General features: G+C 37.7%; 1 long non-coding RNA gene across 6 annotated transcripts; it reads left to right on the plus strand.

Annotated features, from left to right (window-relative positions):
- Positions 1 to 8,989: 8,989 nt before the first annotated feature.
- LOC126061586 (uncharacterized) lies at positions 8,990 to 42,005 on the plus strand. 6 transcript variants are annotated; one of them, XR_007513841.1, is made up of 5 exons: positions 8,990 to 10,251; positions 35,688 to 36,153; positions 36,834 to 36,989; positions 39,688 to 39,867; positions 40,657 to 42,005. It is a non-coding gene; the product is annotated as an uncharacterized LOC126061586 (long non-coding RNA). The 6 variants fall into 6 exon arrangements; XR_007513842.1 differs by lacking the exon at positions 40,657 to 42,005 and having other exon boundaries at positions 35,688 to 35,927; positions 36,029 to 36,153; positions 39,688 to 40,400; XR_007513839.1 differs by lacking the exon at positions 40,657 to 42,005 and having other exon boundaries at positions 39,688 to 40,400.
- Positions 42,006 to 72,089: the final 30,084 nt, after the last annotated feature.

Consider the following 72,089-nt stretch of genomic DNA (forward strand, 5'->3'; position numbering starts at 1 on the left):
AGAATCAAAAGAAATCAATTTTTTAAATCTATTGGTACCTCTTCCAATTCTTTATAAAAATGCTCACAGCAGCACCATTTATAATAGCTCTAAACTGGAGAGACACAAATGTTCATCAACAGTAGAATGAATCAATTGTGATATGTGTGTATGTGTGTACACACACACACACACACACAGACATGTATGTAATACTGTTGTTGTTGTTGTTAGTTGTCATCCAGTCTATTCCTACTCATGGCAACCCCACGTGTGCAGGGTAGAGCTGTTCTGTAGGGTTTTCAAGGCTGTGATCTTTCGTAAGCAAATCACCAGGCCTGTCTTCTCAGGCACCTCTGGGTGGGCTTGAACTGCCAATGTTTCATTTAGTAGTCAAGCATTTAACTGTTGGCACCATCCAGGGACCTATATAATACCATAAGGCAGTGAAAATGAACAAATTACTGCCACATGAAACAACATAGATGATTCTCACCAATATAATTTTGAAAGAGAAAAGTTACAAAATACTAAGAAATAGTACCTACTTATTGCCGTCGAGTCGATTCCAACTCAGAGCAACCCTACAGGACAGAGTAGAAGTGTCCCACAGGAGCAGACTGCCACATGTTCCTCCCATGTAGTGGCTGGTGGGTTCTAACTGCCAACCTTTTGGTTATAACATCAAGTTTAAAAATAGGAACAGTGGTGATAGAAGCCGTAGTAGAGGTTACCTTTAGGAGGCAGTGACTAGGTGGGGACACATGGGTCACATCTGGGGTTCTATTTCTTGATCTGCATGGTTGGTAGTTACACAGTGTGTATACTTTGAGAAAATTTATTAAATTCTATAACTCGTGCTTCTTTCTGTATCTATGTCATACTTCAACAAAACATTTACACACCTTTGAAGTCTCTGTAGCATAAACCTTAATGTAATTTGGGTGAGTAACATTGCATCACGTGACATATACAATTTTTCAATAACATTCAAAATGATAGCTGAATGGCATTTCTGTAAGAAATTAAACATTTCATTGATAGTATTTTAGACAATCAATATTTAAAAAATAGTCCTTCTAGCTTAGGAATGACTTCGACTTCTTAGTTAATATTGACATTTTTTAAATACTTTGATTTTATTTTTTAATTTTATTGTACTTTAGATGAAGATTTATAGAACAAACTAGTTTCTCATTAAACAGTTAGTACACATATTGTTTTATGACATTTACTACATGTCAACACCCTCCCTTCTCAACCTTGGGCTCCCTGTCACCAGCTTTCCTGTTCCCTCCTGCCTTCTAGTCCTTGCCCCTGGGCCGATGAGCCCCTTTAGTCTCATTTTATCTTATGGGCCTGTCTAAACTCTGGCTGAAGAGTGAACCTCAGGAGTGACTTTATTACTGAGCTGAGAGGGTGTCTGGGGGCCATACTCTCAGGTTTTCTCCAGCCTCTGTCAGGCTAGCAAGTCTGATCTATCTTTTTGAGTTAGAATTTTGTTCTACATTTTTCTCCAGCTCTTTTTTTTTTTAATCCGGCACCCTCTATTGTGATCCCTGTCAGAGCAGTGAGTGGTGGTAGTCAGGCACCATCTAGTTGTACTGGACTAAGTCTGATAGAGGCCATGGTAGATGTGGTCCATTAGCCCTTTGGAGTAATCTTCCCCTTGAAAATACTTTGATTTTTTTAAAACAATTTCCAGTAGTTGATGTTTCTTCTCAAGTATGATTAATAATGGAAAATCTAAAAATTCTTCTCAAGTATGATTAATAATGGAAAATCTAAAAATTCCTGAACAGGATTTTTTTTTTTTAATTGACAGAGAGTTTTAATTATAAAAAGTTATATTTCTAAAATACTAACCATAGGCTAATTAATTATATAATAGCTCTTTGAAACCAGTAATGGTTACTAAGGAAGTAACCTCCCTTCATAAATGCTTGACATGGCCATATTTTCTTCCCAAGCATTACAGTAGACAGGTGACTGTGATCATAATATGATACTGTCACTGCATTCTTTATATCACGTAACACACAATCTGCTCACTAGTCGCTTGGTGGGAACTTTCTGGAGGTATTGATATTTATACTTTCTCGATTTCATTGTCAGAAGCCACTTTATTAATTCCTTCATCTCAGAAATGGGAATTCTACCACCTTCCTGACATTACGGTGACATCATGATTTATTAGTTAATGTTTGTAAAGTGCTTTGAGGATGCAAAGTGCTAAATAAATGCTAAGCACTGTTAAGTATCGTATTCAATCACCATAATGATTCCTTGTACAGAAGACTCACGTGTTACTTCAAATGCAATATACTAATTTAGTTAATGTGAGAGTTCTTACCAAATTAGAACTATGTTACAAAATTAGCAGAAATTCTACAAATGATAAAGATGCCGCAGGGATCAAAAAGGAAAAATGATTTATTTATTTAGAGTTTTAGTCTGAATCCTTTATTAATTTTCATCTTTAATCCAAAACAAGACAAATTTCTCCTCTCAACTTTCCAGCATAATTTTATGTATGAAAAATACTTATAAAATAATCTATGTCAGAGATTCCTTAAAAAAAACCCCAGATTCCTTAACTCTCCACAATTCTAAATACAGTGTTGCATTTCCAAAAGTGTTATTGCTTTCTTTTAATCTGGGGGCTGGGCTACAATTAATTTATCCTTGTACCTTTTGAGTTAATAAAAGTAAATTTCAAGACTATTTTTTTTTAATGTAGATGCTTAAGAAAAGAATATATATCTAATAAGGGTCATCTAAGTTTAACTAAAAGAGACTTGATATATTCGAGCTACACTGACTCCAAGGCCAGATGTGCAGAATAATGAAGAAGGTAAGAAAAGTAAATTCTTTTTTATTTTTTTAAATCCCAGAGGTCATTCATATTCTTTTCATAGGAGTGAAGAGTTAAAATCAAGTTCATTTATGCATACTTAGTATAGAAATGGCAAATGATAACTAGAAAAATTTTCTTGTTATTAAAAATAGTTAATAATAGATTCTTAGAAAATACTGAAAGCAGTTTTAAGTACGTGAAAATATATTGTACAATTTGTTGCATCATATAATTTCACTCTTTTGGGGGAAAGTTTAAGAAATATAATAACCAGAATGCGAGAGCACAGACAGAGTTTATGTACCCTAGACAGCTTTCTCTTGCCTTTGTAGACTTAAGAAATTCCTTCTCTGTATAGACGTCAGTACTTGCGTGAAGATAATCTGAGAACAGCAAAGGATTTAATTACAGAACTGACTTTGCAAAAACAAACCACACTTTAAAAAACATACAGATCCCAGAATCCACACTCATTCCGGGAAAATATTATCCTGAGTTCCTAAAGATCATCTAGTGTAACTGTAGAGACAAAACACTGAGCTTTTTAAACACATTCTTGTAACTTGCCACGGGTCACAGGGTTTAAAGCAGTGCTCAGTCAGGTGCTCTCTGGTCATTTTTCCACTTTTTTCTGGGGTGAGGGATTAAGCATAGGTTTTGGAATTAGGCAGAGGCAGACTAGGCCTGGGCCCAACTTCTGCCTTGGTCTGTGTGACTCTGAGCACATCATTTCTCTGAACCCCATTTTAGTATCTTATAAAATCGAGAAATAACGCCTATTTATCAATTGCAGATACTATATTGTTTAGCACCCAGTGCTGTGCCTGATACACACTCAGGAACACAATAATTGGTGGCCACATAATTCAATTAGCCTGTAGTTCCGTTACACACTCTTATCTGGATTAGGAAATGATAATTGTTACATTACCTATGGAGCCCTGGTGCCGAAGTGGTTAAGAGATATGGTTGCTAATCAGAAGGTTGGCAGTTCAAATATACCAGCCATTCCTCGGAAACCCTATGGGGTAGCTCTTCTCTGTCCTGTAGGGTAGCTAGGAGTCAGAGTCAACTCTATGACAACTTTTTTTTTTTTAACATTACATTAATTTTATTAATATAGCATCTTACACTAAACACCTCTACATTTGTTCATTTAATTTCACAACAAATCTGTTGAACTGGTGTTCTATTTCCATTTTACAAATGAGAAAGCTGAGACTGAGGAAGATTGATGTTTGTTTGTAACGCAATTGGGACTCATGGAGATTAAGTACCCAACCCAAGGCCACACAGCTTGTGCCCAGGGAGTTGGAGCTCCGTAAATTGGCCCATCTCCCTCTGCACCTCAACCACAGCTGCCTGCCTGGGTGACTCACTACTTTTCCCCTGTAGCAGGGATCCTAAGTATAAGCAGGAGAAAGCCCCCACAAAAGCTAGAGTATGAAAAAATGAGGCCAGAAAAATTGGAGAAAGAAATGAGTAGAAAACTTCAAAATGTGGTAGGTGGTGTTCTTAAATAAATCAATGCCATGGATACAGACGTTTATGTTAATTGCAGGGTTTAAAAAAAGATACCCTTTTTCTGGTACTCTGTTACAAAGTCTAATCTCAGAAGAGTTTGAACTTTTTTCTCAGTCCTGTACTACTCTCAGTTAACGAGGTTGGTTTACATTATATCCACTTTTTGCCACTGATTTTCCAGGCTAAAATAAACTCTATCTACTATCTGTTACTGACACAGCATTCATTTGTCTCTGGTGAATGCGCGTTCTGTCTTCCGCTGTGGCAGTGACTTTATCCATGGCTCCTTGGGGAGCCGGAGAATATCACTTAACATCGCTCAGTGAGCTCATAAAGCTATTTATAATGTGTAACGCAACCATTAAAGGTTTAAATATTTATAACCATATTTAATAGCTATATATCACTGGTGCACCAACAAAAAATACATATGGAAGCAAAGTGCTTTCTTTCTCAAAGGTGAAACTTTTCTTTGCATTTATGTGCCCTTGGGAGTAAAACTAGATTAGCATTTGCATAAAACTAGGAATGGCTACTAAGAAGAAATGTGGTCTAGGATTTCTGGAAGCATATTTATATAGTTTCTTCATGTGTGTACTTTCCTGACCATCCTGTGTCTAGCTAATTCAGGTTGGCTCTATATGCACTTGGGAGCAAAACTAGATTAGCATTTGCATAAAACTGGAAATACTAGTTTGTCTAGTCAACCAGACCAAACCCACTGCCATCGAGTCGATTCCAACTCATAGCGACTAGTAGACATCTCAAACTCTCCCAAACCTGTTCCACTTGAAGTCATCCCTTTGCCAACTGATGGCATCTTCATCCTTTCAGTTGTTCAGGCTGCAAACCTTGGAGTCATCCTTCCCTTCTTTCTCTCTCTCTCTATGGGTCTTCTTGTTAGAAACATCTTCATCAACATAAAATTTCTTACAGTTTCAAAAAGTTCACAGGTCCCCTGAAGCCTATTAACTCTACAGGATTGAGGTTTACCCCTATCCTGTGCCCCTTTCAGGTTTATAATCACATTGTGCTTTACATTGAAGTTTTTGCTGTAAAATGATATGAAACAAAATATGATTCTTCATTTTCCAGCAAATAACTGATACTTTAATGGTTGGTTCTTTTAATCAATAGAAAATAATACCTTAACTGACACTTCTCATTTTCTCCTTAAATGTTGGTAGTGAGAAAGTCTTACTTGGAAGATTAGTCATGAGGGAGCTTAAGGGTCAGGTAAGGAATCTCACATCTGCCTTGCTCAATTTAAGGGAACTCAGAGATTTCACAACGAATTTGCCTCTTCTAGATACCTCATGTAAGTGGAAAAATACAGTGTTTATCTTTTTTGTGCCCAGCTTATTTTACTTAGCAGAATGTCTGCCAGGTTCATCCATGTCATAGCATGTCTATGAACCTCATTCCTTTTTTATGGCTGCATACTATTTCATTGTACACATATACCACATTTTGTTTATCCATTCATTTATTGATAGACATCTGGGTTGTTTCTACCTTTTGGATATTGTGAATAATGCTGTAATAAACAATGATGTACAAGTCTGTTTGAGTCTCTGCTTTCAAGTGTTTTGGGTGTAAACTTAGCAATAGAATTTTTATGGTAATTCTATGTTTAAGTTTTTGAGGAACTGCCAAACTGTTTTCCATAATCCCTGCACCATTTTCAATTCCCACTAGCAATGCACAATGGTTCCAATTTCTCTACTTCTGAACAGGGTAGAGTGCATACATAAAAAAAGGCCATACTTAACACCATATTCAATGCTGAAAGACTGAAAGCTTTTCCCCTTAGATCAGGAACAAGACAAGGATGCCCACTTTCACTACTTTTATTAAACATAGTGCTGGAAGTTCTAGCCAGAGCAATTGGGCAAGAATAAATAAATAAAAGGAATCCAGATGGGAAAGGAAAATGATCTGTTTGCAGATGACATGATCTCACATGTAGCAGATCCAAAAGAATTAACATGTACACACACTAAAAACTGTTAGAACTAATTCATAAATTCAGCAAGATTGCAGGATACAAAGTTGACACACAAAAATCATTTATAGTTCTATACACCAGCAATGAGAAATCCAGAAAGGAGATTAAGAAAACAATTTCATTTACAAAAGCGTCTAAGAAGTTTTTAACCTTAGAATTATGACACTGTCTATTTGCTATGCTGGAATTCTGCTTATCATTTTAATTTAAGAGCTGAATTTAAGTTTTAAGGAGATGCTCTTTAGTCAATCTTGTTTCTATTCCCTTTCAAATATTCTAATTTCTTAAGAAATTCCATCTTTTAATTTTAATTTTTTTTAACACTCTTTCATAAGTGAGTAATTCAGCTCTTAATGCCTCCTGACTTAAAACAATAACAATTAAAACACCCCTGGTGGTGCAGTGGTTAAAAGCTTCACTGCTAATCAAAAGATCGGCAGTTTGAATCCACTAGCCTCCTTTGAAACCCTATGGCACAGTTCTACTCTGTCCTATAGGGTTGTTATGAGTTGGAATCGACTTGATGGCAATGGGTTTTGTTTTGGTTTAACTAAAATATTGTCAGGCTATCAAACTTCTCTAACAACAGAAATTGAACCCGCTAGCAACTCTGCAGGAGAAAATCCCTAGCTAACATTCTGCTCCCATAAAGATTGCAGCCTAGGAAACCCTATGGAGAAGTTCTACTCTGTCTTATAGGGTCACTAGGAGTCAGAATCAACTTGATGTCACACAACAACAAACAGGAGTCCCTAGGTGATGCACTAGCTAAGCCCCTGACTACTAACTGAAAGGATGGCAGGTAGAACTCACCCAAAACCACCTCTGAAGAAAGACCTGGTGATGTGCTTCCAAAAGGCCACAACCTTGAAAATCCTACTGCACCCACATAAGGCGGCCAAAGAACAAAATCAGCTGGATGGCAATGGGTTTTGGTTTTGGTTTTCGGTGTCATGTATTCTTTCAGCAGAGTTGTGAAGTAAGTTCTGAAGCTTATTTTAGTAACATTAGCATAATTTTGGAATATAGCTAACACATTTGGAAGAGGAGTCCACTTAACGTTTTGCCAGCTAAAAAGTTGGTGGTGGATCCACTCAGAGGTACCTTGGAAGAAAATCTGTTGATTCACTTCTCAAAAACCAGCCATTGAAAACCCTATGGAGCAAAATTCTACTCTGACACACGTGGAGTCGCCAGCAGTTGGAATCGAATGGACGGCAACTGCTTAACTGGTTAAGCGTGTTCTGGTGGCACAGCGGTCCAGAGCTCGGCTACTCACCAAAAGGTCAGCAGTTCGAATCCACCAGTTGCTCCTTGGAAACCCTGTGGGGCAGTTCTACTCTGTCCTATAGGGTCACTATGAGTTGGAATGGACTCAACTGCAATAAGTTTGGTTTGGTGGCATGGTGGTTAGGCACTTGGCTGCTAACCAAAAGGTTGGTGGTTCAAACCCATCAGCCACTCCGTGGGAGAAAGATGTGGCAGTCTGCTTCAGTGCCGATTATAACCTTGGTCACCCCGTGGGGCAGTTCTACTCTGTCATACAGGGTCACTATGTGTCAGAATTGACTTGATGGTAACAGGTTTTGGATGGCTTAACTAGTTAATGGTTTAAGAGAAAAATATATTTTTAAAAGTCCTATTGAGGTAGGAATGTTTAGGAAGATAAAAACACATATGTGCGTGTAAAGCATCATTTTGAAACATGGGTAGCAAAGTCAGAATCTGAGAGATTATAAAATAAATACAATACAATAACATCATGGTACTGTAGTAAGGGGAGAAATGTTTCTCCTTACTTAAAATAACATTGCATAAGTGGATCTTATAGAACCATAAACATTTGTGGACAGAAGGGACTTAGTGTTGATTTCATTGTAAGTTAGGTGCTTAGGAGTACTCGTTATTAGAGTAGAAATATATAAATATTTTTCGTCATTGGCTCTGCGAAGAACTATGAAGTAGGAAAGGAACATATGATTCTGTTTTATTGCCATCATTATCTCATGATAATCAAGATGATAAATAAATATCTTGCAGTTGTGCTATTCCTCCCTTCTCTCCATAATTGGCAGTCATTACTGGTAACTGCATACATCTGCTAAAATCTGGGCGTGCCCTTGTCATCTTCTCATTACGTGGCTTTAAGTAGTCACTTCCAATTGTTCTGAGTTGGCTAATACATGAAACTTATTTGCATTCTCTCCCCACAGTATACCAACCTCCAAATAGCTTAGGATCTTGTCATTCTTGTTGGGAAGATTTGACAATATATTGTACAACCTTTTCTCAGGGATTGTCCAATGCACTACTGTGGAATGTTCCAATTTTCTCCTTAAACTGGCCTATGTCTTTTGAACAAACCCCAGATTGCATCTTTCACATTCGAAAGAAGTAAATGCTATCCCAACTTAACACATTTAAGGAAGCCTAACAAATGATCAGAAATTCTAAAATTTTGATTATAAGTAACCTAATTCTTGAAACAACGCTGAATAATGACATTAAAAATATTAAAGAACTACAGTACTTTTAGATATAATTTTGATACCCAACATCCATGCTGAATAAGATGTATTTTTCCCTTATCCTTACTTAAGTCATTTATAATTCCCCTCCAAAACATCAACATGCTGTTAAAAAAAAAAAAAAAATCCAAGAATAAATAGCATGCCTACCCTCAGTGTAACATTCTTTTGCTTTCCTTAACTTGAAGCATAAAAGCCTTTCAGTAACTGTTAAGTTCTTAAAATAGACTGCCTTATCTTCAACCATATTATCTATTCCCATATGTCATAAAATGACGAAGTTTCTAGCAGAATACCAGGAAATACACAGAGGGAGTCAGTAAGTGGTAGCCTTGTTCTAATGCCTTCTGGAAGAGACGCTAAATTTGATTCTGATTTTTTAATGTAACATAATAATATAAACCAAAAAACCAAGCCTGTTGCGATTGAGTCGATTCTGACTCATAGCAACCCTAGAAGAAAAATATATTTATATATTTTAGCTGTTACAAGCATTGTGAGTTAGGTTATACCGTGTTAAATTTTCTATGATTTCAAACACTGTATAGAAATGTGGAATGATGCCATGTTTCCACTCCTATTCGTTCATTCACTGAACAAATATTTATTGAATCCTCGGGTCCGGTGGCATAATGATTAAGAGTTTGGCTGCTAACCAAAAGGTTGGCAGTTCGAATCCACCAGCTGCTCCTTGGAAAATCTATGAAGCAGTTCTATTCTGTCCTATAGGGTCACTGTGAGCAGAAAAGACGACAATGGATTTTTGCTTTTGTTTTCTAGGTACTAGTTGTTCTAGATTACAGAGATGAAAACAAAAACTAATCTGCTGTGGTAGACTGAATTTAAGATGGTCTCTAATGTCTTTGTCTCCTAGTTTTCACACCCTTCTGTAATCCCTCTCCTGAGTATGGGTGGTACCCAATGACTCATATCTAATGAACACTCCTTGACCTTGCATGGATTCTGACTCATAGCAGCCCTATAGGACAGAGTAGAACTGCCCCAAAGTGTTTCCAACGCGGTCAGCCTTTACGGAAGCAGACTACCACATCTTTCTCCCTTGAAGTTGCTGGTAGGTTCAAACTGCCGACTTTTCAGTTAGAGGCCAAGCACTTAACCACTGCTCCATCAGGGATAGACTATGGCAAAATTGATTGGACATCAATACTGAGATTAGGTTACAAAATGACTCTAACTTCCATCTTGCTTTACCTCTCTTCTCTGTTGCCTGGAGTCCTCATTCTTGGGAAAGCATGCGGCCAATGTTTTGAACCGCCCCACAGAGAGGCCAATGTATTAAGGAGCTGATGACTTCCACCACACCCAGGGAGGACCTGAAGCCTGCCACCAGCCATGTGAGTAAACTTGGAAATGCATCTTCTGAGCCTTGCTAAATAGCTATACAGTGAGCTTCTAGGAGTAACCTTCCCCCTTTGAGCCTTGAGATGACTGTAACCCCTGCCAACAACTTGACTGCAGCCTTATGGAAGATCCTCAAGTAAGGAATCCAGCAAAGCTGTGCCTGGAACCCTGAGCCACAGAAACTGCGAAATAGTAAATGTTTTGTTTTAAGCTGCAAAGTTTTGAAGTAATTTGTTACAAGTCAAGAGATAACCAGTACACTTGCCCTCATAGTTTATATTCAAATGGGTATTCCAACCTGAGGAGAAAAGGTCTGAGAGTATGGTGGATATAAAATGTAATGTTTTCATCTCACTCCCTTGCTTTCCCTAAGCTCAGATATTGCAGCTAATTGAGTAAATTTTGAAGTTTGAATGGATTACTAGAGTAGTCAAGGTCCAAAGTGACTGCTCTTGGTGGTGGTTGGAGGCATTGGACATTTTTTTCCATCCCACAGAGAATCAAGAACGGTGGGAGTTCCTTAAAGGCACCAGGTAATGATAAAATCATGTTCAGCAGAAAAAGAGTAACGCCATCAAAGGCAAAGGTAAAGGAGTTCCGAGCCAGTGCGCACGTTGTGGACGTCAGAGAGGATGAGCTGGGGTTGTGAGATTCCATAGATTCTTCAAACTTTTTTGTTTCCCCTAGACCACACTCTGGGAGGAGCTTATGCAGGTAGGGTTTCCAGGGCTAGGCATATTATGGTACTTCGTAGAAGACTGAAGCCATTCTATGATCTTGCTAAGAAAGAGACAGGTGGAATGAAAGGTAATGGTTTGGCGCCAGACTGAGAGAATGTATTCAGTCAGAGAACATGTGCAGACATATTTCTGAGTACATGTCTAAAGCCCTTGCCTCTGTACCTACGGTTAAGATTTAGAAGACAAAGGTAACCAAAAACGAGTATTAGGCTAACTGTACAAACTCCCTACTGGGTTGGCCTTTTGCATGGAAAGCCAGATTAGGGAATTAATGAATGGGATCACACTCTAGACAACTCTCTAAGCCTAGAGACGACAGTCTCCAAGTTCTGGTGCCACTTTCTAGTCTTGGGCTTCATTGACTTCTTCAACATTTCAATAACGTGTAAATAGGACTTCATTCAATTAAAGGTTTATATCATGATTAATTTCTCAGGATCTCTGGTGGTATGAGTTGTCTCACTTATTATTGTCTGAAGCAGGCAATAGACAACATGGTCACGGAACACAGGAAGAGCCTTAAACAGGGCTCTCACTGGCAGCTCAGTGGGGGCTCAAAAAACAAGCAGTTGCTGCCAAGTCAACTCCGACTTATGGTGGTCCCACGTGTGTCAGAGTAGAACTATGCTCCATAACGTTTTCAATGATCGATATTTCTGAAACAGGTGGCCAGGCCTTTCTTCCCTGCAGCTCTGGGTGAACTCAAACCTTTAACCTTTCAGTTAGCAGCCACTGTAGTAAATGTTTGCAGCACTCAAGAACTTCAGTGGGTGCCCAGAAGCACTTAAAAACAGAGCATTACACTGTTCTGAGGGATAAGAAGGAAGAAAAAAAATAAAGCGAGAGATTGCAGCGAATGTCCAATTAAAGGAAAGGAGAATTATCGTGCCCTTCCTGTCCATGGCCTCCCTCCTTTTGCCATTTCTGTTTCACGTTTGGATGTTATCCAAATCCTGGATGCTATCAGCAAATACTGACACATCAATTATTAGTAAATGTTTGATTGAGACCATATCACATATGATTCTTTTAAGGTGAATCATATATTTTCTATCTTTATGCATGCAGACTGCAGTAAATCAGGAGGAAATACGTTTGTCTTGCAACATGTTTGGTAGGATTATAGAAATATAAAGGGAACAGGGAAGGGGGAGTGCTTGTGGGATTAGAGAAGCCTTTTTAGGAAAATTGATGGTAAAGCAATCTTGAAAAGGAAGGTTCTAGCCCATGAAGAAGCAAGAGAAAGCGAGAGCGTGAAATGGCCAGGCCCATGTTTGAATGCTGCTGTTGCACTGGATATGGATGGGAGAAGAAGCGGGTAGAAGGGAGACAGGGGTAGAAGCCAGACCTTGCTGGGCCTTGTATGCCCTGCCCTGTGTCCCTGTGGGCAATGGGGCGCTAGTGCTAGAAGTGAGATGATCAAATTTGTATACCTTTGGAGGAATTGCTCAAGCATAATTATAAGTGGTATTACTTATATGAATTAAGTGGACTTTCTCTTTTTACTTTCTCTGTCTCTACTCCACTTTTTTTAAGGTTAACTTTAATTTTTTACATGTAGTTTATTCCCACCTCTTTTACTGTTTGCCTACCTCAGGAGATAATACGGAATTATGGATGAACTAAAGGCAGAATCCATAATTTGTTATGATCCACACAGTAGAATGCCTTTGCACAGTTGATAAAACACAGGTAGACATCTTTCAGGTATTCTCTGCTTTCAGTCAGAATCTACCCGACATCAGCAATGATATCCCTTGTTCCACATTCTCTTCTGAATCAAGCTTGAATTTATGGGAGTTCCCTGTTGATGTACTGTTGCAGACACTTTTGAATGATCTTCAGCAAAATTTTCCTTGCAAAGAATGGGAATTCCAGAACACTTAATTGTGCTCATGAGGAACCGGTACATAGATCAAGAGGCAGTCCATTGGAACAGAATAAGGGAATTCTGCATAGTTTAAAGTCAGGAAAGGTGTGTATCAGTGTTGTATCCTTTCTCCACTCTTATTCAGTCTGTATGCTGAGCAAATAATCCAAGAAACTGGACTTTATGAAGAAGAACAGGGCACCAGGATTAGAGGAGAGTCTTTAACCTGCATTATGCAGATGACGCAACTATGATGACTATCAAAGACCACAGTTTTCAGAATGTATTACACCTCAACATAAAGAAAACAAAAATCCTCACAGCTGGGCCAATAAACAACATCATGATAAATGGAGAAAAGATTGAAGTTATCAAGGATTTCATTCTACTCAGATCCACAGTCAATACCCATGGAAGCAGCAGTTAAGAAGTCAAAAGACACGTTGCATTGGGCAAATCTGCTGCAAAAGACTTCTTTAAAGTGTTAAAAAGCAAAGACGTGCACTTGACCCAAGCCACGGTGTTTCCTTCACCCCATATGCATGCAAAAGCTGGACAATACGTAAGGAAGATGGAAGAATCGATGCCTCTGAATTGTGGTGTTGGTGAAGAATGTTGACTATACCATGGACTGCCAAAAGAATGAACAAATCTGTCTTGGAAGAAGTACAACCAGAATGCTCCTTAGAAGCAAGGATGGCAAGACTATGTCTCACATGCTTTGGACATATTATCAGGAGGATCAGTCCCCAGAAAAGGATGTCGTGCTTAGTAAAGTAGCAGGTCAGTAAAAAAAGAGGAAGCCCCTCAATGAGATGGATTGACACAGTGTCTGCAACAATGGGCTCAAGCATAACAAAGATTGTGAGGGTGGCACAGGACCGAGCACCTAACAACAACATAGGTAGAAAGGTTAAAAAAAGGTGACTTATCTGTAAAAATTTACTTAATATTAATGATATTCCTAAAATATCATTTTTTGGAGATCTTTTATCTGGAAGATAAAGTTCCTAGGGTTCCTATATTTCTAAACCATAAGAAAGTTAAAAATGCATTCTTTCTTTTTCTCAGAATTTAAAATTATCTCTTTTCTTCTGTTATATTCTTCCTTCTTCCTATCACATATGCTGTTGTTTTTTTTCAATTATTTTTGAAATGTTATCAAATTATAATGAATGTTTTATTAAACAAAGGATAACCACAAAACAAATATAAGAATAGTATTTAATAGACACTGCAAAAAATAAAATAAAGTTTTGCCGCCTTGGATTACTTTCTTAAGAGTATCTTTAGGCAAGCTAGAATTGGTCCCACTAACTGTATATTATCTATTTTTTAATATTTATTTTATTTTTGTTGGGTATATATATGTCTGGGAAACCCTGGTGTGTAGTGGTTAAGTGCTAAGGCTGCTAACCAAAAGGTCGGCAGTTTGAATCTGCCAGGCACTCCTTGGAAACTTTATGGGGCAGTTCTACTTTGTCCTATACGGTCGCTATGAGTCGGAATCAACTCAATGGCACTGGGTTTGGTTTTGGCACTGGGATATATATACCCATATATCCATTCAACTATTTCTACATGTACAGTTCAGTGACATTGGTTATGTTTTTCATGTTGTGTCATCATTCTGGCTATCTCTACCCAAATTATTTCATTTCCATCAACTTAGACTCATTGCCCCTAAACTTCTCCTCTATGCTTTAGAGTTACTGCTTTTACATAGATAATCCTTTAAAGAAGTGTAATGCTAAAGTAAACATATTTTTACTAAATGAGCTAAAATGTTATTTGATTTAAAGGTGACTTCAGTGAATAGTTTTGGTTCAAGGCTTAAAGGTTCTCTCAGGGCAATTGATTTGGGGGCTCCTCCATTCTCAATGGGTCCAGTAAGTCTGGTTTCATAGGAATTTGAAATCCTGTTCTACGTTTTCTCCCTTTTGACCAGGACCCATCTATTAAGAACTTGATCAAAATGTTCAGTAATGGTAGCTAGGCCCCATCCAGTTCTTCTGGTCTCAAGGCTAAGGAAGCAGTAGTTCATGGAGGCAGTTAGGCCTGAGGTTCAGTTTCTTTATAGATTCTTGGGTCTCCTTTCTTTGCTGCTCCAGGCAAATAGAGATCAATTATTTTATCTTGGATGTCCACTCACAAGCTTTTAAGACCCCAGGCACTATTCACTGAACTAGGAGGTAGGACAGAAACATTAAGAACTTTATAAGGATAATTGACTAAATTGTCCCACAAAGTCATGATCTTAAATACTTGAACCAAGAAAACGAATCCCATGAGGCATTTTGTGTACCTAAGTGGTATCAGGAAACCCTGGTGGAATAGTGGTTAAGTGCTATGGCTGCCAACCAAAGGGTCAGCAGTTCGAATCCACCAGGTGCTCCTTGGAAACTCTATGGGGCAGCTCTACTCTGTCCTACAGGGTTGCTATGAGTTGGAATCGACTCAATGGCGTTGGGTTTGGTTTTTGGGTTTAAGTAGTATCAGTGGCTGTATTTTCTTTCTTTTCTTCTGTTTTTTAGGTGTGGCTGTTGCTGTAAAATTATATGTAATATAACCTTTGATGTTTTGCCCTTTTTCTGTGATATCATTTACATTAGTCAAGTTGTGTAACCATTGTCCTTAATTAATGTCAATTTTCCCATCACCATAAACAAAAACTCACTCTTTCCCAGAGAGTGATGCCCCCTCTCCCTCTCCCTTCCCATCCCCCGTAACCACTAATAACCGCTGGTCTCCATATATTTACCTACCTATTCTTGTCATTTCAGTAAGTGAGATTAAATAATATTTGTTCTTTTGTGATTAACTTATTTCACTCAGCATAATGTCTTCAAGGTTCATTCATGCATATTATCTACTGAATTATGACAAAACTAAGGTACTTGCATAATAAAATGAAACATAAGATAAACAATTACCCTACTGTGAAAATTCTTTACTATACATGTAAAGGAAAACCTGGTGGCATAGTGGTTAAGACCTACAGCTGCTAACCAAAAGGTTAGCAGTTCAAATCCACCAGGCACTCCTTGGAAACTCTGTGGGGCAGTTCTACTCTGTCCTATAGGGTCGGTATGAGTTGGAATTGACTCGATTGCAGTGGGTTCGGTTAGTTTTGGTTTTATACATGTAAAAGCAATCTAATGACCAAGGTAAAAATAGCTTGAAATCTTATAATATAAGGATTCATTTCATGATGAGCTGGAGACAGATTAGTTGTAGGTAAACATTTTGAATGATTTGATAGGGCTTTCTGTTTGTCTTACTTTGGAATTGATTCCAAAGAATAAGGAGAGTGGAAAATGAATTCAAAGAAAACATTGAAAAGCTCTCCCTACTGAGAGCGACAGCCATATATTCCTTTGGAAAACAAAAATTTAGGTTTTAGTCTGAAAACTAATTTAGATATGCTCATTTGGACCTGCAGTAAAGAACAGATAGAGCGTCCTTTGGGATTCTAACAAGAATGACTGGTTGATACAAAAGATTAGCTTTTCCCACCACCTTCCTTGATTCTCTGCCTGAAAATTTTTTTTTTTTAATTAACTTTTATTAAGCTTCAAGTGAACATTTACAAATCCAATCAGTCTGTCACATGCAAGTTTACATACATCTTACTCCCTTCTCCCACTTGCTCTCCCCCTATTGAGTCAGCCCTTTCAGTCTCTTGTTTCGTGCCAATTTTGCCAGCTTGCCTCTCTCTCTATCTTCCCATCCCTCCTCCAGTCAAGAGTTGCCAACACACTCTCAAGTGTCCACCTGATTTAATTAGCTCACTCTTCATCAGCATCTCTCTCCCCCCCGCTGACCAGTCCCTTTCATGTCTGGTGAATTGTCTTCGGGGATGGTTCCTGTCCTGTGCCGACAGAAGGTCTGGAGAGCATTGCCGCTGGGATTCCTCTAGTCGCAGTCAGACCATTAAGTATGGTCTTTTTATGAGAATTTGGGGTCTGCATCCCACTGATCTCCTGCTCCCTCAGGAGTTCTCTGTTGTGCTCCCTGACAGGGCAGTCATCGATTGTGGCCGGGCACCAACAAGTTCTTCTGGTCTCAGGATGATGTAGGTCTCTGGTTCATGTGGCCCTTTCTGTCTCTTGGGTTCTTAGTTGTTGTGTGACCTTGGTGTTCTTCATTTTCCTTTGCTCCAGGTGGGTTGAGACCAACTGATGCATCTTAGATGGCCGCTTGTTAGCATTTAGGACCCCAGACGCCACATTTCAAAGTGGGATGCAGAATGTTTTCATAATAGAATTATTTTTCAGTTGACTTAGAAGTCCCCTCAAACCATGTTCCCCAGACCCCCGCCCCTGCTCCGCTGACCTTTGAAGCATTCATTTTATCCTGGAAACCTCTTTGCTTTTAGTCCAGTCCAATTGAGCTGACCTTCCATGTATTGAGTGTTGTCTTTCCGTTCACCCAAAGCAGTTCTTATCTACTGATTAATCAATAAAAAACCCTCTCCCTCCCTCCCTCCCTCCCCCCTTTGTAACCACAAAAGTATGTGTTCTTCTCAGTTTTTACTATTTCTCAAGATCTTATAATAGTGGTCTTATACAATATTTGTCTTTTTGCCTCTGATTCATTTCGCTCAGCATAATGCCTTTCATATTCCTCCATGTTATGAAATGTTTCAGAGATTCGTCACTGTTCTTCATCGATGCGTAGTATTCCATTGTGTGAATATACCACGATTTATTTACCCATTCGTCCGTTGACGGACACCTTGGTTGCTTCCAGCTTTTTGCTATTGTAAACAGAGCTGCAATAAACATGGGTGTGCATATATCTGTTTGTGTGAAGGCTCTTGTATCTCTAGGGTATATTCCGAGGAGTGGGATTTCTGGGTTGTATGGTAGTTCTATTTCTAACTGTTTAAGATAACGCCAGATGGATTTCCAAAGTGGTTGTACCATTTTACATTCCCACCAGCAGTGTATGAGAGTTCCAATCTCTCCGCAGCCTCTCCAACATTTATTATTTTGTGTTTTTTGGATTAATGCCAGCCTAGTTGGTGTGAGATGGAATCTCATCGTAGTTTTAATTTGCATTTCTTTAATGGCTAATGATCGGGAGCATTTTCTCATGTATCCGTTGGCTGCCTGAATATCTTCTTTAGTGAAATGTGTGTTCATATCCTTTGCCCACTTCTTGATTGGGTTGTTTGTCTTTTTGTGGTTGAGTTTTGACAGAATCATGTAGATTTTAGAGATCAGGCGTTGGTCGGAGATGTCATAGCTGAAAATTCTTTCCCAGTCTGTAGGTGGTCTTTTTACTCTTTTGATGAAGTCTTTAGATGAGCATAGGTGTTTGATTTTTAGGAGCTCCCAGTTATCTGGTTTCTCTTCATCATTTTTGGTAATGTTTTGTATTCTGTTTATGCCCTGTATTAGGGCTCCTAGGGTTGTCCCAATTTTTTCTTCCATGATCTTTATCGTTTTAGTCTTTATGTTTAGGTCTTTGATCCACTTGGAGTTAGTTTTTGTGCATGGTGTAAGGTATGGGTCCTGTTTCATTTTTTTGCAAATGGATATCCAATTATGCCAGCACCATTTGTTAAAAAGACTATTATTTCCCCAATTGACTGACACTGGTCCTTTGTCAAATATCAGCTGCTCATACATGGATGGATTTATATCTGGATTCTCAATTCTGTTCCATTGGTCTATGTGCCTGTTGTTGTACCAGTACCAGGCTGTTTTGACTACTGTAGCTGTATAATAGGTTCTGAAATCAGGTAGAGTGAGGCCTCCCACTTTCTTCTTCTTTTTCAGTAATGCTTTGCTTATCCAGGGGTTCTTTCCCTTCCATATGAAATTGGTGATTTGTTTCTCTATCCCCTTAAAATATGACATTGGAATTTGGATCGGAAGTGCATTATATGTATAGATGGCTTTTGGTAGTATAGACATTTTTACTATGTTAAGTCTTCCTATCCATGAGCAGGGTATGTTTTTCCACTTAAGTATGTCCTTTTGAATTTCTTGTAGTAGAGCTTTGTAGTTTTCTGTGTATAGGTCTTTTACATCCTTGGTAAGATTTATTCCTAAGTATTTTATCTTCTTGGGGGCTATTGTGAATGGTATTGATTTGGTTATTTCCTCTTCGGTTTTCTTTTTGTTGATGTAGAGCAAACCAAGTGATTTTTGTATGTTTATTTTATAACCTGAGACTCTGCCAAACTCTTCTATTAGTTTCAGTAGTTTTCTGGAGGATTCCTTAGGGTTTTCTGTGTATAAGATCATGTCATCTGCAAATAGAGATAATTTTACTTCCTCCTTGCCAATCCAGATACCCTTTATTTCTTTGTCTAGCCTAATTGCCCTGGCTAGGACTTCAAGTACGATGTTGAATAAGAGCGGTGATAAAGGGCATCCTTGTCTGGTTCCCATTCTCAAGGGAAATGCTTTCAGGTTCTCTCCATTTAGAGTGATATTGGCTGTTGGCTTTGCATAGATACCCTTTATTATGTTGAGGAATTTTCCTTCAATTCCTATTTTGGTAAGAGTTTTTATCATAAATGGGTGTTGAACTTTGTCAAATGCCTTTTCTGCATCAATTGATAAGATCATGTGGTTTTTATCTTTTGTTTTATTTATGTGATGGATTACATTAATGGTTTTTCTGATATTAAACCAGCCTTGCATACCTGGTATAAATCCCACTTGGTCAGGGTGAATTATTTTTTTGATGTGTTGTTGGATTCTGTTGCCTAGAATTTTGTTGAGGATTTTTGCATCTATGTTCATGAGGGATATGGGTCTGTAATTTTCTTTTTTTGTAATGTCTTTACCTGGTTTTGGTATCAGGGAGATGGTAGCTTCATAGAATGAGTTGGGTAGTATTCCGTCATTTTCTATGCTTTGGAATACCTTTAGTAGTAGTGGTGTTAAGTCTTCTCTGAAGGTTTGGTAGAACTCTGCAGTGAAGCCGTCCGGGCCAGGACTTTTTTTTGTTGGAAGTTTTTTGATTACCGTTTCAATCTCTTTTTTTGTTATGGGTCTATTTAGTTGTTCTACTTCTGAATGTGTTAGTTTAGGTAGGTAGTGTTTTTCCAGGAATTCATCCATTTCTTCTAGGTTTTCAAATTTGTTAGAGTACAATTTTTCATAGTAATCTGAAATGATTCTTTTAATTTCATTTGGTTCTGTTGTGATGTGGTCCTTCTCGTTTCTTATTCGGGTTATTTGTTTCCTTTCCTGTTTTTCTTTAGTCAGTCTAGCCAATGCTTTATCAATTTTGTTAATTTTTTCAAAAAACCGTCTTTTGTCTTTGTTAGTTCTTTCAATTGTTTTTCTGGTCTCTAATTCATTTAGTTCAGCTCTAATTTTTATTATTTGTTTTCTTTTGGTGCCTGATGGGTTCTTTTGTTGCTCACTTTCTATTTGTTGAAGTTGTCGGGACAGTTCTCTGATTTTGGCTCTTTCTTCTTTTTGTATGTGTGCATTTATCGATATAAATTGGCCTCTGAGCACTGCTTTTGCTGTGTCCCAGAGGTTTTGATAGGAAGTATTTTCATTCTCGTTGCATTCTATGAATTTCCTTATTCCCTCCTTGATGTCTTCTATAACCCAGTCTTTTTTCAGGAGGGTATTGTTATTGTTCAGTTTCCAAGTATTTGATTTCTTTTCCCTAATTTTTCTGTTATTGATTTCAAGTTTCATTGCCTTGTGGTCTGAGAAGATGCTTTGTAATATTTCTATGTTTTGAACTCTGCAAAGGTTTGTTTTATGACCTAATATGTGGTCTATTCTAGAGAATGTTCCATGTGCGCTAGAAAAAAAAGTATATTTTGCAGCAGTTGGGTGGAGAGTTCTGTATAAGTCAATGAGGTCAAGTTGGTTGATTGTTGTAAGTAGGTCTTCCGTGTCTCTATTGAGCTTCTTACTGGATGTCCTGTCCTTCTCCGAAAGTGGTGTATTGAAGTCTCCTAGTATAAATGTGGAGGTGTCTATCTCACTTTTCAATTCTGTTAAAATTTGATTTATGTATCTTGCAGCCCTGTCATTGGGTGCATAAATATTTAATAGGGTTATGTCTTCCTGATCAATTGTCCCTTTTATCATTACGTAGTGTCCTTTTTTATCCTTTGTGGTGGATTTAAGTCTAAAGTCTATTTTGTCAGAAATGAATATTGCTACTCCTCTTCTTTTTTGCTTATTGTTTGCTTGATATATTTTTTTCCATCCTTTGAGTTTTAGTTTGTTTGTGTCTCTAAGTCTAAGGTGTGTCTCTTGTAGGCAGCATATAGATGGATCGTGTTTCTTTATCCAGTCCTTGACTCTCTGTCTCTTTATTGGTGCATTTAGTCCATTTACATTCAGCGTAATTATAGATAAATAAGTTTTTAGTGCTGTCATTTTGATGCCTTTTCATGTGTGTTGTTGGCCATTTCATTTTTCCACATACTTTTTTGTGCTGAGGCGTTTTTCTTAGTAAATTGTGAGATCCTCATTTTCATGATGTTTAACTTTATGTTAGTTGAATCGTTACATTTTTCTTGGCTTTTTTCTTGAGTTATGGTGTTGATATTCCTTTTTGTGGTTACCTTATTATTTACCCCTATTTTTCTAAGTAAAAACCTAACTTGTATCGTTCTATATCGCCTTGTATCACTCTTCATCTGGCAGTTCAATGCCTCCTGTATTTAGTCTCTCTTTTTGATTATTGTGTTCTTTTACCTATTGACTTCCATGATTCCCTGTTCTGTGTATTATTTTATTTATTTATTTATTTATTTTTTAGAATTAACCTTAATTTGTTTGTTTTTGTGCTTTCCCTATTTGAGTTGATATCAGGACGTTCTGTTATGTGACCTTGTATTGTACTGGTACCTGATATTATTGGTCATCTGACCAAACAATCTCCTTTAGCATTTCTTGTAGCCTTGGTTTGGTTTTTGCAAATTCTCTAAACTTGTGTTTATCTGTAAATATCTTAATTTCGCCTTCATATTTCAGAGAGAGTTTTGCTGGATATATGATCCTTGGTTGGCAGTTTTTCTCCTTCGGTGCTCTGTATACGTCGTCCCATTCCCTTCTTGCCTGCATGGTTTCTGCTGAGTAGTCTGAACTTATTCTTATTGATTCTCCCTTGAAGGAAACCTTTCTTTTCTCCCTGGCTGCTTTTAAAATTTTCTGTTTATCTTTGGTTTTGGCAAGTTTGATGATAATATGTCTTGGTGTTTTTCTTTTTGGATCAATCTTAAATGGGGTTCGATGAGCATCCTGGATAGATATCCTTTCGTCTTTCATGATGTCAGGGAAGTTTTGTGTCAGGAGTTCTTCAACTATTTTCTCTGTGTTTTCTGTCCCCCCTCCCTGTTCTGGGACTCCAATCACTCGCAAGTTATCCTTCTTGATAGAGTCCCACATGATTCTTAGGGTTTCTTCATTTTTTTTAATTCTTTTATCTGATTTTTTTTCAGCTATGTTGGTGTTGATTCCCTGGTCCTCCAGATGTCCCAGTCTACATTCTAATTGCTTGAGTCTGCTCCTCTGACTTCCTATTGCATTGTCTAATTCTGTAATTTTATTGTTAATCTTTTGGATTTCTACATGCTGTCTCTCTATGGATTCTTGCAACTTATTAATTTTTCCACTATGTTCTTGAATAATCTTTTTAAGTTCTTCAACAGTTTTATCAGTGTATTCCTTGGCTTTTTCTGCAGTTTGCCTAATTTCATTTGTGATGTCTTTAAGCATTCTGTAAATTAGTTTTTTATATTCTGTATCTGATAATTCCAGTACTGTATCTTCATTTGGGAAAGATTTTGATTCTTTTGTTTGGGGGGTTGGAGAAGCTGTCACGGTCTGCTTCTTTATGTGGTTTGATATGGACTGCTGTCTCCGAGCCATCACTGGGAAACTAGTTTTTCCAGAAAATCCCCTAAAAAAAAAATACAGTCAGATCCCTATCAGAGTTCTCCCTCTGGCTCAGGCTATTCGGATGTTAATGGAGCCGCCTGGGGAGGGTGGGGGAGGGACCAGAGAGCTAGGAGAGTAGCACCTCAGAATACAGCCCAAGTTGCTTGTCTTACTTGGAGTGACTATTATATCTGAGATTTCTGCGGGGCGCGTCGCCTATATGTACTGGCTGTGTGGAGATTGCCCCCCGGGGGGTCTGGCCCGCTGGTGTCACGGTCAGATCCTCCGCTGTGAGCCCCACCCCCAAGGTTAACGCTCCCCTACTGGGACGGTGCACTCCCGACTCCAAAATCAGTCGCTGCCTCCCGGGGACTCCCCATCCCGCCAGCCGTGTCACGTGCTGCCCCTGCGAACCGGGTGGGCTCCTTCCCCCGGGGTCAGCTCAAGAGAGGGGAGCAGCTCCCTGAACCTGCGCCGCGACTGCGCGTCCCGGCTGGGACGCCGCTCTCCCCGCTCCAAGACCAGCCACTGCCTCCCGGGGACTTCTTCCACTGGCTGCACCGCCACGCCGCCTGCGCAAACCGGGTGGGACTGCCCCAGGGTCAATTCAGGGGGATGGAGCTGCACCCCGCGCTCACGCCCCACCTGCGCCCGCCAAAATCCCGGCGGGATGGCTCCCCGGCTGGGACGCTGCTCTCCCTGCTCCAAGACCAGTCACTGCCTTCCTGGGACTTCTCCCACTGGCTGCGCCACCGCGCCGCTCTCGCAAACTGGCTGGGCGCCGCCTGCGCGAACGGCTGGGCCCCCCCGGGGTCAATTCGGGGGAATGTAGCTGCTCCCCGCGCTCGCGCCCCGCCCGCTCCCCGCCAAAATCCTTGAGGGACGGCTCCCGGGCTGGGATGCTGCTCTCCCCGCTCCAAGACCTGTCACTGCCTCCCGGGGATTTCTCCCACCGGCTGCGCCGCCACGCTGTCTATGCTAAGTGGCTGGGCTCCCTCCCAGGATGAGTAAGGGGGCTAGGGCTGGGCCCCTTGTCTGTGCCGTCTGCCCCCCTGGGCTCTGCCCCAAATCGGGCTCCGAAGGTCACCTGACTGGTACGCTGGCTCCTGGCTCTGAAAACAATCGCTGTCTCCCCATATTTGTTCGTTCTCCATCTCTAAATCTGTGTTTGTTGTTCAGAGTTCGTAGATTGTTATGTATGTGATCGATTCACTTGTTTTTCCGAGTCTTTGTTGCAAGAGGGATCCGTGGTAGCGTCTACCTAGTCCGCCATCTTGGCCCCGCCTCCTGCCTGAAAATTTATAATGTGAAACATGGGGAGGTAAAATTAGCCAAACAAGGGACCACTTTTGTCACAGACTGTAGTGGTCTTTGTTTCCCCTACAAAGGGTACCATGACTGGCTTCAAAATAATCATCAATGCAAAAGCAAACATATCTGAGTTACAGCAAGAGGGGTTTCTTCATAGCCTTCCTATACTTCGAATGATTTTAGTAAAGTGAAAAAGAGTATGAGGTGATTCCCTTGTGGAGTGAAAAGATTTGGGGATGCTAAATTATATTTTTCTTCTTGTATTCTATATTTCTTCTATTGTACCCTTAAAGAGAAATTTCTCTCCTGTGGTCGACATCTCAGAATAGGGGTGGGCAGAGTGAAAAGGAGGCTGAAAGTTTGTCAGGCCTTTTTTTTTTTTTTTTAGAAAGCCTAAATCTTTAGAAGAATTTAGAGGAATGATAAAAGAGTGAAAAGGAAGCAGATGAGGGTATGGACAAAATATCATGAATATATTGCATTGAAGAGCGATGTCTCCCCTCTAGGCTGCAAAGATTTCTCCATGCTTTAGGGGTTTAGGGTTTAGGGAAGGAGCTGATGATGAGGTAGGTCTCTGGGTCCTGATTAGCAAAAACTGACTCCCTGTCTCCAGTAGCACAGCTGGGGAGGCTGCAAGATCTGAAGGTGGAATGGCTTATAGGGTGCCTCAGCAGGTGGCATCATGGACAGCTTCAACAAAGTTTCCTTTGGTCCCTGAGGATGAGTTAGAAGCAATAGAGCTATTGGATCCAGCTGGACCATGCAGGTAGAACAATGGGTAGTTCAGCAAAAGTCTGTGTGGATTGAAGACTGAGGATCAGATGTCTATACCTCCCCAAATGCCTTGATGATGAATTGTTTCAAAATTGCTAGAAGAGTTCAGCTCAGTATGATATTACTGTTCCAGAAGGGTTATTAGATCTCATATAACTGGGCGAGTTTGAGGGACAAGAAGGGCGAGCCCCTTGAGGAGACAGAGAGACAAAGACGTGGGGAATCAAAATTATATGGATACTGCTCTCCTCAAAACTTTGTATGTCTTTTTTGTTTTAATTTTAATTTTTTAAATTGAACTTTAGATGAAGGCTTACAGAACAAACTAGTCTTATCAAACGTTTAGTACATACATTGTTGTATAACATTGGTTAACAACCCCACGGCATGTTAGCATTCTCCTTTCTCAGCCCAGGATTCCCTATTATCAGCTTTCCTGTTCCCTCCTACTTTCCAGTCCCCTCCCCAGGGGTAGTGCTACCTTTTAGTCTTGTTTTGTTCCATGGGCCTGTTCAATCTTTGGCTGAAGAGTGAACCTCAGGAGTGGCCTCATTACTGAGCTGAAAGGATGTCTGGGGGCCATACTCTCAGGGTTTCTCCAGTGTCTTTCAGGCCAGCAAGTCTGGTCTTCCTTTTTGTGTTAGAATTAAAACTTCATGTACCTTCAACCAATTTGTTCATACTGAAGTTTTTCACTTTGGATTCAATTTAACATGAATTTGTGATTCACTAATTTTTTTTTTTTTAACACAGAAAGTAATCCATACTGTAAGCATATAGACCAAATTTCTAGATTCCTGCTGTTGAGCAAAGGAGTCATATTGCTTCTTTATAAAGAATTTAAAAACTGACAATGCTTGAATATAGTAAAAAAACAAAAACAAAAATCTCTGTCTTTGAGTTGATTCTGACTCATGGCGACCCCTTGTATGTCAGAGTAGAATTGTGCTTCACAGGTTTGTCAATGGCTGTGATCTTTCAGAAGCAGATTTCCAGGACTTTCTTCCAAGGTGCCCCTGGGTGGATTTGAACATCCAACCTTCTGATTAGCAGCTGAACACTTAACCATTTGTACCATCCAAGGATTTCTTCTATATATAGTAGCCTTCAGCAAAGAGAGGTCAGTATAGAAATTACATTTTATTTCAGTTTTAGGTTAAAAGAACCCAGTATATGACATGTCTCACATGTACTTTACCTCGTTTTTTTCTCACAGCAGTCAAGAGGCCAAGAGTTTTCCAAGTTAAGGGGATTAGTAGGTTGCAGAGTTGGTTTTTGAACTCAAGACTCTCTTTATCTCTTTCTCTTTCTATTTCTTTTCCCATCCTTCCCTCCTTCTCTTTCACCCTTCTTTCCAATAGCATTGAGGCATATACAGTAGTGATATTTATACAAATATACATAATTTATAGACTCTAAAATAGTAACTTTGTACAGAACTTTTTCCAAAACAAATTTAGAACACTCAACATTTGCCTTCAAAACCAATTTGTGCTGTGTGAGATGGTTTCATATCATTTCTCATCATATCATATGTGTCTAAAATTGTCACCAGATTGGTCACTGACAATTATCATGGGGTTTGGTACTGGATAATTAGCAGATATTTTTAAAAGTTCTTAATGGATAAGGGATAGGACATCTTTGTTAACTTTAGAAAAAAAATGTGTTATGAGTTCTTAAGGTAATTAAAAAGCAAGACTTGAAGTGTGAGATGATAGCATTTTAGAACTGGAATAGATTTTTGCCCAACCTTCTTATTCAACTTGATGGTACTTTTAAGTAGTTTAATTGTGGTTTAGAGATAACATCCAGATTACCACATTTGAAACACAAAGTTATTCAAGAAAATGTGTGCTCAAAAGAGTCATTTTATATTTTTACCCTTTCTGAAGACATTTAATTCCAAAAAGGAGATTTGATTTCTAACACTTGAACTAATGGAGCAGTGAAGACAGATTTCTACCTAATCCTCTTGAACCAAAGAAAGTTAATTTTTAAGGTTTTATGTAACAATGGAGATTAAGCATTTCATGAAATCCAGGTGAACAAACAGTATCTATATTACACCCCTAAAAATTTATATCTTTTCTTAAATGTGTTTTAGTTTTAAAATATAACTGAGAGTTAAACACTCTGATTTTTTAATCATTACTCATATTTATGAAGCAGAAATATTCTGTGTGTTATACTTCCCTATATCTGAGTTAAATGTCGGTTTATATTTTGCACCAGCTTTATAATAGACAGTCACTTCTAAAATTCTGAGAGTTGTTTTCAATGGAGTTTCAAATTGCTTATTACTAAGGACTTTTTACCAAATTTACAATATGAAAAAAATCTCAATATTATAGAGTTGTCCTGTTTGATTAGTGAGCAAGTTCCATGAGCTTTTATTTAGAAAAGCCAACTAAGTAATAACTTAATGATTGTTACAATAATTTTCTTTTTACCTTTACTACTCCATGTAACATTTATAATTGCTCAAGAGATTACACATGGTCTAAAATAAGCATTTTAAAAAAAGGTACTTAAGAAGGGTTTTTAAACATGTTTGGTTGGCTTTTTCTAGAGTATGTGATCATTAAAAGTAAAGATTCTCCTTACCACATGTAAAAACTTACACTGTTGTAGGAGTGCTATTATTGGTTTTCTCAGTGGAACACATGTTATAACCAAAAATTGCTTCAGAGCAGTAAATATAAATATACTTCTTTTCTACAAATACAGATTTAATCAAATGTTGGGTTCATGAAAATTCCTATTAAAGTTTGAAATGAGATAAAATATTTTCAAATATTCTTGCCACATTTACTACTGCCTGGAATTCAATATATATTTTAAAAGTTAATTAAAAAAAAGTCCTCTTAAATATTTTATCTAACAAAAAGAATATTATTTGATAAACTACTCTTGCTTTACATAGCCTTTACATTGAGACTTTGGTTTTTAGCTTTTCTACCTTTTTCACCAGAACTTGCAAACTGTACAAGGCAGCATCATTTAAAAAATACATTGATTATAACGTTATTGAGTAGATTGAAGATAGCAAGGTCAGAAAATGAGTCTTGTTCATCCTAATATCCCTTGTCCTTAGCACAGTTCTTCAGACTTGGCCTATTGTTTCAGTTGGTTGAATGAATGAATGGTAAGTTTTTCTTTATCAAGAATTTTTAGGAAATCTACAGCTTCTTTAATTTACTGTATTTTTTATTGCTCTAATGGAAACATATCTGTTGAGTTTCCTAATGCAGCTTTCCTCATTTAAAAATAAATTTATAAACAATAAATCAATAAGTTATGTACTGAATAACCATTTAAAAATGAGATGGAAGTTACAGTTTCTAAGAATTTTTTCTACTTGGAGAGATACTGAATAATGGGAATGCCTAAGAAAGACAAATTGGGCACATCTATGAAGTCCTTGAAACTGAGGCTTATAATTTCAGTTTAGGGAGGTAGGCAAGGAAATCTATTTTAAGTCTTAATCAAGGGTTTAAGCATGATGAACTCAGGATTTAGAAGAAATTTGTCTCACTAAATTATAAGGAGCAATTGAAGAATGATAAAGCTGAAGATAGGGAGATCATCTGAGAGCCTGTTGCTATAATTCAGGCGTGAACTGTATGGTGAAAATGTGAATAGAGAGCCATGTCAGTGGGAGAAATTTATCCATAAGACTGGTTATAGACCAAGGAGAAGTTAAATTGAAAAATTTCAAGCCTAGTTGACTGACAAAATGGTGGAGATACCTTGAACAATCAAGGAATGAGGGAGAGGGTGCTGGAAAATTTCATGACTGGTTTTAGACTCGTTAAATTTGAAATGACGGTACAGAATCCAAACATCTACCTAGAAAATTTAAAAGAATCATCAAGCTCTTTTGAAATGTGAATAACAATGCAGTGCTAAGTATCTATTTTTGGGCATCATCATCAAGATGGGAAGAGTTGAAGCATGCTAAGGGAACATGCTATGGGATTACGTAGAGACAGAAGAACAGAATCCCAGTTCCCCCTGCCCCCCAATGAACCATATACACTAAAAATGAGAGCAGGAAAAGGATCTACCTGAGAATCAATAAGGGATAGTCAAAGAAGAAAGAAGAGAACCAGGTTAAAGCAGAAAGTACAGAGGGGAGAGAGAGAGTTTCAAAGGAGGAGATATAGCTTTGGTGTGTGGGAGCCTGCCCCATCATCTCAGGAGACTGGATTTTTAGGTCTTCAGAAAGTTTATGAACCTGTTTTTAAACACATTGGTAGCTAGAAAGCAGAGACGGTGGGAGTATTTATACCATGAAAATTGGCATATATTAAAAATCAGACCTAATTCTGTTAATTTTCTAGGCAAAGGATTTCAAACAAAGACCTATTGTCTGTTTTTGTAAATAAAGTTTTATTAGAACACAGACACATTCATTTACATATTGACTATGGTTGCTTTTGCATTATAATGGCAGAGGTGAATAATTGCAATAGAGACTATATGACCCATAAAACCTAAAATATTTGCTATCTGGCCCTTTACAGAAAAAGCTCCTCTATCCATGATCTAGGAGTGAGAAAGTGATGGGGTAAATACCAGTAATGGAGACTAAACTTAAAAGTGTGTTTTGTATATAGGAGTTAGATTGTGAATACCTAAAAAATTGAGGAAATAGTCTTCCAGAATTTGAAAACTATTAACTGACTCAGCAAAAAATTGCTCTCATCATTGACAAATGAAATGAGAAGTTCTGATATTTGTCCTTGTTCTTTCATTTTTATTCTACTCGATAACATAAACAAAAATATCAAGCAATTTCCATGTGAGGATTACACTCACTTGTCCACTATAAACCTAGATTGGCTATGGATACAAGAATTGGGCAAAAATTAACAAAAGCATTCTCAATAAAGAATACAGTATTTTTTATTAATATTGTAAATTGTGTGCTATGCATCCTTTGTACCAGTAAAATTTACAATAAACTTATGTCCATATATACATAAACCAAAAACCAAACTCAATGCTCTCTAGATGTTTCTGACTCATAGAGACTGTATAGAACAAGGTAGAACTGCCCCATAGGATTTCCAAGGCCATTGTCTTTACAGAAGCAGAGTGCCACATCTTTCTCCCACGGAGAGGCTGGTGGGCTCGAACGGTCAACCTTTCAGTTAGCAGCAAAGCGCTTTAACCATTGTGCACTAGGGCTCTTTACATTTCTTTCTTTCTTTTTTTTTTGGAGAGAAGGTTGTTAAACACTTACCAGGACATCACGGTGCAACAGTTTCAGAAGTGATAGAGTTTTTGAAAGAAGATGACTGTTATGGATTGAATTGTGTCCCCCCAAAAATGTGTTTATCAATTTGGCTAGGCTATGATTCCTAGTATTGTGTGATCATCCACCATTATGTCATTTGGTGTGATTTTCCTATGTGTTGTAAATCCCACCTCTATGATGTTAATGAGTTGGGATAGGTGGTAGTTATGCTAACGAGACAGGGCTCAATCTACAAGATTGGATTGTGTCTTGAGCCAATCTCTTTTGAGATCTAAAAGAGAGAAGCGAGCAGACAGCCAGGGGAACCTCATACCACCAACGAAGTAGTGCTGGGAGCAGAGTTCATCCTTTGGGCCCAGGGTTTCTGCATGGAGAAGCTCCTAGTCCAGGGGAAGACTGATGACAAGGACCTTCCCCTCGAACGGACAGAGCAAGCTTTCTTTCCCCTGGAACGGACACCCTGAATTTAGACTTCTAGCCTACTAGACTCTGAGAGAATAAACTTCTGTTTCTTAAAGCCAACCACTTGTGGTATTTCTGTTACAGCAGCACTAGATGACTAAGACAATGACAACAGAAGAGGTCATTACATTTTATACTACTAGGAGCCCTGGTGGTACAGTTATAAGAGCTAAGCTGCTAATCAAAAGGTCAGCAGTTGGAATCCACCATCCACTCCTTGGAAACCCTATGGAGCAGTTCTGCCCTGTCCTATGTGATCGATTGCTATGAGTCGGATCAATTCAACAGTAGCATTTTTTTAAAAATATATTTACCATTCAGAAATTATGAATCAAATAAAAACTCTCAGAGCAATTGGATGTATATTTTATTTCTTTTGTATTTTGTTAATTTAACAAGTATTTAATTGATTCACTGCTCTGGGCTAAACATTATGCTAAGTGATAGATGTACTTTGAAATTAAACAGACCTGTTTTATGGAATTTATAATCTGGTGACGAATGCGAATAATAAAGGAGTAAATACATAAACAAGCATTTAGTTACAAATTATATAAACAGAATATACCAGTTGCCACTGAGTTGACTCTGACTCACTGTGACCCTATGTGTTTCAAAGTAGAATTGCGCTCTATAGGGTTTTTAATAGCTTGATCTTTTTTGAAGTAGATTGCCAGGCCTGAGGTGTCTCTAGGTGGATTTGAACCACCAGTTACAGAAGTGGTGAATAACAGAGGTGAGGTGGAATTTAACTTCTTGGTAGCCTATTTGGGAAGTCCTTTCTGAGGAAACGCTATTTCAGCTGAGGCTGGGAAGACTGTGGCTGTGAAAGGGAAAAGCCTGTACAAATACCAAGAGGATTTAAGTTTTCTTAAAAAAGAAATTTACTCCTTTGCAATAAAAAGGTAATTGCTTTCAGTTGCTTCCTTAATTATAAGAGAAACTAAATTTTAAACAATATTGCTTAGGATATAGGCAGCTATTTTCCTCTAAAAACCTCAAAGTTAATCATGTGTGGAAGTTAATTTCCCAAGTTTCCTTTAAAGCTACTATGGAATTCTCTGTATGTTTACATATGACCTTCATTAAGGCTAAGAATTTCTTCATTTAGACTTTGACTTTATTTGATGTTAATGTGCTACGTCAGCCTGTTTGCCAATACTTCAAGTCAAAGGGAGATAGCTGTTTTCTTTCTTCACTTGTGGGTTCCTGAATCTCTGAGCCATACTTAGGCGCATACAGGGAGGTATTCACACTCTTACTTAATCTGGATATTTTTGCAACTCATCAGACGTTCAGAGCCAGTGTATGGTTTGTTCTTCAGCTTCTTGAAAACACTGGGCAAGTTCAGAGTTATGGTCAAAATGTAAGCTTGGTCTCTTGACCTTGTGAGAAAAGATCAATTGCATTTTTTTTTTCATTATTTTTACTACATGGTCATTTTTAACATAAGAGTATTATCAGGTATAATGAATTGACCCAGTGATAAAGACTAGAGCTAATATTTGTGAATATTTTAAATTGTTGACTGGAATATCCTTCTGACCACCACCTCCTCCCTTCCTCACCTGCCACTCTCCCCCGCCCCCCCATTTAAACTTCTTTGATTTTCTTTTCTTGGATCTTGAGGCCCTTCCCTCCAGTAAAGGGTAGGCAAGTTGTGGTATTAAATACGATGATCAAAGTTGGCCTCATCTCGAAGGTAAGATTTGAGCAGACATTTGATATGAGGAAATTGGCTAAACTGGTATTTTAGGGAAGAGAGGTACAGGGAGAGGGAACAGCTAGGGCAAAGACCCTAGGATATGAGCACACCAGGTGTCTTGGTTTACTAGTGCTGTTATGACAGAAATGCTACAAGTGGGATGTCTAAAAAGAACATGAATTTATTTTCTCAGTTCAGGAGACTGAAAGTCCAAATCAGGATCTCATCCATGTTGATTCCTTCTGTGAGGCTCTCTTCTAGTTTCTGGTGTCTGTGGTGATCCTTGACATTCCTTGGCATCTGTCTTCCCCCAGTGTGTTTCTCTTTGTCTATTCTGTTCTTTTTATAACTCAGAAGTGAGTTACTCTGAGTGAGTTACTGTGGTATGACCTCATTAGCATAAAAAATCTCTTATTTGCAAACAGGGTCATATTTACAAGTACATGGGTTAGTCTTTCAACATGTATTTATTTGGGGACATAATTTGATCCAACATACCAGGAGTATTTGAGCACTGAATAGGGGCATAGTAGGAGAAAAGGCCAGATAGTTAATGAAGGGGACAGAGCATTGGGGCCTTACTATTCATTTTAAAGAATTTGTCTTTTACTTTGTGTACAACTAGGATTTATTAGTGTATTGAGGTGAGAAGTGATGTGAGCTGATTTGTCATTTGAAAGAATCACTGTGCTATGGTAAATACAGACTGTGGAGGTGGGAGCAAGTGTAGATACAATGCAAGAAGTTAGGAAGTTACTGCTGTAATGCAGGCAAGGGTTGATGGTGGCCACAGTGAAAGTGAGCACAAGGAGTCAGATTTTGAATATATTTTAAAGGTGGAGCCAACAGGATTTTCTACTGGACTGGAAGAGTTATATCAAAGAAAGGGAAGAGTCAAGAGAAGGTCAACATTTTCTCTCCTGAGGTGTTGCAAGGATGCAGTAGCAATCAACTGAATAAGCAAGTCAGTCTCGTAAACAGATTTGGGGTTGGGGAAAGATCAGGAGTTTTATCCTGGACATTAAGTTTGAGATTTTTTTCTTAGCCCATTGGAATATAGAGCATGCGGTTAGAAATACAAGTCTGGACAAGTCTCAGTTGGAGGTAATATATTAGGGAGTGTTCAGCAGAGAGGTGATATTAAAAGTCATGGGCTGAATGGAATTTTGCATTAACGAGTTCTAGTAATCTCTCAACAGACCACCATCTTGCAAATAACAACTATAAATTTGAGACAAAATACAAAAAATCAATTGGCTGACCCTTGAACCATACATGTGTGGGAAAAAAGAAGTGAACTATTCTTTGAGCTACCTACCAACAGAGAGGCAGAATTTGCTGTTTAAGTCCAAGTTAACTTTCTGATAAAACAAAAAATTCCGTGTTTTAGAGGAATAAAATATAGAATATAGAATCTCTACGACATAACATTTATGTGTTCTGGATACAATCTAAAATCACTCAACATATGAAGAATCAGGACAATGTTACCATTCTCAAGAGAAATAACAATCAATGGAGGCCAACCAAGAAATAATCTGGTTGTTTAGCAGACAAGGATTTAAAGCAGCTATTTTAACTGTGGAGCCCTGGTGGTGTAGTGGTTAAGAGTTACAGCTGCTAACCAAATATCGGCAGTTTGAATCTACCCGCTGCTCCTTGGAAACCCTATGGGGCAGTTCTACTCTGTCCTATAGGATCGCTGTGAGTCGAAATCTGCCTGCTGGTAGTGGGTTTTTGGTTTATTTTAACTGTGCTTACTGAGGTAAATATGCTTATAATGAGTGAAAAGGCAGGAAATCTCACTGGAAAGACATAAAATATAAGAAGAATCAAATAAAAACTCCAGAACTGAAAAAAAAAAAACAGTATCTAAAATAAAAAATTAACTGGTTAAGATTAATAGCAGAATGGAGACAACGAAAAAAAGTCAGTGAATTCAAAGCATGATCAATAGAAACTATCTAACCTGACAAACTAAAAGAAAAAAGGTTCAGAAATTTGAACAGATCTTTAAGCATTAGTGGACAATATCAAAAGGCCTATCAAACTATAATTGCAATCTAGAGAAAATCGTTTGAAGCAGCAATGGCTGGAAATTTATGTATAAATTTACAGATTCAAGGAGCTAGGAATAGCCAGAGCAAGGTAAATATATATCAAAGTATGCCTGGTCACATCATAGTCAAACCACTAACAACAAAGAAAAAGAGAAAATCTTGAAAGCAGCAAGACAAAAACAACTCATTATATTTAGGGGAACAATGATTCAAATAATTACTGACTTCAAATCAGAAACTACAGAGGACTGAAGATGGTGCAACAATGTCTTTAAAGTGTTAACATACCAGTTGCTGTCGAGTGGATTTCAACTCATTGCAAGCCCATGTGTGTCAGAGTAGAAGTGTGCTCTGTAGGGTTTTCAATGACTGATTTTTAGAAGTAGATCACTAGGCCTTTTTTCAAGGGGCCTCTGGGTAGACTTTAACCTTCAGCCTTTGGTTAGCAGCTGAGCTTGTTAACTGTTTGTACCAGGCAGGGTCTCCAAAGTGTTAATATAAAACCATGAGATTAGATAAGATCACCAAAGTAATAAATATAGATAAAGAAGAACTGAGGAACCAGCAAAGAAAACTGAGATGGAGTGACCAGAGAGACAGAAGGAAAACCAACAGTACAAGGTATCCTTGAAAATGTATCAGAGAGGAAGGGAAGCTCAGCTGTTTGAAATACTGCTGACAAGTAAGATTGGCAGAGAACTGGTCATTGGATTGAGCAACGTGGGAGTCAAAGATGATCTTGACAGGAACAGTTTTATTTTTTGTTGGTGTTGTTGAGAATATACACGCCAGAATATACACCAATTCAACAATTTCTACACGTACAATTCACTGACATCGATTACTTTCTTCAAGTTGTGCAACCATTCTCACCCTGCTTTTCCAAATTGTTCCCCCCCAATTAACATAAACTCACTGCCCTTACCCCCAGTTTCCTATCTCAACTTTTGAGTTGCTGTTGTCAGTTTGATCCCGTATAGATAGTTCTTAAAACGGCACAATGCTCAAGGCAGATATTCTTCACTAGTTAAGCTACACTATAGTTTTAAGAAGGTTTCAGAGGATATTTTTGGTTTGAGGTTTAAAGATTATCTCAGGGCAATAGTTTCAGGAGTTCATGCAGCCTTCATGGCTACAGAAAATCTGGATTCCATGATAGTTTGAAATTTTGTTCTACATTTTTTTCCTGTTGAACTGGATTCTTCTGGAGAATCTTTAATGAAAACTTTCAGTAATGATAGCTGGGCACCATCCGGCTCTTCTGGTCTCATGGCAAAGGGTGCAGTTGCGTGTGAAGGCAATTAGCCACACATTTCATTTCTTCCTGCTATTTCTGACTCCCCTTCTTCCTCTGTTGCTACAGGTGAATAAAGGCCAATTGTTGTGCCTTGGATGACCACCTGAAAGCTTTTAAAGATCCAAGAATTATGCAAAGAACTAGGAGGTAGAACAGGCGCACTAAACACAATGTTAGACCAATAAACTGGAATGTCCCAGGAGACCATGAACCTAAACCTTCAAACCAAGAAACCAAATCCCATGAGGTGTTTGATGGTACACAAGTAGCCTCAGCAGTTGCTCTTTTGTTGTTGTTGTTGTTGTTGTAAGTATATCTATCACACAACTTTTGCCAATTTTTTACAGGTGTACAACTTATTGACAGCAATTACATTAATCAGCTGTGCAACATTTCCCTTTTGATAGAGTGATGGGCTTAAAGATTGATTAGAGAAGATTTCGGAGAGAATGAGAGGAAAATAATTGGAAACAATAAGTAAAAGTGGCTCAAAGAATTTTGCTGCATAGACAGAAAAGAAATGAAGAGGACGGTGAGGTCATAGGGGAAGGTTTTGTTTCTTTTTGTCAACATTATAATTAGCATGATCCACAAAAGAGAAAAAAAAAAAAACTGACTACATAAGGAGAGATATAAGGAGAGAATTGTTCACGGTTATCAGGAAAAAACAAGGCAAAACAGCCAGGAAGAAGAAATTCGTAAACATGTACATGTGACTTGAATTCTCAAATCTCTGCTGTGCTGTGCAATGCCCTTTTCTTTCCAGACTTTACTATTTACACTTTGGTCATTTGACAATACAAAGATTTGAAATTTACATCAAAATTTATGTAAAATTCTGTGGCTTTACAGAGAATTATTTTTTCTTTGTGTTTTTAACTAATAGGCATTCCTCCAAATTATGAGCAGTATATAACTCAACAATTGACGTTATATGAATTGAAGTTATGTGAAAACTCAGAATGCTTTTTTCTAATATTATTGATGTATAAGGTAGTTTACCCTGGCCAGTCCATAAAATGCTATAAGTTTCTGAATTGTATTGTTAATTACTCTGGAAAGTTTCAGCTGCTCAGATTTTTATTTCTTTCGGAAAACTTATTCTCATTTCTAACCCAAGATTCTGAAACACATCTCGCATTATAAAGTGGGCCTGAGGGTGGGAGTGAAAACGTAGGCTCCCTACTCATGCTTCCTACCCTCATCTTCTAGCAGTGTGGGTAAGACTGGAAGGCTCTTATCGCACCAAGGATTGAAGCTGTGGGGTAATGGAGATCCTGGACATCTCATCAGCGAAAATTAATGAAGATCCAGGAGTCTCTACAGCTGTAGGGATGAGAAGGAAGTTTCAGCAGCTGGAGAATGGTGGTGAGTTCTTGGCCATGTGATTATTATATATAAGGGCATGTTAAAGCCTTTCTGTGCAGTGCTAGGCTATGTGTGCGTGTGCTAACATTTCTTTATATGCAAAAGTCTCGCTCATCTGCAAACCCAACATGGAAGCAATCGTAATAATGACTCTGAAGAACAAGAAGAAAAGGACAAAAACATTACCTCAAAAGATCTAAATAAAATGTTTCCCCATTTAAGGAAACAACCATAAATTGTTACCCTCTTATGATTAAGAGATAAATGACCATTAAAACAAAACAACAACTAAAAATACAGATTTATTTCAAGCATATATTTTAAATCATGTATAACGAAATCTATTTCCTATACATTCTGTATCTACAAAATTGTGCAGTGACATCGAGTACCTGTAATGAGAATGCTTAGAGCAGGAAAAAAAAAAAAAATCATCAATAGTTATATTATTTTCAGTATAGATTCAGTGCTATGTGTAAATGTTTGAACACTGGCAAACAATATAATTCTTAGGTAAAAAGAATGTTAACCAGAACTGCTCCCAATTATGGGGGTGCAGACTTAGGGTTGTTTTCTTAAATGAAGAAACATTTCATTTAGATATTTTGAAGCAATTTCTTTTCTTTTTTCAGGGTTATCATTATAAAAGGAAACCCTGGTGGCTTAGTGTTAAGAGCTATGGCTGCTAACGAAAAGGTTGACAGTTTGAATCCACCAGGTGCTCCTTGGAAACCATATGGGGCAGCTCTACTCTGCCCTATAGGATCGTTGTGAGTCAGAATTGACTCGAAGGCAATGGGTTTTTGGCATTATAACTGTTACCATTCATCAGTTTCTACCTATCTTGCAATATAAAGCTGATATTTTAAATACGCAGTGGACTTTAAGAAGTGGAGGTGCATTCACCTATTCCTAAGGGTATTGAAATGGCTTTAAACTTGCTGGGTGAAATATATTTTATCTCAAGTGCAGTAGGGAAGCACTTGAGTTCAAAAGGTTTAGAGTCATTGTAATTACTCCTCAGTGAGAGTAAGAAATACAGTTAAGTAATTTTCTCTTCTTGTATCAAAAGGAATGGGTGCACAGATGTACTGCCACGGGTTGTATTTAGGAGCACGATTAAGTGGATTAGGTACATCGACAGAAAGGAAACCTTTATATGAGACAGAGCGTACTCATCTAACACTATCTCTGAGGTTAAATTTAAGACTTACAGCATTCCTCCACTTAAGGGAAAAAAAAAAAACAAACAGTTGCACGCGGTTTATGAACACGTTTGTAGAACTAACTAAACTGTTCACAAACGATGTACTGATCCATTGGCATTGTTCCCCCAATAACAGTTGCTATTTCAAATTTTCTCATTTTTCAAGAACTGCACGGACACTCCGAAGCACCAAGGTCTCTTCTCTATGATCTCACTTTTCTCAGATATTGATGGTGCTGTGATCCACAGCTATTTGTTCAATTGTAACCTGTGGAGCTTTTTTTTAACCTCTTATAAACTTAAGTGCCAATCACCAGGCTGGATATAATTATGCTCTGGTGATTTCTTTGACTTTGAGGGCTAATGGATAGCCTCAGGTATTTAAATAACTGCTTGAAGTTTCTTAATTGGTACAAACTGTCTATAACAATTGCACTTTGTCTAGCATGCCACCTGAGCAGCTTTATCTTAGGTTTGTGTACTTATTTGATTGTGTTCAGTGGCACATGGTATTTATATGAGCCTTTGTCTTGCTGAATTGTATATGAGGTAATCATTCTAAGTCCTATGTTTGCATGCTGGACCAGCAAATAGTGCTCTATACTGAATTATGTCTTTTGCAAACATACTAAAATTTATGCATCCAAATTTTTTTTTCACATGTGAATTTATATGAGCACATATTTACTTTTCAATTAAAACTAATGTATCCATGTGAAATTCATGAAAGCTATACCAATGATCTAGTATTCAATTATAACAATTATTTTAAGAAAATTTTTTTTTTCATTTTCATTGCAGGATTTGTGTTGGCTTTACACCTTAAAAATATTCAGTGGTATTTGGATGAATAATCAGCTCAGACTATTTCCTTTCAGAATATGAGATTGTAAAATATATATTAACTATTGACCCAAATCATGATTAATGTAATGTAAATTATTGTAAGGGAAATCATGGGATGAACAGGAAAATGCCTTTTGGAATTTCTCATCCAGCATTAGCTTTAGCATCTTGGGTTTGAATTCTTGATCTGCACTGTGGCAAGTTGTGAAATGTCTTTGAGCAGCAGTTTACTCGTCTGTAACCATGAAGACTAGACTAGTTATGCTAGGTACTCAGCACCTCCTGATATTTCATGAGCATGCAATAAATGTCAGCTCATTATTAACTTGTAGTTATTATTCTTAGGGAAGACATATTGATTTTTAATTTCGCTTGGCTTTTAAGCAGAAATTATTTTTCCTGAACCAGATTTGGCTTTAAATGCCCTTGGATTATTTTCTCACAGTTCCAAATATGCCCTCAAGTATTAAGATCTGGTACCACTAAGACTCTCTATAAGAAAATTTGAGAGAATCTAAAAGAAATCAGGAGGGCACTGTTTATCGCTGTGTATGCATTTTGGTACGTTTGAAAAAAACGAAGACGTCTATAATCACTCACATATTATTATATTTTTATTTATTGCATTTTCTCCCTTGATAATAGAAGATTATATAAAACTGTGTAAGTAACTTCCATTAAACCTGTTGCCATCGAGTTGCTTCTGACTCATAGAAACCCTATAGGACAGAATAAATGCCCCAAAGAGTTTCCAAGGACCAGCTGATGGATTGAACTGCCGACCTTTTGGTTAGAAGCCGAACTCTGAACCACTAAACCACCAGGGTAAGTAACTAGGCATTAGTAATTCTAAATTACAGAACTTTGTCAACCTAGGTTGCTTATCCATATACTAGTATAAATATGTTATTTTGGTGGCAGTTTTTGTTTTAGTTTTTATTTGAAAAGAAGTGTGTGTGTGTTTATTTATTTTTAGTATTAGCTGTCACTGTGCTATAATAGGAGTCCCTGGTTGTTGCAAACAGTTAATGGGCTTGGTTGCTAACTGAAAGATTAGAAGTTTGAGTCCCTCCAGAGGTACCTCAGAAGAAAGGCCTGGCAATCTACTTCTGAAAAACCCTCTGTTGAAAACTCCATGGAGCACAGTTCTACTCTGATACATGTGAAACAATGTCACAGTAAACAATCTTCAAAACACACCACGGTATTAAATAAGTGTATGATGTTAGGGTTCTGCAAGGCCACTAAGAAATGCCTTAGATCTCAGAAGCATACATATACTCAGAACAGGAATATTAAGAAAAAACCAGAGCCATTTGCACACATCCTTCTCATTTTTAAAACGAAAAGAATATGACCCATGATTAAAAAATAAATCTGTAAAGAAATGACTTGCTACATCCATTAGTTTCTTGAAACAGGTTGATAATTTTGGTGGATATCACCCTGTTTCCAGGAACTAATGGATAGAGCATAGTCATTTTTGTAGAATATTCTTTTTTAGTGGCAACCACTGGTTGACTGCATGTGGCTCTGAGCTCTTGAAATTTGGCTCATGTTACTGAGAAAATGAATTTTAAATTTTATTTAGTATTGATTAATTTAAATTTACAGTTAAATAGCCACATGTAGCTCTGGATTACCACACCGGCTGCATCTCGAGCATGACTCCGGAATCGTGAGGCAGTTTCCTGTGTGGTTACATTCATGCCCTGGCCTGTTGCCCGAGTGCCTCGGAGTGGTACAACAACACGGACACGGCCAGAGAGCTTAACCAGAGACGATCACAAGACAACAGAATGGTAGCGGTGAGACTCAGATTTCCAAATGCCGTGTCCCAGTCTCAGAGTTCCCAATATAACTTAATTTCTGCCTTCCTTATGGTAAGTTATAAACTTGGTAAATAGTGATAAAGATATTTAACAACTGCGGTAACTAGGCTCTATAACTCTTTCTGCAATGTGGTGAAAAGTAATGGGAAAAGGGAGAATAAAAGAAAATTCTTATATCTAGTCTCTGCCTCTTGTCTCTCCAGTGTGTTTGTTGATAGAAACAGCCATAGTGTTCATAAGCATTATCCTTGGGGCTGGCTACAAATCACTAGTTGGTCTCATTATGTGAAAGCCATTGATTTGTGTAACAGAATTCCATCTGAGAAAGAATGACATTGATAGGTAAATTAAATAGGGCTATTTTTCAGGATTATGTGTAAAACAACTCCTTATTTTAATGGCAGTAAAGTCACATTACAATGAGTTACACAGGGTCCGTGATTTGGGGATCACAGGGCCATTGCACATAAATTACTAAACAAGCACCATCTAGAGACTGAGGCAAGAATCTTTTCATCTTCCTTTCACTTATTCCAGATTTTCTTTCCCTAAAACAAAAATCAAATAGCTAGTATATAAGAAGCAAATAAATGCAATATGCCTTTCAAAGTTACTATAATCACGACAGAACACAGAAGAAATTGCCAAGTAACAATTTCCGTTTTCCCATCCTAGATTTCACCATGGATCTCAATCGAAAAGTTTTCCCTATTATTAAGATTTATTTATACGATGACACAGAATAAGAAATTCTGATCTCTGGAATTTCTATAATAATAATTTCAACAGTGTTTCAGCAGGATTCACCTTTTAACATTTCATGGTTTTCAATTCCATGTGCTTAAGACTTTGTGGTAGAATTCTAGCAGATGATTACATTTTTACTAGAAATTGTTAAATAGCCTCAAGTTCCATTAAAAAGGTATTCTGGAAATTAACAAGTAGCAAGCTGTTAACTATTTGTAGGGACTCCCCTTGCTTAAAAAAAACTCTGATGTTGTTAATATTCTGGTGATCCACGTGAAATAATTTCTCTGTCACCAATTTTCCTTGTGAAAAGGACAAACGCACTGAACTTTAAATGTTTATATCTGTTGAACTTACAAAGAAGGCATGTGCTTTTTATTTCCTAGAGACATTGTTTTAAAATCCTCTGTTTAATTGTTCTTCTCTGAGCTTGAGTAATAATTATAGGTTCATATTCCTCAAATCGGGCAGAAAACAACAGGAATAATAGCAAAAGAGATTCTGAGTTTAGAAGAACTGAGCATAAAACTGAATTCAAAGCTAAGCGCGTTTATTGGGTGCCCAAATGACCCAAACTGGGTATCTATATGGATTCAATGTACTGGTTCCTTTTTTGATATTCAACTTCTTTTTATCTACATAGGTAACCTATTAATATAAAACTGACATTTAAACTCACCGTTGCCCATTCTGTTGGAAAGCTCTCCGTTCAGAACTACAGGAAACAAGAGCAATCTCACACATGCCTCATAATAAATTAATAACGAAGGGAGAGATGGCATTACCACGTTGTAAATTACACAGCAAGTCGTAGGTGATTTCCTCAGTACCTTAAATACCTAGGACATTTCACTACTTGGCAGCAGTCGAAAATGCATATTAATTGCACACTCCTGTCCATGTCTGAAATAACAGGAGAATGTCAGGAATATACTAACTCTGGTTTCCTTTTGAATATCATATTTTAATTTCTTTTATGTTTAATCTTTTCAGCCGTGCTGAAGGACTTGGAAGACGTTGATTAAAGCATTTCCTCTGATTAATTATATTTTGGCTTTCAACTGTTTTATTTTCAAATCAAGTGCACACACATTGTCTGGATTATATGAGCATCTGCTCTTCCCATTCTCTGCAAATATTTATATAAATCTTATTGCCACCCTGCTCCCTCCAAGCTTTCACTGCTTAGCTCATCCTGATTGCGTCTCCTCATGAAGCCATCTTCAGGATATGGAAACGTAAATAAAACAGACTAACAGCCTACATTTCAGGGATATTTCTCTGCATGACTTGCCATATCACTAATGTTTCTCGAGTCTCAGAATTCATTCAGAAATCACAGGGTTTCTCCTCCTCTACTTTCTTTAATTACACATCTGATTATTATTAACAGGAAAACTATTTTGGATATAAATGCTAGGCCCTTATCAAGAGGACATACTAATTTGTATGCAAGGCCTATGAAATTAATATGACTGAAAATTTAGAATTGAGTTGGAGTTTTAAAGGTGAGGTTTGAATGTTGAATGCCACCTGTCATGGATTGAATTATGTCCCCCCAAAATCTGTGTATCAACTTGGTTAGGCCATGTGTGGTTGTCTGTCATAGTAATTTTATGTTGAGAGGATTAGGGTGGGATTGTAACATCCCCCTTACTCAGGTCACCTCCTTGATCCAAGATAAAGGGAGTTTCCCTGGGGTGTGACCTGCACCAACTTTTATCTCTCAAGAGATAAAAGGAAAGAGAAGCAAGTGGAGAGTTGAGGCCCTAATACCACCAAGAAAGCAGCAGCAGGAGCAGAATGAGTCCTTTGGACATGGGGTGCCTGTACCTGAGAAACTCCTTGACCAGGGGAAGATTGAGGACAAGGACCTTCCTCCAGAGCTGACAGAGAGAAAGCCTTCCCCTGGAGCCAACACCCTGAATTTGGACTTGTAACCTATTAGACTGTGAGAGAATAAATTTCTCTTCGTTAAAGCCATCCACTTGTGATATTTCTGTTATGGCAGCACTGGATGACTAAGACACCCCTTACATATTTTTTTTCCTCTTACTATCCTTAAAATTTCTTTCCTTCTTTACCTATTTCTCTATGGGCTAAGAAAATATATAAAGATAATACCTCTGCACAGGGATGGAAGGCTAGTACTTCCTATAAAGATCATCCTTCACCTGGGTGTCCTTAACTAATCATGGCTTTCATATAGGAACAGTACTTTAATCTGGGATCATAGCTTTATTTCATGCTTTGATACAGAGCAAGAGACATCAATTTAACTTCATTTTACAAATTGTCCTTTGACCATGTAGTTTCTATAGACAGAATGATTTTTTTTTGATAGTAAATTTCTAAGGCTGAGAATTTCTGTTCTTGCAGCTTTATGTAATTATGTTCAAAGGGGTTTGAATTAAAATGGAACAGATGTGTCCATCTTTAATTATGGTGTAACAAATTGTGTTACTCGAAGGCTTTATTAAGTGAAACGCTTGTCTTTATGTAGTAATGGGTCAGACAGTTTTAAAATGATATCAGTGAGCACAGTGTATGGCCTATTCCACTTGGAATAGGCCAAAAAGACTGTTGAAACTCACAGGACTTGCAGTTAGAAGAAAAAATGGATAAGATGCATGTTTGTTTTTCATTCCAAGTTAAGTCAAAACAATGGTTAGAAACAAAGAATGTTATGTCACTTAATAAGACAGAAAGAAGTAACATTTGACTTTGCAGTTTCATGTAAGGACTACTGGGAATATTCAACTCTCTATACTGGAAAACTCATAGCAACCCTATAAGCACAGAGTAGAACTGTCCCATAGAGTTTCCAAGGAGTACCTGGCGGATTTGAACTGCTGACCTCTTGGTTAGCAGCCTTAGCACTTAACCAGTACCCCACTAGGGTCGCTATGAGTCAGAATCAACATGACGGCAGTGAATTTGATCATACTGGAAAATATCATTTTAAGTTTTTCCCTAAACCCCACTGTGTTCTTTTGTTAGATACTCTCAATGATACTTGAATGGCCAGGAAAGGCCTTTTTTTTTTTTTTTTTTGCATCCCTTCTAGATCAGTAAACAATCTCCTTTTTAATACTGGCTGGCAGCTACTGCCAACCAAAAAATCCAAACCCGTTGCTGTCGAGTCAATTCTGACTCATCGCGACCCTATAGGACAGAGTAGAACTGTCCCATAGAGTTTCCAAGGAGCACCTGGAGGATTCAAACTGTCAAGCTTTTGGTTAGCAGCAGTAGCTCTTAGCCCCCATGCCACAAGGGTTTCTGGCAGGTACTTAGAGAACCAAAAATAGTAAGAAGAGTATGGATAAGCATGAAGCCTGTGACATACCCCCCATTCCAGGGTTTCCATTTCCTCGAGTAGAGCCACAGTTTCAATTTTGTGCTTCTGGACATCTCCAACTTTTTATGCTTTTTCATCCCTCTAACCCAATCTGTTGCAATTTTCTTTCCCTCAATTTTTTCCTGGCACATTCTCTCTGCTTCATTGTCATCTCTGCCCTAATCCAGGCTCCATTTCCTTCCATCCAGATTATTGCAATAGCCTTTCTAATGGATTTTCTTGACCCATTCTCTTCTCTTTCCATTTCTTCATTCATTGCCAACTGGATCTACAATAATAGTTTTGCTATGATACTCTCCTTTTAAAAATACTGTGATAGATTAAAGTTATCTATTGTAAGAAGCCCTGCTTTTTGGTCTGCTATTCAGGATCGTTCAAAATCTCTAAACTCTTTTTTTCACTGTTTCTCAATAAGGAAAGTGATATGATCTTCGTTTTACAAAGAGCTTTCATTTCCAGTAACTAAACACAGCTTCCTCCAGGCAGGGTTCTTCACTGCATCCCAACATGCCTTTATTCTCACCTCCATCCCCTTTCTTCTGCCTGGTAGCTGTTCTGTTCTCACTAAAACCTTCCGTGTTCTTGAAAGGCCAGATTTTCCAAGATGCCTTTTTTTTTTCTTTTCACTTTTTCCTTTCTCTGAGCTATCAATTCAGTTTTAGTTCACACCCTGATTGTTTTCCAAACTGGTTTTGACTCCTAATATAGATATTAATCTCCTTATGACACAAGGTTTTATTCCTATAATGACTCAGCTGTAAGTATGAATTGATTGATTGACATGCTTTTTTGGGGGAATCATTGCTAGACTATCTTCTAGTTCATTAGGATGGATGAGGGGCAGAAAGATGAGATAGGCAAAAGAGAAAATTTGGGAAAGCATATTTTATTTTATTGCAATGTTCATAAAATTGTTGGCCTTAAGGGAACAATGCATTAAATTCAAAGATGAGAGAAAAAAAAGTAAACTTCACAGAGCTGTATCAAACACCAGATGTTGAAAGAAAATCTTACCAGACTAGCCTTCTTTAGCTTTCATCCCTAAAAGACTAATTACAACTAAAAAGTCAAAATAAACAGAAAATATAGAAGATACTAAGCGAGAATGTGGGGTATAGATTTCAAACCAGAAGACAGTCTCAGGGAGTCATTGTTGATGCATTTCTTCACTATCCAAGGCTGCTGCTCTAGATACTTAGACTCACACAAGCATCTATTGATCTGTGCCCTTTACTTTCCCCTCTTTCCCCCAGATGGATGTGCACTCACATTTTCCTGACCAATGGAGTGGACACAGTTTTATTTTCTGGGTCAGTCAAAGCAGCAGAGTAGGCAGCATAGTTTAATACTCCCTCCTGGTCAAAAAGCTAATCCTAAACACAGAACTTTAGGTTCTAAGGACTAAGAACACCTTTAACTCTGATGAGTTAAAAGTGAGACAAAGACTACAACTGAGTTACTTATTTAATATTAGAAAATGAAGAAATGTTGGTTGATCATTGGGTTTGCTTGGATCACTAAGTATTTTTATGACTTGAACATATACAGCAATATAGAATTTGTTTCCTTATCCTTTAATCATCAATTCAAGGAATATAAACCTCATCTCTATCAAAAAGTCTAGAGAAGAGATGAAAATTAAAGGTAATCCACCAGAGAGGGATGTTACAAATGAATGCCATCTTATTAGGCAGATGCATCTGTTATTGTAGATTGAATAACTACATGCAAAGTGGAAATAGCTTCAAAGCAGACGCTGATTTTTTTTTGTTTTGTTTTTATAATTTTGAAATTATTACAATGTTTATTGTAGAAAATTTGGAAGGAGAGAAAACCACAAAACCAAAAATTACCTTTAATACCATCCTACCACCTATTGGTAACTGCAGTTTATGTGTTGGTGAACATCCTACCAGGAAGTTGTTTTGTAAGATGGACATTTTTCCATTACGAAAATCATGTCACATTATATACTATTTAATAAAAAAATTAAGAATATATACTCTTTTCCCATGTCAAATAATATTATAGTATACTAAACATTTTATGGGGCCCTGGTGGCACAGTGGTTAAGAGGTATGGCTGCTAACCAAAAGGATGACAGTTGGAATTCACCAGCCACTCCTTGGAAACCCCATGGGGCAGTTCTACTCTGTCCTATAGGGTTGCTATGAATCAGAATCAACTTGATGGAGATGGAGTTTTTAAACCTTTTACACACTGATGTAAAGCAATGCTAAATGTAAGCCAATTCCCTGCCTTCCCTATTGGAAGGCCAAATTATTGAGTAACCCTGGTTAGGGCTAGATACATTTAAAGTCACACATTTCAATTGTTATGAATTGAATTGTACCCCCTAAAAATGTGTCAACTTGGCTAGGCCATGATTCTCAGCACTGTGTTGTTGTCCACCATTTTGTGATCTGATGTTATTATCCTGTGCATTGCAAACCCTAACCTCTATGATGTTAATGAGGCAGGATTAGAGGTAATTATGTTCATGAGGAAGGACTTAATCTACAGGATTAGGTTGCATCTTGAGTCAATCTCTTTTGTGATAGAAAACAGAGAATTGAGCAGAGAGGAGAGGGACCTCGTACTACCAAGAAAGATCTGGGAGCAGAGTGTATTCTTTGGAGCCAGGGTCCCTGTGCTGAGAAGCTCCTAGACTAGGGGAAAACTGATGACAGGGACCTTCCAACGGAACTGACAGAGAGAAAAAGTCTTCCCCAGATGCTGGCACCCTGAATTCGGACTTCTAGCCTCCTAGGTTGAGAGAGACTAAATTTCTGTTTCTTAAAGCCATCCACTTGTGGTATTTTTGTTTTAGCAGCACTAAATATAAAAAATCTGTGCACTAGATAACTAAAAAAACATTAACAACTATTAAATTTATTTTAAAATGTAGCTTTTTTTTAGTCCTAAAGTCCATGGAAAGTGGTTAATTTTTCATCACTGGAGGCATTCTTTTGAGTCACCAATTTTCAGAGTCCATCAACTCTACCTCCATTTAATTTATTTGAAATACTGCAACTTTTGTATCTGTTTATAATGCTGTTACTGGAAATTTTATTCTAAGCCAAAAATATTCATTTACATAACATTAAGACATTAGTATTTTTGTTAATCTTTATATGATAGCTATTTGTCTTATTGCTTTTAAAAGTGACCTCATTTACAATATCTAACACTTGAAATTGTGTGATCAGACTCCAGGAATAGTTATTAAATATATATTAAGTTTCAATAATTCCATTTTTACTGTTTCAGTCATATTAACTTTCTCTGCAAATATGTATGTGTATATATATACACGCATAGATACGTACACAAACACATGCCTGAAACTACCATTGATGAAGCTGATTTTAAGTTAACGTGTTCACTCAACCCTGCAAATTTATTCATAACAAAGCAATTGAAAACACACTCTTTGAAAAGATTTTTTTAACTAACTCACTCTTTTCAGAGGGGTTATTGTGGGGAAAATAAATTTACCTTATATTTAAAAAGATAAATTATAGCAAAGGAGATAGCAGGGTCATATGAAACATGCATTTGAGCATGGATCTGAGGACTTTTGCTGCTGTTGTTAACACTAAACAAAAGCTTTTTATATGCCAAATTAGATAATTAGAAAAACTTCTATAAAGAATTTTGGATATGAAGGAGGGCTTAAGGATGATCGTTTTATTTTGAAAATGAAGAAATTTTGGGACTGAAGGTGTAAATGATCTTCTGATGTTCCACAGACGTTTAGAAGGTGGCTTAAAATTAAGTAGGTTTCCTAGTAGTCAGATTATTCTTTACTCAACACCATGTGGACTTTCGTATAGAACTAAATTGTCCTATATTTGATCCAGAAAGTTAGAGATGCACTCAAAGTACTGATTCTAATAAATTTTACCAACCTAATAAACTCTATCTCAGGACAATTTCCCTTGAAGTTTCTCTTAAGAAATTCTATACTATTTGTTGTTTAGGACAATGAGAATAAACTCCTCTACCCTTTCTCTTAAAAAATACTGTCCTTTCATATCTGAAAGGACACTGCTTCTTCTTTCATACTTTCTCATTTTGGAAAAATTATTTAGATGAGCTGAGCTGAAACTTTCTTACCTAGACTTTAAGTCTTTCATTCCACTGGATTTTGAAAAGGTATTCATTCCTTTACTCATTCAACAAACTTGTACTTACTGAGTCAACTGCTACTTGGCACTGAAACACTTTACTAGGCACCAGGGAAATAACTGTGAAAAAAGGAAATTTGTTCTAGTCATTACAGCTATTCGTAAATATACCAGTGCTTCTCTTTCTAGGTCTAGGGTATGATCGGGTTGCATTTCTCTGCCTCCATGCAGTTAGATACGACTTTACTTGCTTGTCACACATTTATTTGCTTGTACCTGAGTCTACAGGGTTCTTTCTGCCCTACCATGAAAGCTTGTGTCAAGATAGAGCCTCTGACAGCCTTGGTCCCTAAGTGACCACAATAAACAGAGCTGTTCTCTTGGCCAATGTTGGATATGTGGGATGAGGGTGTTAAACTACTGAGTTGTTACCATACCTTATCTTCACCTATCTTGACTAATGTAAGGGCCTTGCTTTCAAGATCCTCTTAATTTAATGGCATGATATAGTACACAATTTTAAAAACACATTTAAATCATATCTATTATAAAAATAAGCATATATATGATGGAAAGACTGAGGAAAAAAAATTCTGAAGTTAATAAGAGATTTTCAGGCACAGGAATAGGATAGCCATGAGTTAAAATCTTGACACCACTATCTTTTAGTTATATGTAAGGTATTAAACTCTTTAAGCCTTACTTCCTGTATTATTTACTATAGGTAATAGTAGTCTGTACTTCACAGAGTGGTTGTAATAATTAGATAAGTTGGATAATAAGCACTTAATCAAAGAGAGCTGTTATAACTATTCTCTAAATCTGCTTGTGGTATGAAATTAGTAATTCTTGTCTGGCAAAGATTCATGTAAGAACTGCTACTAAGCACAGTTCTGAAAGTTAAAGAGTTGTGTAGATAACTGGGAAAAAAGATATTTCAGGCAGAAGCAGGAGCAAATAGGTTAGGTGAGGAATCATTATGCATAGAGTACAAGTTAGTAGTTCAAAGTGAATCTGGGAAAGTAGGCAAGAACTGAGAGAAAAAATATCTACCTACCATGACTACCATGACTAGTTAGTAGTTGTTACCCAGAGATTACAGGAGAAGCACTAAAGACTTTTAAGATCAAGCAAACATTTTAGAAAGATCATTAAAGCAGAAGACTGGGAAAAGGATTAGAGGAAAACATGAGATTGGAAATGGATCTGTAATGGTGTGACTGAAGTCTTCCAGGAGGGAAATCTGGGAGTATAATGCATCGATTACATCATAACTCATAACTCATAACTGAAAACATGGATGTGTGTGACTTCACAAAGAAGGGGCTGTTGATGTCAGCACTGGGAATAGAAACCTAGGTATCGCTAATATTCAAAAGGCTACACATGAAGCTAAGTGTTCCTGAGGGGGTAAGAAGGACAGGGAGGAGGAAAAATACAGGAAGCGGAAGCCTTGGCTATCATGGACGCCAAGGTAGTGGAGAATGTGAACAGGGGATGATCAACAGTGTGGAACATGGCAGAAATGCAAAGTAAGCTAATGTCTTCAGAGTGTTTATTTCTTTAAGAATTAAGATAAAATTGTATATTTGTGTTGGAGGATTTTGTATATTCATGGAAACTAAAGCCAGATTACAATGGTAAATGGAGGGTGTGGAGGATGGTGGAAGTAGAATGAGTGAGCATAGACTACAGTTTGAAGAAGTTTAACTGTCAAAAATAGAGAAAAAATGGAGACACAGAGTGACAATAGTTTTTATATTTAAGATGGGAGAGACTTGAACATATAAGTACTCTGGAGAGAAGGAATTAATGGTGTCTCTTTCAGACCCAGGCAACTGGAGACCCTTCCTCTCACTGTACTTTAAATACAACTTCTAGCCATATCTGTACCTAAGGCAAGGAATAGTTTCAAGGAACACGCCCTTCAGAACGACTTCAGAATTCTGGGCCCAAATATCCCTGTTCACACTTTCAAAGCCATCATAGACTTTACCCCTAAATTTTTCCTCCTGTGGTTGTGGACTGTTGGGATGTTCACCCTTAGGCCTTGGGAGGTGAGCATGGAATAACTGTTGTGAACAAGGAAAGGTGAATGTGGAAACTGCACAGACTCTGAGGGTTCTAGATTCAAACTTGACCTACCAGGTCATTATAAAGCTATATTTTTCAACATGAGATAGTAAAGCACATTTTAATAAGTTGTTAACTTGATTGAATTATTTTTGACAGCTTTGATATATAATTGACGTATAATCTGTACATATACAAACAGTACAATTTAATAAGTTTTGACATATGTATATACCATGCAAAATTTCATAGTGGTATGTTTTACATTAAGGTTTATGATCCATTTCAAGTTAATTTTTGTATATGGTAAAAGGTATAGACCAAATTTCATGTCCATTTGTTGAAAAGATAATCCTTTTCCACACAATGTCTGTTACATATTTTGTCAAAAGTGGCTGTCTATATGTATAAGAAACTCTTGTTGGACTCTCTAAACAGTTTCATTGATCTACAAAGCTATTTCAAAAACAATACCACACCATCTTGGTTACTGTAGCTTTGTAAATCTTGAAATCAGGTAGTGCTAGCTCTCAAACTTTATTCTTTTTCAACATTGTTTTGGCTATTTTAGGTCCTTTGTATTTCCATACAAAATTTAAGAAGTGGCTTGTCAGTTTCTACAAAATGCTTGTCTGAATTTTGATTGTGATTGCACTAAATATACAGATAAATATTGGTAGAAATGATGTTTTTAAAAAATTAATCTTCTACTCTTGAAGAAGTATATCTCCACTTATTTACATCTTTTAATTATTGATTAGCAATGTTTTATAGTTTTCATTGTACATGTACTCATCTCTTTTCTAAGATTTATTCCTAAGAATTTCATATTATTTGACACCATTTTAAATGGTTGGCAGTTTGAATCCACCAGCTGCTCCTTGGAAACCCTATGAGGCAGTTCTACCCTGTTGAGTTGGAATTGACTCGACAGCAATGGATTTGGTTTTGGTATTTTAAAAATTTTAGTTTCCTATTCTATATGTTGACCTTGTGTCTGGAAATCTTGATAAGCTCACTTATTACTTCTAGTAGTTTTTTGGTAGATTCCATCAGACTTTCTATACAGATGATTATGTCAACTGTAAATAAATAAAGGTTTTTTTTTTCCCCTCAGTATGGATTCTTTTTTTTTTTTTCTTCTTGCATGATAACAGTGGCTAAAACCACCAGTACACTGTTGAATAGAGGTGGTGAGAGTGGACATCATTGTTGTTGTTTCTGACCTTAGGAGTAAAGCATTCTGCCATCTGCCATTGTATTAATTATCTAGTGCTAGCTTTTTTTTTTTTTTTTTACTAAAACAGCAATATCACAAGTGGATAGCTTTAACAAACGGAAATTTGTTTTCTCACAGTTTAGGAGACTCGAAGTCCAAATTCAGGGTGCTGGTTCTAGGGAAAGGCTTCCTTTCTCTGTTGGCTCTGGAGGAAGGTCCTTGTCTATTCTGAACTTCTGCTCCTGGGCAATCTTCATGGGGCTTGGCGACCCTCTTCCCCTATCTCTGCTCTGCTGGCTTGTTTAAAGTCTTTTATATCTCAAAAGAGATCGATTAAAAATACACCCTACACTAATCCTGCCTCATTAACATAACAAAGACAACTCATTCCCAAATGGGATTATAAACACAGGGATAGAGGTTAGAATTTAAAACACATATTTTGGGGGACACGATTCAACCCATAACATCCCACACTTTGCCCTGCCACCCCAAATTTCATGTCCTTGTGACATGCAAAACCCTTCCACCCTATCACATCACCCCAAAAGTCTTAAATCCACCCCAAATCCAAAATTTCATCTTCTGAATCATCTATATCAAATATGGGCGAGACTTTAGGAACATTCCATCCTGGGACAAAATACCCCTTCTTTTGTGAACCTATGAAATCTAGATTACAAGTTATCTCTTTCCAAAATACAATGGTGAAACAAGTACAAAGTCGGCCTTTCCATTACAAGTGGGAGAAATTGGAGGGAAAGAAGGAATAACAGACATCAAGAAAGTCCAAAACCTAGCAGAACAGTTTATGCTAGCTTTCAAGGCTTGAAATAATCCTCTGTTCTTTGAGTCCATCTGGGCAATGACCCTTCACTACAGACCTGAATGTTGGCTATGCTGTCTGGATTTTGGGTGGAGGCCCCTTGGCCCAGCGCTTCAGCTCCACCTTCTAGGCCCACTGGTATGGCAACTCTGCTTCTTTGGTTTCAGGTGGTCTCATTTTCCTAGTCCATCTGAATGGCGACCCCACCACCTCAGCAGGCTCCATTCTTCTGCCCCTTGGGTATAGCCGTCCTGCCCCCTGCTTTGGGTGGTGGCCCTACCTCCTGCCACTTGTGAATGGCAGCCTAACACTCTGGAACTGAGTTGGTGAAGATCTGTCTCTTTGAAACCTAGGAGGCTGTGGCCCCATCCTTTGAAACCCAGCAGGCTGTGGTTCCACCCTTTGAAATTGTTTGCTGTGGGCCTTCCAACAGTTCTGCTGATCTCTGAGCTGCTCCAGAGATGATACTTTTCTTTTCTTGGAGGACTACAGATGTAACTCCTTTGGCTTGTCTCCTGTGTGTAGAATTCCAAGAGGCAGACAGCTTTTCTCTCCTTTTGTCCTATCCCTTTCCCCCTTGGTCTAAGCTGATGGGTTTTCTGCTGTGGTAGGTAGTTAGATCCATCAGCCACAGGCTTAATCTCTTTAACTAAAGAGTGTGTAGCCATATCCTTGGTGAAAATTCTATGACATGTGTCCTTAGTTTGTAAAACAGAATTTTCCAAGTCTTTAAGTTTTCTTTTCGCTTTGCACAGTTTGTGTTTAAGTCCATCTCTTCCTTGTCACATTTTACTTTAAGTAGCAGGGAGAAACTTCACGGCCCCTGTAAGATCTTGCTTAGAAATCTCCTTAGCTAAGTATCCAAGTTCATCACTTACAAGTCTTACCTTCCACCAAACATTTGAGCATAATTCAAACAAGTTCTTTGCCACTGCATAAAAGCACTGCCCTTCTTCTAGTGTCTGATCATGTGCTCATCATTTTCATTTTGAGTCTCACCAGACGCACATTTAATATCCACATTTCAAACAACATTCTGCTGCTGGCTCCATATGTATTCTCTAACACGATAGAAATTTTTTCTATAGTTTTCCTTACTTCCTTCTGAGCTTTCATCAGAATCACCTTTGATGGCCATAATTCTACAAACAGTCTTTTCAAAGCAATCTAGGCTTATACTATTGTTGTTGTTGTTAGGTGCCATCGAGTCACTTCCAACTCAGAGCAACCCTATGCACAACAGAACGAAACACTGCCCAGTCCTGCACCATCCTTACAATCGTTGTTATGCTTGAGCTCATTGTTGCAGCCACTGTGTCAATCCACCTTGTTGAGGGTCTTCCTCTTTTCCGCTGACGCTGTACTCTGCCAAGCATGATGTCCTTCTCCAGGGACTGATCCCTCCTGACAACATGTCCAAAGTATGTAAGACTCAGTCTCGCCATCCTTGCTTCTAAGGAGCATTCTGGTTGTACTTCTTCTCAGACAGATTTGTTCGTTCTTTTGGCAGTCCATAGTATATTCAATATTCTTTGCCAACACCACAATTCAAAGGCATCAACTCTTCTTCGATCTTCCTTATTCATTGTCCAGCTTTCACATGCATATGAAGTGACTGAAAATACCATGGCTTGGGTCAGGCGCACCTTAGTCTTCAGGGTGACATCTTTGCTCTTCAACACTTTGAAGAGGTCCTTTGCAGCAGATTTACCCAATGCAATGCATCTTTTGATTTCTTGACTGCTGCTTCCATGGCTGTTGATTGTGGATCCAAGTAAAACGAAACCCTTGACAACGTCAATCTTTTCTCCGTTTATCATGATGTTGCTCATTGGTCCAGTTGTGAGGCTTTTTGTTTTGTTTATGTTGAGGTGTAATCCATACTGAAGGCTGTGGTCTTTGATCTTCATTAATAAGTGCTTCAAGTCCTCTTCACTTTCAGCAAGCAAGGTTGTGTCATCTGCATCACGCAGGTTGTTAATGAGTCTTCCTCCAATCTTGATGCCCCATTCTTTTTCATATAGTCCAGCTTCTCATATTATTTGTTCAGCATACAGATTAAATAGGTATGGTGAAAGAATACAACCCTGACGCACATCTTTCCTGACTTTAAACCAATCAGTATCCCCTTGTTCTGTCCAAACAGCTGCCTCTTGATCTATGTAAAGGTTCCTCATGAGCACAATTAAGTGTTCTGGAATTCCCACTCTTTGCAATGTTATCCATAGTTTGTTATGATCCACACAGTCAAATGCCTTTGCATAATCAATAAAACACAGGTAAACATCCTTCTGGTATTCTCTGCTTTCAGCCAGAATCCATCTGACATCAGCAATGATATGCCTGGTTCAACATCCTCTTCTGAAACTGGCCCGTATTTCTGGCAGTTCCCAGTTGATATACTGCTGCAGCCATTTTTGAATGATCTTCAGCAAAATTTTGCTTGCATGTGATATTAATGATATTGTTCTATAATTTCCACATTTGGTTGGATCACCTTTCTTGGGAATAGGCATCAATATGGATCTCTTCCAATCAGTTGGCCAGGAAGCTCTCTTCCATATTTCTTGGCATAGATGAGTGAGCACCTCCAGCGCTGCATCTGTTGAAACATCTCAATTGATATTCCATCAATTCCTGGAGACTTGTTTTTCACCAATGCCTTCAGAGCAGCTTGGACTTCTTTCCTCAGCACCATCAGGTCCTGATCATATGCCACCTCTTGAAATGGTTGAATATCGACTAATTCTTTTTGGTATAATGAGTCTGTGTAGTCCCTCCATCTTCTTTTGATGCTTCCTGTGTCGTTTAATATTTTCCGCATAGAATCCTTCACTATTGCAACTCGAGGCTTGAATTTTTTCTTCAGTTCTTTCAGCTTGAGAAATGCCGAGCATGTTCTTCCCTTTTGGTTTTCCATCTCCAGCTCTTTGCACATGTCATTATAATACTTTATTTTGTCTTCTCGAGAGGCCCTTTGAAATCTTCCGTTCAGTTCTTTTACTTCATCAATTCTTCCTTTTACTGTAGTGGCTTGACACTCAAGAGCAAGTTTCAGAGTCTCCTCTGACATCCATCTTTGTCTTTTCTTTCTTTCCTGTCTTTTCAATGACCTCTTGCTTTCTTCATGGATGATGTCCTCGACGTCATTCCACAACTCGTCTGGCCTGCAGTCACTAGTGTTCAATGTGTCAAATCTATTCTTGAGATGGTCTCTAAATTCAGGTGGGATATACTCAAGGTCATATTTTGGCTCTCACGGACTTGCTCTAATTTTCTTCAGTTTCAGCTTGAACACACATGTGAGTAATTGATGGTCTGTTCCACAGTTGGCCCCTGGCCTTGTTCTGACTGATGATATTGAGCTTTTCCATCATCTCTTTCCACAGATGTAGTCAATTTGATTTCTGTGTGTTCCATCTGGTGAGGTCCATGTGTATAGTTGCCGTTTATGTTGGTGAAAGAAGGTATTTGCAATGAAGAAGTCGTTGGTCTTGCAAAATTCTATTGTTCAATCTCCAGCATTTTTTCTATCACCAAGGCCATATTTTCCAACCACTGATCCTTCTTTGTTTCCAACTTTCGCATTCCAAGCGTCAGTAATTTTCAGTGCATCTTGATTGCATGTTGGATCAATTTCAGACTGCAGCAGCTGATAAAAATCTTCTATTTCTTCATCTTTGGCCCTACTGGCTGGTGTGTAAATTTGAATAAGAGTCGTATTAACTGGTCTTCCTTGTAGGCCTGTGGGTATTATCCTATCACTGACAGCATTGTACTTCAGGATAGATCTTGAAACATTCTTTTTGACTATGAATGCAATACTATTCCTCTTTGAGTTGTCATTCCCAGCATAGTAGATTATATGATTGTCTGACTCAAAATGGCAAATACCAGTCCATTTCAGCTCACTAATGCCTAGGATATCAATGTTTATGCGTTCCATTTCATTTTTGATGATTTCCAATTTTCCTAGATTCATACTTCGTACATTCCAGGTTCCGATTATTAATGAATGTTTGCAGCTGTTTCTTCTCATTTTGAGTCGTTCCACATCAGTGAATGAAGGTCCTGAAAGCTTTACTCCATTTACACCATTAAGGTCGACTCTACTTTGAGGAGGCAGCTTTTTCCCAGTCATCTTTTGAGTGCCTTCCAACCTGGGGGGCTCATCTTTCAGCACTATATCAGACAATGTTCTGCCTCTATTCATAAGGTTTTCACTGGCTAATGCTTTTCAGAAGTAGACTGCTGGGTCCTTCGTCTGTCTTAGACTGGAAGCTCAGCTGAAACCTGTCCTCCATGGGTGATCCTGCTGGCATCTGAATACAGGTGGCATAGCTTTCAGCATCACAGCAACACGCAAGCCCCCCCAGTACGACAAACTGACAGACACGTGGGGGGCTTTTACTATTAAGAACGTTAAAACTCTTCTAGCCTGTACCCATTACCCAATTCCAAAACTGCGTCCACGTTTTAAGTATCTGTTAGAGCAGCACTGCATTTTTCTGGTGCCAAATTCTTAGTTATCTAGTGCTTCTTTAATAGAAATATCGCAAGTGAATGGCTTTAACAAACAGAAATTTATTTCCTATAATTTCATGTAATTTAGGAAGCTGGAAGTCCAAATTGAGGGTGCCGGTTCTAGGGGAATGCTTTCTTTCTCTGTTGGCTCTGGAAGAAGGCCCTTGACTCTTCTGAGCTTCTGCTTCTGGGCAATCTTCATGGGCCTTGGAATCTCTCTCCCCCCATCTTTGCTCTGCTGGCTTGTTTAATCTCTTTTATATCTCAGAAGAGATTTACTCAAGATACACCCTACACTAATCCTGCCTCCTTAACATAACAAAGACAACGTATTCCCAAATGGGATGATAACCACAGGGATAGGGGTTAAGTTTTAAAACACATGTTTTGAGGGACACTATTCAACAGCCATTAAGGATTAAGTTAGCAGTAGATTTAAAATGTTTCATTATTATGCTTTTAACATTTGTAAAATTGTAATCCAATATCGGTAATTTGTGTCTTCTTTTTTTTTTCTTTTTACTTATCAGTCTGGCTTGAGTCATCAATTTTACTGATTTCCTATATCAAATTAATTAGTAATGTTTTTCAAAATATTGTATTTTTGCTGATATTCTGTTTACTTCTTGTATCACTTATTCAGAGAGGGTCATTGAAATCTCAGATTATAATCATAGGATTTTCTGTTTCTTCTTGTAATTCTTAGTTATTGCTTCTTGTATTTTGAAGTGTTGCTATTATGGGCATAAGCATTGCAATGCTATGTGTTCACAATGAATCCTCCTTTGTCATTATTCATTACCTTTGGTAATATGGTTTGCTCTGAAATCTTAGTCTACCCTTAATATAGCCACTTTTATCTTTCTTTTAACTCCTGTTAGCATAGTGTATCTTTTTCCATCCTTTTTCTTTTAACCTGTTAATATTTTTATGTATAAAGTGCATTTCTTTTTGGGTCCTGCTTTTTTTTAATCTAATATGAAAATCTCGCCATTTTAACTGGGATGTTTAGTCTATTTACATTTAATGTGATTACTGATATAGTTATTTTTAAGTCTATCTTTTTTCTATTTGTATTCTCTTTGTCACATCTGTTCTTTAGCTTCTTCTTTTTTTCTTTTTTGCCAACTTTTTAAGATTTTCATGATTTTATCATCTTTGCTGGCTTTCTCTAGCCATAACTGTTTTTTTTTTTTTCTTTTAATTTTAGTGGTTGCTTTAGGGTTTATGTTATGCATTCTTATCCTTTGTAGTGTACCTCCAAGGGATATTATTCCATTTCATATACTGAATAATTACATTATAATAGTATGTTTCCACCTCTCCTCTTGGCCATTGTGCAGTTGTTTTCATACATTTTACTTTTATAAATATTGTAAACTGAAGAATATATTGGTTTTATTTTTGTTAAAACATTCAATGATCTTTTAAGGATATTTAAAAATTAGAACAAAATATTATGTTTATTCATATATGTACATTTTCTTGTTTTATTCATTCCTTTGTGTAGATGTAGATTTCCTTATAGAATCATTTTCCGGATCTACTGTTGATAAACCAATTCAATTTTTGTATGTATGAAAATATATTTATTTTGCCTTCATCTTTGAAAGATATTTTCACTACGTGTTTTTTCTAGGTTGACAGTTTTTTTTTCTTTCAGTACTTTAAAGATATTACTCCTTCTTGATTTCTCCCTTGTATAATTTCCTATGAAAAGTCTGCTGCCATCCCTATCTTTGTGCCTCTGTATATAATGTGTCTTTTTCTCCAGCTGCTTTTATGATGTTATCTTTACCACTGGTTGACCAATTTGATTTGATGTGTCATGGTGTAGTTCTGTTCATGTTCCTATTGCTTTAATTTTGCTACTATTCTTGGACTTGTGGTTTTACATTCATATCAACTTGTAAATTTTAGACATTATTCCTTAAATTATTTTCTAATACTCCCTTCTTTGGTGACTCTAATTACATGTATAATGGTTTGCTTGAAGTTGTCTGCAACTAATCAATGCTCTTTAATATTTTTTTTTGTTTGTTTCGGTTTTAGTGGTTTCTATTGTTATGTCCTCAAGTTTAGTGATATTTCTTCTTCAATATCTAAAAAAAAAATTTTTTTTTTCATTAATTCCTTTCAGCGTCTCTTTCATCTCAGACATTGTAGTTTTCATTTCTAGAAATTGAAGTTTTTTTTTTGTCTGTCATGTCTTTGCTTATTTTTTAAATGCAACTTAATATAGTTTTTATAACTGTTCTGGTGCCCTTCTCTATAAGTTCTAACTCCTGTGTGGGTTTCATTTTATTGATTATTCTTTCCATTATGGGTCTTTTTTTGTTTTTTTTTTTGCTTCTTTGCATGCCTTTAATAATCTTTGGGTACAATACATTGTAAATTTATCTATAACTTTCACGTTTTCAAGTGCTGGGTATCTCTTGTATTCCTATAAGTATTCTTGAACTTTGATCCAGGATATAGTTGTTAGTCAGAAATATTTTGATTCTTTCTGATTTTTCTTTTATGATTTGTTAGCTGAGACCAGTTTAGTGCTCAGCCCAGTGATAGTTTTTCCTCACTACCGAGGCAAAACCTTCCTGATCTTCTATCTAATTACCTGCAGAGGAAGAGTCGTTTGGGTGATGGTGAATCTACCATGGTCAGCAGAAGTAAACTTGAAGTAAATATAATTACAGTTGAAGTGACTTAAGAACCTTAAAGCAGGATTTTGAATAATTCTAGCTTATGGGGCATTAAAATCAATCAACCATGTTACTAGCTGAACTTGAGGTGGAGGTGAGGACTAGCAAAATTTTATTTTTATACTTTGTGTTACTGGACGGCTTTCTTTAGGTCTTTAGGAAAATTCATATAGTTGAAGAATCACAGACTCTAACATTGGACACCTCATCTTATTGACTAAGAAGGGTTTCTAGGCACTCACCGTGCCAGCAGACAATCTAATGAATGTACTCGTTCTTCTGGTATGCAGTACCTGTCAACACATCTGGAGTAACCTGGTTCTCAGTTAAAGAACATGTATTCCTTCTCAAGGAAATGTCTTGATGCTATTGTTTGGGTCTTAATCTCTATTCAGTGATCATTTTGGCTCCATTGATCAGGTACTTAGCCAGAGTCAGAAAGAAACTCCATTATCTTCTAAGAGTAGGGTCATCTAAAATAAAGTTTCCTTCTATCCTGGGGGACTTCACTAGAATGAGTATACACTGAAAGGCCAAAGTCTATGAGAACCCTGAGTTTCTTGGCTGTTGATTTAGTGTTTGTCTGGTAATCTCACGGAGTATCAGCTCTTCAGTTTCATCTTAATGTATGAAAACGTATTATTTATTTTTTTTAACAGTCTTTATTAAGGGGCTTGAGTAATCTATAAATTATCTGACAGGGATTGAAGGGAAAAATGGTGCCAATTTCAGCCTAAGAAAGAAGACCAACATGGATACTATACCATGTGCACTGAGATTATAATGTGAAAATCAGACCAAATGTTACTGCCCTTTGGCAGTACTCTCTTTCGTATGATTTTAGTAGTGTGGGTTTCCTGCTCTGGAGCATTTGGGACTTGGTGGAGGAATTTAAACTCTAGCACTTTGAGGTCCCAGAGTTGTGCCAGGTTGTGGATTTCCATTTGCTGCCAGTTCTATGATTAAAATGCTTCAGGGCATATCGGAAACAAGGCAGCTTTGGCGTTCCAGCTCAGTCAGTTTGTGTAATGGTTAAGCCACAGTTGTATGTGGGTATCATGTTGTCATCATGTTCTGGAGCGAGTTGACTAAAACCCAAATGAGACAGTGAAGGCATAAAATCAACCTATAAGTCAAACTAGGAAAGAGAAATTTATTTTCCTAAAAGATTTGAAGTTTTCACGTCAGCAAGTCCTAAAATGTGGTTTGTAAATGAGTTTTAAAGTTGAAAACAAAATATTTTATTTCCTTAAGGGATATTTGTGCGTCCCCATAACATTTACATTTTTAATGGCGAATGAATACATACAGAGTATTTTTAATTGGACTGTTAAAGTGATCACCATTTTCTAGGATTAAGAAAGCGAAGTAGAGAGTGGTTATATTGAAGAAGTGAGAGGCAGAGTAAGGGGTGAAGTGTGTAATTGGTGTCAATACAAGAAACAATGGAATGTTTCTTGAAGAGGGGGATAATTAATATTGTGAGTCAAAGAGTTCTTTTCAGAAACTTAGCTTATGCCTGAGGCTGCTTCCTTGTTATCATTACGAGGAAATTCCTAATCATAGGATGGAATAGAAAAAGAAACCAAGTTAAAAAGAATCAAATAGTTTCTGGAGAAACTGACACTTCATTTGTGAGCAGGACTTTGGAACTGTTCTGCTCCTGTTGGAACTCATGCTGAGAATTTGCATTTCCATCCCAGATGTACTGAATTAGAATCTACATTTTAACAAGATCCTCAGGTAATAAAATTTGAGAGCTACTGTTAAACCCTGGTGGTGTAGTGGTTAAGAGCTATGGCTGAAAACCAAAAGGTTGGCAGTTGGAATCCACCAGGCACTCCTTGGAAACCGTATAGGGCAGTTCTACTCTGTCCTATAGGGTCGCTATGAGTTGGAGTTGCCATCCAGTCAATGCTGACTCAGCTCTACTAGTGGTTCTCAAAATTTATCCTTAACCAGTAGCATTAACTGAGGATCTTGTTATAAAGTAGATTTTAATTAACTTGTTAGAAATGCAAATACTCAGCTGGGGTATTAACCAGAACAATCCAGTTCGAAACTCTGTTTGCCAGTGTCCTCGGAGTGTCTTAACTGTGGATGGGGACACTAGACGTTTAAACTTGGGATACAGGGGTGTCATAGGGACAAAGGCGGGGAGTGAAGAAAGGATGCAATGAAGATAGTATTTGAACCTAGAGGCTTGGATGAGCTGAGTTTTATTTTCCATGTATTTTTGTCCTAAAAACAAAAAAAAAAAGCAAACCCAGTGCCATCGAGTCGATTCCGACTCACAGCGACCCTATAGGACAGAGTAGAACTGCCCCATAGAGTTTCCAAGGAGTGCCTGGCGGATTCGAACTGCCAGCCCTTATGCTTAGCAGCTGTAGCACTTAACCACTACGTCTCCAAGGTTTCCAAAGCCCTTATAATCAAGATCAACAGAGCTCCAAAGCTTTTAGAAATATGAACTAAAAGAAGTTAAAGTTCTAACAGAATTTCACATTTCATACTTATATTTCCTCGATAGTCAGAAATCTGTGTGTTTAAAACTGACCTATGACTTTGTTGCAGATGGTGCTTGGAAAACAGATCTCTAAGCCAGAAAAGGTTAATGAAAACCTTTCACACTAACAAAAAGTACCCTGTACTTTCTATCACTCAGAAATAGTTCATTTGATGCTACTGAACACTGAAGAAATAAAGACTTTCTGCATTATCTAAATCATTTGTTTTGTTCTCTGGGCATCTGAGCTGGTGCTAATTTGCAAAGACTGGTTGAATAAACCTCATTTGGATAGCATTTAATAAAAATTCAACTCTTTTGACTAATGGTAAGATGATAGCATTTGGTTCTTCTCCCAAGTAAACAGATTGGTTTCCAGGAATTTCAGTGATGGAAAAATGACCCTTAAACCTATTTGTCAAGTGGAAGACACTGTTATGCTGTGAAAACTCATATATGAATACTTTAGAGAGTAAAAATCTCCAAGGAATTATGAGGAGCAAAAGATTACGAACTAAACAATATGGACTTCAGGTGATGTTATTGACATTTTCTATTATAAGTTAACTAGTTTTTTAGTATAAATTTGGAGAATTTCTATTCTGATGAAGAATGAGCTTCTTTTTAAAAACTCTTTCCAGTCAAATTAAGACCTTTCTGTTATTTTCCATTTAAACATTTGTTGAGGGCTGTTGTTGATTGATTTGCATCCTCCCAAAATATGTGTTGAAATTCTAACATCTGTACCTGTGGAAGTAATCCCATTTGGGAAAAACAGGTTTTTTGTTTTTTTGTTAAGTTAATAAGGTCATATCAGCATAGGGTGTGTCCTAAAAATAGTCACTTCTGAGTTAAAAAAAAAAAAAAAAGCAGATTATACACAGAAACCAGAAAGCAGAAATGGGGGATGATAAATGACATGTGAAGATCGCCAAGGAACAATGCCAGAAGATGAAATAAACAAGAATCTTCCCCTAGCACCAACAGTGAGAGCCTTCCCCTAGAGCTAATGCCCTGAATTTGGACTTCTAGCCTCCTAAACTTTGAGAAAATAACTTTCTGTTCCTGAAGGCCATCCACTTGTGGTATTTCTATTACAGTGGCATTAAATAACTAAAACAAGGGCCTATTAGCTGTTAGGTCCCCCTCTAATCACTGAGGATACAATAGTGAACAAGACAGAGTGTGTGCCCTCAAGGAATTTACATTCTTACTGGGAAAGATGATAAAAAAAGAAATATATATATATTGTAAGGGGGGGGTGGGTGGGGGGATATTTAAGATATTGTTAATTTGAATAACAGTAGTATTAACTGGTCTTCCTTGTAGGCAGATGAATATTATCCTATCACTGACAGCATTGTACTTCAGGATAGATCTTGAAATGTTCTTTTTGATGATGCATGTCATGCCATTCCTCTCCAATTTGCCATTCCTGGCATAGTAAATCATATGATTGTCTCATTCAAAATGGCCAATAACAGTCCATTTCGGCTCACTAATCTCTAGGATAATGATCTTTATGTGTTTCATTTCATTTTTGACGACTTCCAATTTTCCTAGATTCATGCTCTGTACATTGTGTTCCAATTATTAATTAATGTTTGCAACTGTTTCTTCTCAGTTTGAGTCATATCACATCAACAAATTAAGGTCCCAAAAGCTTTACTCCATCCACATCATTAAGGTCAACTCTACTTTGAGGAGTCAGCTCTTCCCCAGTCTTATTTTGAGTGCCTTCCAACCCGAGGGGCTCATCTTCTGGTGTTATATCAGACAGTGTTCCATTGCTATTCATAAGGTTTTCACTGGCTGATTTTTTCAGAAGTAGATCACCAGGTCCTTCTTCTAGTCTGTCTTAGTCTGGAAGCTCTGCTGAAACTTGTATATCATGGATGACCCTATTTGAAATACTGGTGGCATAGCTTCCAACATTATTGCGGCATCCAAGCCACCACAGTAAAACAAATTGAGATCTTTACCAACTTCTGCAGTCTGAAACTGATTGAACATGCAATCAAGATGCACTAATTACTGGTGATAGGAATAAGAAAGTTGGAAACAAAGAAGAAGGATCAAGAGTTGGAAAATATGGCCTTGGTGACAGAAAAAACCCTGGAGATCACAAGACAGCATTTTGAAAGACCAACAACTTATTCATTACAAATACCACATTTTTTACTCAACAGAAATGGTGAATATACATGTGGACCTCACTAGGTGGAAAATACAGGAACCAAATTGACTATACTTGTGAAAAAAGATGATGAAAAATCTCAACATTGTCAGTCAGAACAAGGCCGGGGGCAACTGCAGAACAGAGCATCAATTGTTCATATGCAAGTTCAAGTTGAAACTGAAGAAAATTAAAACAAGTCCATGATGGCCAAAATATGACCTTGAGTATATTCCACCTGAATTTGGAGACATTCTCAAGAATAGATCTGATGCATTGAACACTAATGATCAGATGAATTGTGGGATGAAATCAAGGACATCACACATGAAGAAAGCGAAAGGCCATTAAAAGACAGTGAAGACAGAAAAGGCCAAAATGGATGTCAGAAGAGACTAAAATTTGCTCTTGGACATCAAGTAGCTAAAACAAATGGAAAAAAAATGATGAAATAAAAGAGCTGAACAGAAGATTTGAAAGGGTGGCTCAAGAAGACAAAGTAAAATATTATAATGAAATGTGCAAAGATCTGGAGTTAGAAAGCCAAAAGGGAAGAATATACTTGGCATTTCTCACGATGAAAGAACTGAAGAAAAAATTCAAGCCTCAAGTTGCAATATTGAAGGATTATATGGGCAAAATATCGAACAACACAGGAAGCATCAAAAGAAGATGGAAAGAATACACAGAGTCACTGTACCAAAAAGAACTGCTCAAAGTTCAGCCGTTTAAGGAGGTGGCATTTGATCAAGAACCAATGGTACTGAAGGAAGGAGTCCAAGATGTACTGAAAGTATTGGTGAGAAACAAGGCTCCAGAATTAAGATGTTTCAACAAACAGATGCAGCGCTGGAGGTGCTCACTTGTCTATGCCAAGAAATTTGGAAGATAGATACCTGCCAAGTCAACTGGAAGAGATTTGTATCCCTTCAAAAGAGAGATGATCAAACAGAATAGGGAATTATTAAACAATATCATTAATATCATACACAAGTGAAATTTTGGCTGAAGATAATTTTAAAATGGTTGCAACAGCACATCGACAGGGAACTGTCAGAAATTCAAGCCGGATTCAGAAGAGGATGTGGAAAGAGGGATATCATTGGCGATGTCAGATGGATCCTGTCTGAAAGCAGAGAATACCAGAAACATGTTTACCTGTGTTTTATTGACTATGCAAAGGCATTTGATGGAGTGGATCATAACAAATTATGGATAACATTGGGAGGAGTGTGAATTCCAGAACACTTAATTGTGCTCATGAGGAACTTGCACATAGACCAAGAAGCAGTTGTTTGAACAGAACATGAGGCTACTGCATGGGCTAAAATCAAGAAAGGTGTGAGTCAGGGTTGGACCATTTCGCCACAATCTGTATGCTGAGCAAGTAATCTGAGGAGCCGGACTACATGAAGAAGAATTCCTCATCAGGACTCGAGGAAGATTCATTAACAACCAGCGATATGCAGATAATACAACCTTGCTTGCTGTAAGTGAAGAGGCCTTGAAGCACTAACTGATGAAGATCAAAGTTACAGCCTACGGTATGGATTACACCTGAACATAATGAAAACAAAAACCTTCACAACTGGACCAATAAGTGACATCATGATAAACGGAGAAAATAATGAAGTTGTCAAAAATTTCATGTTACTTGGATCTACAGTCAAGCAGCAATCAGGAATTCAAATGACTTATTGCATTGGGCAAATCTGCTGTAAAAGATTGCTTCAAACAGTTGAAAAGCAAAGATGTCACTTTGAGGACTAAGGTGTGCCTGACCCAAGCTATGATATTTTCATTAGCCTCATATGCATTCAAAAGCTGGACAATGAATAAGGAATACCAAAGAAGAATTTATGCCTTTGAATTATGGTGTTGGCAAAGAATAATGAATATAGCATGAACTGTCAGAAGAATGAACAAGTCTGTCTAGGAAAATGTATAGCCAGAAACTTCCTTGGAAGGGAAGATGGCAAGACTTTGTCTCACATACTTTGGACATGTTATCAGGAGGGATCATTCCCTGCAGAAGAACATCACACTTAATAAGATAGAAAAAAAAAAAAAAAGATAGAGGATTAGCAAAAAAGAGGAAGACTGTCATTGAGATGGCTGGACAAAGTGGCTGCAAAAATGGGCTCAAACATAGCAGTAATTGTGGGGGTGTTGCAGTACTGGTCAGTGTTTCATTTTGTTGTCCATAGAGTTGCGGTGAGTTTGAGCTAACTCAATGGCACCTAACAACCACAACATATAATATCCCATAGTGATAAGTTAAAAGGAGAAAATAAGGACATTTGGTTACAGAAGGAGAAGCTACGTCAGCTAGGGTGTTTAGGGAACCTGAAGACGTTGTGTTTGAAGCAGGATATGAATGATAAATTATGGTCTGGGGAAAGAAACTTTTGAAAAAGGAGAAATAATATTTGAAAAGGATTTAAGGCAGGAACCAGCTTGATATTTTTTTGGAATCGAAAGAAGGCTAGTGAGCCTTACTTCACGTGACACAGAAACAAAATGTTTGCAATGAGTTTAATTAATTAGAGTATGTTTTGACTCACATAACTAGAAATGCAAATATCAGGTCGTTTTCAGGGTTGTTTGATCCAGTCATCAAGAACCTAGATTTTTTTTTTCTTCTTTCCATTTTTCTCCCTAATGTGTTTGCGTTAACCTTTGAGTTGCACTTTTACGGATCAGCTCACTTTGTGGCTGTAGGATGGATGCAGCAGCTTCCATATCCAAGTTCACAGAGCAAGAACATTGTTAATTCCTGAATACCTTTTAGAAGATTGGGGAGGAAATTTCTCAGAGGATCTCTAAACCTCTCCTCACGTGTTACCAACCCAATTCTTCCAATGACCAATTCAGAATTAATCACTGGTGCGCAGATGAGAACTACCCTTAGGCAAATCAGATCCACATCTAGGTTTGTCTGGAAGGTGAGCAACCCGATATTCCTCATATTCCTGAGACACGTAGCCTGTGTGGAATGAACAAGGACATGAAAAAATGAATCATGATTCTTTCAGCAGGAAGGGGGTGGGGGAAACTGTTGGTTAGACAACTAATATTGCCTGACAACAGCTGGACATTTAGGCAGAGGTTGGATTATGCAGCATCTTTTAAGATATTATATTGAATTTGAATAATGTTTTAGTTGAAGGAAAAGCAATGCTTGGATTTTTAAGAGAGAGGGATATAAGATTTGATTTATGTGTTTAGTCGATCACTGATAATGGACATTGTGACAAGTCCAGGCAATGTTTCCTGCAGAAAACAATTACAAAAACCGGAAAATAATCAAAAACACTAATTTTAAGGCACTGGAAACTGACCAAAGGCAGGCAGAAGCTTGAGAAGTTATTCCTGAAAGATTGTTACTGCGAGAGGTAGAAACTGCAACTTTGTGGCTTTCTTGCCAAACCTCAGCTGGATATTTGAGGGAAATTCTAGAAGCAGGAACACCACAAAGCGCTGAAATCCAAAATTTGAGTATAAACTTTCCCAAATCCCTCACTAACCAGTAAAAGTTACATGTGTGCAGGGGACATAGGGAGGCTGGTGAAAAAATGGGGAGAAAATAGAGGCAGAAAGACAGAATTGCTTCTGGTGAGATGTGGAATTTTGTTATGCCTTTGATTGAGTCCACTCACAGCATGAGTGGCAGAAAACAGAAGCCCAATAGATTAATGCTTCAGAAGAAATACTAATTGGAAATTAAACAATACATTTTTAAATAAACCTATACATATATAGGATCCTGAGCTCTGGTGGTCCAGTGGTTAAAGCACTCGGCTGCTAACCAGAAGGTCTGTGGTTTGAACCCACAGGCTACTCCGTGGGAGAATGATGTGGCTTTCTGCTTCTGTAAAGATTACAGCCTTGGAAACCCTATGTGGCAGGTCTACTCTGTCCTGTAGGGTTGGCCCCTGGTTTTTTGGTTTCATATACAGTGTTGCTATGAGTCGGAATCAACTGGTGGCACCAGGTTTTATAGGTAAAAGTAGAAATGAAATAATGTTAGAAAATATTTTGAACTGAATGAAATTTAAAGCATATCAAAATACATAAGATGTAGTTAAAGCGGTGTGTAGAGGCAAACTTGTACCAGTAAATGTTTCTCTTACAAAAGAAGAAAGAATGAAAATCAGTGATCTAAGCTTAAAAAAAGAAAAGGAAATTAAATACAATATAAGTATGAAGAAAAAAATAATAAATTTAAGAGTGGAAATTACTGAAATAAAAATATCATAAATCAAATAGCAAGACCTCAGTTAACCCAAAAGTTGATTCTTTGAAAAGATAAGAACAATAATAAACATCTATCTCAACTGATCAAGCAAAAATTAGAGAACACGAATTACCAGTATTAGGAATGAAAGAAGGGATATGGTTGGTACAGATGTTACATATAAAATCTAATAGAAGATTATAAACAAGTTTATCCCCCCAAAATTGAACAATTTAATGAAATGGACAAAATCCTTGGAAGACAAAAACCACAAAAAAATTCAAGATAAAATAGAAAACCTGAATAGCCCTATATCAATAAAAAATGGACTATTGAATTTGTAATTTAAAATCTTTTCACCAAGCAACTCTAGACCCGTATGATTTCTTTGGTAAATTCTATTAAACATTTAAGAAATAAATAATACTAGTTCTATACCCATTATTTTAGAAAACCATTACTTAGGCTGCTGAGGGGAAAATAGATTACAGAGGAGCAAGAGTTGAAACAAGGAGACCATTAAAATAGTAAATATTGAATTGATGACATTAAAAAAAATTTTTTTAATGTCCATTTTGAAGATAGAATTGATAAGACTCTCCAAGTTTTGATAGATTTGGGATATACAAGAAGACTAGTCAAAATAGTGCCTTAGATTTTGCCCTGAGCTGTTAAGTAAATGAGAGAGTTATTAACTACAATGGGGAAGGCTTGAGAGAAGTATATTGGGAGTGAGGCAGAAATTAAGAATTACAGTTTGTATGTGTTCAGTTAGAGATGCTTCTGAGCTATCCAATCGGATTGCCAAATGGGCAACTGATAGAATGATCTTGTGCTCAGAGGAGCTGCCCAGGTTGAAGATACGAATTTGGGAGTCATCAGCATATAAAAAAGTTTTGCCAAGGAACTGGATAAAATCATCTAGGCAATGAGTATAGGTGGAGAAGAGAAGACTACTATGGACAGATTGCTAAGTTCCACCAATGTTTAGAAGCATATATGAACAAGCATGTACAGAAAATGAAGTGACTCTATGTAATTCAATATTCTCATTTCTCTACATCTTTTCCCAATTTTTTTTTTTTTTTATACCACAAACACTCTAAACTTCACTCCTGACACTTAGATTCTCTCAGGTAAACATGCCTTCTGTTCTGAGTACAATGGCCACCCTGTCCTATTCCTTTTCCTTTTGAGGCCTTTACAATTGCTGTTTTCTTTTTCAGGAGCACTCCTTTCATTGGTTTTCCCACAGTGGCTTCAATTACATTCAGATATCACATCATATTATCCTGACTGATTCTTTCCTGGCTGACCAAAAAAACTACCACCTCAATCACTCTCAATCCCATTACCCCAAACCCATTGTTGTCGAGTTGATTCCAACTCATACTGAAGCTACAGGGTAGCGTAGAACTGCCCCAAGGGTTTCCAAGGCTGTAATCTTTATGAGTTGGAATCAACTCTATGGCAGCGGGCTTGGTTTTTTGGGTTAATCTTTACGGAAGCAGACTGCCACATCCTTCTGCCGTGGAACAGCTGGTGGGCTCCAATCGCCCACCTTCTGGTTAATTGTCAAGCATTTAACCACTGTGCCACCAGGGTTCCTTCAGTATCCCATCGTTGTGTTGTTGTTAGGTGCCGTCGAGTCGGTTCCGACTCATAGCGACCCTATGCACAATAGAACGAAACACAGCCCAGTCCTGCGCCATCCTTACAATTGTTAACATGCTTGAGTTCATTGTTGCAGCCACTGTGTCTATCCACCTTGTTGAGGGTCTTCCTCTTTTCCGCTGACCCTGTACTCTGCCAAGCATGATGTCCTTCTCCAGGGACTGATCCCTACTGACAACATGTCCAAAGTATGTAAGACGCAGTCTCGCCATCCTTGCCTCTAAGGAGCATTCTGGCCGCACTTCCTCCAGGACAGATTTGTTTGTTCTTTTGCCAGTCCATGGTATATTCAATATTCTTCGCTAACACCACAATTCAAAGGGGTCAACTCTTCTTCGGTCTTCCTTATTCATTATCTAGCTTTCACATGCATATGATGTGATTGAAAATACCATGGCTTGGTTCAGGTGCAACTTAGTTCTCAAAGTGACATCTTTGCTTTTCAACACTTTAAAGAGGTCTTTTGCAGCAGATTTGCCCAATGCAATGTGTCTTTTGATTTCTTGACTGCAGCTTCCATACATGTTCATTGTGCCTTTGGATAGTCCATAAAACACAGGTAAACATCCTTCTGGTATTCTCTGCTTTCAGCCAGGATCCATCTGACATCAGCAATGATATCCCTGGTTCCATGTCCTCTTCTGAAACCAGCCTGAATTTCTGGCAGTTCCATGTCGATATACTGCTGCAGCCATTTTTGAATGATCTTCAGCAAAATTTTGCTTGCATGTGATATTAATGATATTGTTCTATAATTTCCACATTCAGTTGGATCACCTTTCTTGGGAATAGGCATAAATATGGATCTCTTCCAGTCAGTTGGCCAGGAAGCTATCTTCCATATTTCTTGGCATAGATGAGTGAGTACCTCCAGTGCTGCATCTGTTTGTTGAAACATCTCAATTGATATTCCATCAATTCCTGGAGCCTTGTTTTTTGCCAATGCCTTCAGAGCAGCTTGGACTTCCTTCAGTGCCATCGGTTCCTGATCATATGCCACCTCTTGAAATGGTTGAATATCGACTACTTCTTTTTGGTATAATGAG

The sequence above is a fragment of the Elephas maximus genome, chromosome 18 (assembly GCF_024166365.1).
Source record: "Elephas maximus indicus isolate mEleMax1 chromosome 18, mEleMax1 primary haplotype, whole genome shotgun sequence".
Classification (NCBI taxonomy): Eukaryota; Metazoa; Chordata; class Mammalia; order Proboscidea; family Elephantidae; genus Elephas; species Elephas maximus.